The sequence below is a fragment of the Centroberyx gerrardi genome, chromosome 9 (genome assembly GCF_048128805.1).
Source record: "Centroberyx gerrardi isolate f3 chromosome 9, fCenGer3.hap1.cur.20231027, whole genome shotgun sequence".
NCBI lineage: Eukaryota > Metazoa > Chordata > Actinopteri > Beryciformes > Berycidae > Centroberyx > Centroberyx gerrardi.
Genome location: NC_136005.1, coordinates 7,939,322 through 8,001,653, shown reverse-complemented (window position 1 = coordinate 8,001,653; position 62,332 = coordinate 7,939,322). Strand labels below are relative to the sequence as shown.

The 62,332-nt window shown below is 40.5% G+C and overlaps 5 protein-coding genes across 6 annotated transcripts; 1 reads left to right on the top strand and 4 right to left on the bottom strand.

Moving 5' to 3' along the window:
- Nucleotides 1-6,105: 6,105 nt before the first annotated feature.
- LOC139929106 (deoxyribonuclease-2-alpha-like) lies at nt 6,106-8,193 on the bottom strand. Its single transcript, XM_071921880.2, has 6 exons — nt 8,116-8,193; nt 7,830-7,995; nt 7,660-7,741; nt 7,197-7,355; nt 6,866-7,057; nt 6,106-6,575 (listed from the first exon to the last, which is right to left on the bottom strand). Exons 2-6 carry the CDS (start codon nt 7,968-7,970, stop codon nt 6,244-6,246), a joined length of 906 nt encoding a protein of 301 aa, XP_071777981.1. The 5' UTR covers nt 7,971-7,995; nt 8,116-8,193; the 3' UTR covers nt 6,106-6,243.
- A 14,640-nt stretch (nt 8,194-22,833) lies between these two features.
- Nucleotides 22,834-29,581, bottom strand: dnase2b (deoxyribonuclease II beta). The gene is made up of 6 exons (XM_071921870.2): nt 29,466-29,581; nt 28,590-28,764; nt 27,762-27,840; nt 26,939-27,100; nt 25,752-25,949; nt 22,834-24,450 (listed from the first exon to the last, which is right to left on the bottom strand). Exons 1-6 carry the CDS (start codon nt 29,573-29,575, stop codon nt 24,116-24,118), a joined length of 1,059 nt encoding a protein of 352 aa, XP_071777971.2. The 5' UTR covers nt 29,576-29,581; the 3' UTR covers nt 22,834-24,115.
- A 1,913-nt stretch (nt 29,582-31,494) lies between these two features.
- On the top strand, nt 31,495-41,899 carry uox (urate oxidase). The gene is made up of 8 exons (XM_071921885.2): nt 31,495-31,515; nt 37,605-37,817; nt 39,002-39,118; nt 39,384-39,462; nt 40,578-40,764; nt 41,080-41,203; nt 41,640-41,723; nt 41,825-41,899. The coding sequence occupies exons 1-8, from the start codon at nt 31,495-31,497 to the stop codon at nt 41,897-41,899; spliced, it is 900 nt and encodes a 299-aa protein (XP_071777986.2).
- A 737-nt stretch (nt 41,900-42,636) lies between these two features.
- Nucleotides 42,637-45,806, bottom strand: samd13 (sterile alpha motif domain containing 13). Its single transcript, XM_071921881.2, has 5 exons — nt 45,623-45,806; nt 45,092-45,209; nt 44,384-44,426; nt 44,154-44,265; nt 42,637-43,626 (listed from the first exon to the last, which is right to left on the bottom strand). The coding sequence occupies exons 2-5, from the start codon at nt 45,117-45,119 to the stop codon at nt 43,483-43,485; spliced, it is 327 nt and encodes a 108-aa protein (XP_071777982.1). The 5' UTR covers nt 45,120-45,209; nt 45,623-45,806; the 3' UTR covers nt 42,637-43,482.
- Nucleotides 45,807-46,062: 256 nt separating this feature from the next.
- Nucleotides 46,063-62,112, bottom strand: prkacba (protein kinase, cAMP-dependent, catalytic, beta a). Of its 2 annotated transcripts, none has more exons than XM_071921836.2 (10): nt 61,803-62,112; nt 57,809-57,870; nt 57,262-57,390; nt 56,511-56,609; nt 56,110-56,192; nt 51,479-51,605; nt 50,962-51,057; nt 50,365-50,487; nt 49,944-50,108; nt 46,063-49,552 (listed from the first exon to the last, which is right to left on the bottom strand). In XM_071921836.2, exons 1-10 carry the CDS (start codon nt 61,846-61,848, stop codon nt 49,427-49,429), a joined length of 1,056 nt encoding a protein of 351 aa, XP_071777937.1. In that variant the 5' UTR covers nt 61,849-62,112; the 3' UTR covers nt 46,063-49,426. The 2 variants fall into 2 exon arrangements, with proteins under 2 accessions (XP_071777937.1, XP_071777936.1); XM_071921835.2 differs by lacking the exon at nt 61,803-62,112 and adding an exon at nt 59,656-59,870.
- Nucleotides 62,113-62,332: the final 220 nt, after the last annotated feature.

The window sequence follows — 62,332 nt, the reverse complement described above, 5'->3', positions numbered from 1 at the left end:
GGTCTTGGGATTTGACACCCAGACACGGGACAATTTAACCAGAATCAGAGGTTGTAAGTGAGATATTCTGCCCCCCTTATTATCATGTAGGGCAAAACCATGTCACTTCTATGCAGAGCTGAGGAGAGCTAACTCTATCTACAAAGGAAACTACACTTCCTGTAAGTTGTTGTAGACCCACACAAGAGAAATAGAGAGAAGAGTATAAAAATTACTCACCCAACAAAACCAGCAAAAATGTCTTCAAATGCAATTCAAGTTCCAAAAGAAAAATTATTTATTCTCCTTGTATTAACTTATCTACCTCTCCGTGGCAACTGTCTTCACACAAAAATTATGCGTTACACACATACAGGCCACAAGAGTCATGTGCTTCACACTCACACATTACCTTACATTGACTTTTAGTTTTTCAGCTACAAGTGTGTGTTTCCTCCCACAGCGTGCTGTTTCAGTTCATGTTTATTACAGTTTATGTTTATTACAGTTTAGTCTAATGTTGAGTTTCCCTTGTTCTCACCCTGTCAGCTGTATTAAAAGAGGAGTGAATTTGACAGCAGCAGTGCAGGGAGTGTTTCAGGTCACATAGAGAGTATGCACCAGCCCTTGTAGCTGTCCCAGCAGGAGAGAAGAGAAGCCATTCTGAAGGAGGCCTCTTGCCTGTAGACTGAAAGCGATGTCGGCCCTATATGTGCCTTCTCACCCTCTATGTGAAGTATGAAATCCTCTCGCTCCTGGTCCGCACGAGCAACCCTCTTTCTCATTTCACACTTAATGAAACCAACACCCAAGAGCATCTCAAACAGGTTTCATCTGCTTCCTTGTTCCTCATTCAAAAAAGTATTTGTACATGATTCATTGATTTTATGCCTAATCCAAGAATGCTGTGATGCCTTGGGTTACATAGATAATTTCCCCTTCACTGCAGAACAGGAACCTTTTAATAACTAGTTGTACAATGCATGACCCAAAAAGACTACACAAATGCATAAAGCGGGTCAAAATTCCCATATTGGAATGAATGGTTTTCTTCATTTTAAAGGGTCTGGTCCACTGCTGGCCTCTATCGTTCAGCGTTGTCATGGCAACAACACTCTGCCCTCAAAGAGCGAGACCATCATCAGCAGGTGGGCAGGCTGGACTGTTTCGCAATCAACAACAATGAATGTTCTATCATGTTTTACCCAGTTGACACATTTTTCTATTCGATGGACACTTGCTGTGATTACGATACTGACATTATCACTATTCCTGTTCTCTGTGGAGTTTTGTGTAAGAAGTCACTATTTTGTAATTCCCCGGCGCATAAATGGGTCTGTTAAAATTCGAAATGTTTGGAGGATTATATACATGCCAAAATTACCAGAACACCCTACCGATTATTAAAAAACTCTCATATTATATTTTCCGATGTGTGTTTTTGGCTGATAAGGAAGGCAAAAACAATTGCCAGATTTTTGAATGGACTTTGGTGTGGTAGGAGGGCCTTCAAACAACAACAAAAACATTAGCCTCGGCCTGCTCCTGTGTTTTTGAATGCAGAAATCTCTGCAGCGTGTGCCATGGCTGTTCACTTTGTTTCACTCACTAACCTCTGCTGATATTTACCAGATATTATGTTTCAATAAAGCAGGAATATTACACATTGACCCTTTAAAGGTATACTTTAATTCAACTTAATGAATTAAATTAATAATTTCATCATGCACACGTTTCAATGTTTGAATTAAGTTTATTTTCCACTTCCAACAAATAACAGTAAGAAAACATTCAATTAAATGTTATTAAAATAAACCAGAATCTTTTATGAACTGATTAGAACTATTTTAGAACTGTGTGTGTGTGTGTGTGTGTGTGTGTGTGTGTGTGTGTGTGTGTGCCTGTGTTTCTGACGCACAAACTATATCACTCTGATATCACATATAGTCACACAAAATACATCACTGTGATATTAAATATATTTACTCTAACATAACACAGTAAGGGGCAACAGTGACATTTGCTGACTAATTCGAAAATTAAAATCTTTAAAATTTCTTAGCTATTAGCTAGCTAGCATTTAGTTGTTAGGGGTTATAGTCATATCTTAATATCTCACAAAATATTTCGCAAATAACTTCAAATTAAATATTTCACACAAAATATATCACTGATATCAAACATATTCTCTTATGGGAAAACAAATCAGTATTTGTAGACAAAATCTTCTTGTATCATACTTGTGCTGGTATTACATGAACAGTATGTTTGCAGTGTGTTGATATGGTAGCTTACAGTTGAGTGTTTATGTGATAGTTGAAAACAATGTCTGCATGTATTAATTTCTATAATAATGAACATGTTTTTATTATATAGGGATATTACATGGTTGATGTCAGTTCATGAGAGTACAAGTTAAAAGAAACTATTTTTTTTGTTATGTTCTGTTATGTATCTTTTAAGAATTTCAGTAATCGTAAAATCAGTAATCTACTGAAAAGCCTTCGACAATCTATAATTGATTGCTTATGCCTGCCTCTGTGCAGTAGGGGGAGCTCGCGCTGTTTTCTTCACTCGTGATAAAGGCTTTAGTGAAGAAACACCCCGTCGAGTCACTGTGTCATTTTCTCCCCCTTTTCAGGTATGTGTTGCTGTTAATAGTGTTAAAATAGTTGTAGACTCTTTGTGTATATGTTGTCATCACAGGAGAGTAACTGTTTTTGTGGCGTTTCCGTCGAGTTTTGCCTTTTGTAGATGAAGGGAGAATGCTACGGTTTCTGTGTCTTGGTACACGGCAGGCACATGAGAGGCGCACATGTTGCTAGCTCACAATGTTTGTTTTTGTGTTGTTTCTAGCATTTATAAAAAGAAAATATATTTTGTAAGTGTAAAAGAGTAACATGTAAAAAAAGAGTAAAAGCTTTGGTTAGACAATTATTTCATCCAAACTGAAACAAAATGTAAACGTATGTTTATTTGGATTAGGAATGGAATGTGTTTCTAGGATATTGAAAGTATGGAAAAATGTATTGTTTATTACTTCATAAAACTCGTGATAAAGGCTTTAGTGAAGAAACACCGCCTCGAGTCACTGTGTCATTTTCTCCCCCTTTTCAGGGGTACAACATTTACAATGTCGCTATGGTAACATATTGGACAGCATGTGTGATGTGGGACAAATGTCACAAACAAGATTGAGGAATACATATAATATCAAATGTTAATGTCTTTATGATATTTTGCAAAAAACACCATAAGAAAAGAGTATGGGTAATTTTGACCCGCTTTACGAATACTTAGTGATATAAGAACATAATTTTTTTTATCATCATTTGGAGTTATCCTTCTAACTCTATGCTTTTATGTCATTGCTCAGGCCTACAGTGTATGTGATTAAAATGCTACATCAAAGGCATTTACTAAAATTGAGACCGCAATGAATGAGAAACTTGAAACAACACAGAGGTTCTTTTAAGTGTTAATAGACTTTTCCATATTCAAGAGACCGTTTTTGTAAGCTTTTACCTAGATAAGATTATTCTAAGAAGAATAGTAGCCTAGTTGTATTTGCTCTTTCCAGCAGTAAGCATGTAAATTCTATTGAAGTGAAATAAAGTGGTTAGTTCTTATCTACATCTGCGTGATACAGGCCTCTGTATGAACGCCATCTTTATGATTCCACACCTGCGTCAAATAGTGTTTGTAAATCATTCTTTGAGTGTGTTTAACCTGCTTGGAGATCCAAATGGGTGAGGTTTGCCACATAGGACAATACAGAGAATGCTACAACAGACAGTCCCAAGAAAGTGTATGAAAGTCAGTTTACAGCAATGTGCTTTTCTGAGCTTGACAGCTCACTTGTGAACTGCCATCTGAATTATTTGAAAATACTATTTGATCCAGAAAAGAAAAAACTTTCTTTAGTGATTCATGGTGTAGTACCTAGCACCTGCTCAACTGTTTTTTGGGCTGCATTAGGGCTGCACGATTATCATAAAAATTATAATTGCTGATTCATTCTCTTGATATTGTAATTGCAATTATAATTTTGATTAATAGAATTGCAATTAAATACCTATTTTGTGTTGCCAACTGCATATAAATACATATATCTTGGACAATGTCTCCCACCCACTCCATGACGTGCTGGTGAAGCACAGGAGTACATTCAGTGTGAGACTCATTCCACCGAGATGCACCACAGAGCGCCACAGGAAGTCATTCCTGCCTGTGGCCGTCAAACTTTTCAACTCCTCCCTCAGAGTGTCAGACACTCTGAGGCAATAGACTCAACAGACTGGACCTTGGACTTATTTCACCCCTGTCAGCAGCTTAATAACCCCATCATTTATAACTTATATTTTAAACTGTGCAATACTGATTCAGGTAATAATTTTGTGCAATAATTTAAAACAAAGGGGAAGGAAAAAAGCAGGAGTGAAAGGCCCAGGTCCGGGATTTCCTCCTACTCCTCCCCCACACCCGCCCACAAATTCATATTTTTCTTATTTCTATATTATTTGTTGTTGTTTTATTATTATTGTTGTTATATATTGTAGTATAATGCACATACTTTACATATTTTTTTGCACATATTTTTATAATGCACATACTTTACATATTTTATTTTATTGTAGTATAATGCACATATTCTACATATTTTTCTATTTATTTTCTTATTTCTATTTTTCTTATAATTTCTCTATGCCTATATGTATTTGTGTGAGCAACTGCAACGAAACCCAATTTCCCCTTGGGGATCAATAAAGTATTTCTGATTCTGATTCTGATTCTGATTCAGTGGAATCCAATGATCAACAGAGGCAGTCTCTGCACTGCACTCATGTTAACTCTCTGAGTGTTGAGCAGGTTGACACATCTCCGATTACAGTTTACAAATCCTGTTACTATCACACGTGAGTTTGGAGCAAATTGTGGAAATTTGAGTTTCACTTTCGTTTTCACAACAGGAGACTATGAGTAGGCTCCAACGCTACCGGTCTGTGTATCGGTCTGTGTAAAAGCTGCTCATGCAGGTTCGGCAGCACGGCTCGGGATTGGTCATATAATGTGAATGCCTCTGATTCGCCAGTGCGCTCAGCGAGGTCAGTCCCTGTACATAATGGAATATGTAAGGCTGCAGAGATAGTCTCTTCACTCAGAGAACCATGGTTACGATATAACCTTCCAATATACATCATAGCTTGAAACTTTATATCCACTACATAACATATAATATTCACATCATTTATAAAAGAAAGATTACTGGTGTCAGTACCCCCTACACAAAAAACGTACAACCCCCGAAACAAAATACGATAGAGACCTATCTCTTCATTCAGACCTGATTCAATACAATACAATGCAATACAATACAGTATCATAGGCTGAACCAAAGAAAGGTAAAGAGTAAGGTGTCTAAATAAAAGGACTATGGCAGGATGTGAATACAGATCCACGTTAAAAGACCCTATCTTCATTTAACTTACAGTAATTTTATACTCCTTACTGCTATGATGTATAGTATGAATTTATCTCACAAAGATTTATGTCAACCTAAAATGGTGGGTAAACCCTATTCCATAAACTGAGTTTAGGTGGTTTACCATCCAATACATCACTGCATATTATCATACCAGGTTTCTATTGAGTTGATCCAAGATACCTTTCACTTCAATGATAAACAAAATGAAAGTTATGGCTTATTCAACCCCCCAAACTTCCCCTCTCATGTCTATGTTAAATATAGGGTAGGCCTATTATTTATTAGGGTGCCAGAGGGTTGAGTAGGCCAACATTATTGTTTGGGACTGTATAAATTACAATTTTTCAGTTTATGTTATATGCATCATCTTCTGGTACTGCTGATGCTGTAACTCTTCCCTCTCTTCATTTTATTTTATTAGAGTGGTTAAAGTCATTCAGTCGCCTGCTCAAGCAAAAATAATATTTTTTAACAAACATGATTAAATTTGAAATACATCATTCACCTTATCTGGAGTAAAAGTGACATGTTAGCAAAGAATTTGATGCTGAAAACGATTTAATGTCAAAAAGAATAATTTTGGCTGCTACACATATATTGCAGTCTCAGTGATTAATGATAGTCTATATTATAAAGATAGCAACAAAAGCAAGAGGTTAAAATACATCAAAACATGATGTGTGAAATTTCTGATATAAAATCTCATGTGGCCAACAGACTTAACAGCTGTCTGCATATTTAAGGTTCACTTTTTTGAGCGCCAGAACCTTGGGATGGAGTCATGGGGGACATGGTTCACATATTCCAACCATTGCAGAGAAAGCCTTCCACACCGCCAAGTTATCAGTGCATATTGCACCGCCACCTCTACCCATCTGACTCTCTTCCCTGTTCATATCAGCAATGCAGGTCCAGGTGCGACTAGCCACACACCACTTGGAGTGATCTACAGTATCCGGGAAGGGCTGAAGATTAGGGGGCTTCACTTGTAACACATTGTACACATTATGAGCAACAGAACAGTCAGAAGGCAGAGGTTTTTGCATCCTGCCCCAGCTCTTGACATACAGGTCCTGCCCCAAATAGTCCACAAGAAGACCAGAGTAAAGATCTACAAATGCATGGGAGACAACACAGAAGATAATATTATTAACAATAAAAAAAATGAAAAACAGCATTTGACAGAAAACTGTAGATTTGGGTTAGTCTACTGTCTGCTGTAATAAAAAAAAAGGCAGTGATACATGGGGCATCATTTTGGGCAACTTTAATAGGCAACATTTCCTACAGTTGCCTTTAGAATTGTTGTCTTGATCACATAGCAACATCTCCTTGTCAGGAAACATTTAAATATATTTATGAACCTGTTTCCAATTTTAATTAAAATCCACAAACACTTACCATCCCCAAAACGTTTGTATTTTGCAATGCTATTGAAATAAGATCCTTTTATTGAAACCATATCCTTCACTCTGAACCAGGGTCCCTCCGTAGGGTAGCAGCTTCGTTGTGCGACACACTTCAGCTTACAGGGAAAGGTGTTGGGGATATGGACGTTGAAAGAATAAATATGGATGTACATGAGCTGTAAACCTGAGAATTCAAAAATAAGTTTTGATTGCATCATTATTGCTATCAGCAAATAGCACTGAAAAAGTGCGAGAGCTTTCACATGCTGTTGCAAATATAGTATAGACAAAACAAACAGGCAATATATTTGGTATTAGCTTACCTATTTGATCAAATTCGCTGTAGGGGCTGGTCACACAGATGAATGTTTGAGCATTAGCCGTTCCAGTATCAGGCCAGAAATTATTTATGTCAGTCCCTGGAAATTTTGGTGTACTGTGTGAGAGCCAAACTCCGGTGTTTCTGTCCAACATCACGACCCCTTTAGGAAGAAAACAATAGAAACTATTATGTAATGTTGCTAAAGCTTTACAGCCCAGATCTAAGATTTGTTTTGAGCATATCTATAATGCGCAAATACAAAACGTGTCATTTTTCAGGATTTGCAAATAGAAATTAAGCTTTTCTAAATTCTTAACCACCACAAAATACATGTTAAGTCATGATTACTTATAGTAATGTGTCTACCCTTTACAGCTACTCTGCCATTCAGTTTCAGAATTTAATACCATGACTGTGATATTTCTAATTCTGAAAGTGATAAAGTTGAATATTTTTGCACTCACCTTTGCTGTGGCCAAATGATGAAGGGGCAGGATTGCGGTTTGGAGGTTGATCACTATAGAGTATGTATCCAAAGTCTTGAGTCTAAAACAACACATCAGGAAATTGTGATGTAGTGTGCTGCTTAAACTTTGTGCCATTGAAAAGAGACGCACATATTGTAAGCTGTCACCTTGTACATGTAATGGTCAAAAAAAGGCTTCAGTGTGTTCGCCAGAGTGCCAGAGTTACTGTTGATGTCCTTAAGGCCGTGCGTCCATCCAGCAGTGCTGTCATCCATGTACAGATACTGCAAGCCACTGTTGCCATTCATCTTGGGCAACTTGTATAGAATATACCTATTGATTCAGAGAGAAGTCAATACTTGTAGTTTGTAAAGAAAGTGTATGTACTGATATTCAGCTTAGATTAAAGCCTAGACTAAGTATAAATATTCAGAAGTCAAACTTTCCACCAACCAGTCCACCTCGTTTCCTTGTTCATTTCTGCATGTCACATCAGTTGTGGAAGCACACCCACAAAAAAGGATCCCAACACTTAAGAGGAATTGCCACATTGTTTTCTGAAACAATAAAAAATAAAATATTACAAATTATAATGATAATAAATAAACAAACTAATAACAATTATAACAGTAATAATAATACTATTAATAAATATAGCTGCAAGCGCCAATCAGCAGGGTCTGAGCACATTAAGAAACAAAGAAACAAAGAAATGAAGAAGCAGTTTTTGAAGTTAATGCCAAAGTAGTTTGTAAAAATGTATAACTGGCTTTTTTCCATATATTGTTGCCATTTGGGATTTTTTGTTTGTCTGTCATAATAACAAGAATTCATTTTGAATAAAGAAATATTACATATATTATAGTGAATACTGAAATTGATGATATACTACCAATTTATTTCATTGGTCAGTGATGATGAAACAAACATCAAATTCCAAGGCTATACACCAAAAGATAAAAGACATGATAGCATTCATCATAAGACAGTGTCAAATTAAATTTCATTTTTAATTTCTTACATGTGATGAAAACAAAACAAAAAAAAATTCTGTCAAACAATCGAATTATATCTGATAAATTAAAAATTTCACCTTTTGTTCTTACCGTTAAATGATTTGTTAAATTTTCAACAACATTAAGGTTTGCTATGTCATATGACACTATTTGTATTATTGTTATACACCCAATATCACTTCAAATGACATATTTCTCATTTCCTCATACTTCAGTTGAGCACAATATCAATTGATTTTTACCAATGATAACAAATGTTTATTTTTTTTTATTTGATTTATTATCACTACAGACATTTCAATTAAAATAGCCAACATACATGCATACATACATACATACATACATACATCATACTGTAGATGCATACATGGAAAGATGGAGTCTTTGATACATATATAGACAAATCAAAATATATATAATAATATAATCCTAAAAGAAAAGAATAATGTTCATCATAAAATGAAGTTAAAGCAACCTAGGATTAAAGAAAGCTGCTTTATGGACACTGAAAAAGACTTTATAATCTAAACTTGACGTGATGTAAATTAGACTATTACTGCCGGATTAGATAGTATAAGGGTGACTGGACCATAGAGCTTCTAACTGGTGTGCACATTTAAACACAAGGATCCAAGAGCCATTTAACCATTTATTGAGTGAGGGGAATGGATGTTTACAATTTTCTCCAATTCTGGAATTTTCTGTACAATAAACAAACATGAATCATATATGGCCATGCATACCATAACTAGGAATAATAAACAAAGGTACATAAGTTAGCTTACATTATTAATGCATCCACTAAGGTTGAGAAGGAATCTTTCAAGCCTTCATCAGGATCCTATTTATAGAAAACATAAGTAAATACAGGATAGCAAATATACAACCACTTCTCCTTTAAATTTAGACAGTTTGCCTTACTTACAGGTTTCAGCTTTATCTCACAGGTAAGTATATCAAACAACTCCAAAACAATACATCATCTGTTAGGAAGTCAGATACACACATTAAATTAGGATGCGTAGCATGTAAACATAACTAAAACAATAAGTCATCTAAAACAAATTGGCAGAATCATTTCAAATTAACTTACTGGTGTCGCTGCATGGTCTCAGACAAAGGATTTGAACAGAACACACCCAGCTCTTATACAACCTCCCCTTCTCTAAACTCCTCCCCTGTGCACTGACAGGTGAATCTCTCCACCCACTCCTGGTCTCACAGAATTGACATTCAAGCTTGAGATTTTTGAACAGCCGCCCCTTCAAATATGAAATATTTGAACTGAAATTGAATCTTAAGCTAATTTGGATTAGGTGTCTTCAGCTGACGTGTTTTCCACAGGTGCAAGGGTTACTAATCGGGCCACAGGTCTTACATATTGCTTACCATTAATGGTAACTTCCACAGTCGGAAATCTTCCATCCTTGCTGGGCATCACTTGAGTTATTTTTCCCACAGGCCACAAACCCCTCAGCAGTTGAGGGTCCATGCTCATAACCACTGCTCCTTCCTCCATGTTACGGCTGTCTTTCTGCCACTTATGACGGATTTGGAGGTTGGGGAGATAGTCCCTAATAAATCGTGACCAGAACAGGTCAGCCAATATCTGGCTGTGTCTCCATCGTCTCCTACCAAGGATCTCAGTACCTGCATATACTGCCTGAGGGAGGGAGGCATCTCTTCTTCCCATGAGGAGGAGATTTGGGGTTATAGGATCAGGATCAGCTAAATCCGCAGATACATATCCAATGGGTTTGGAGTTTAGAATCCCTTCTATTTCAGCCAGAACAGTGGCAAGGACTTCTTCAGTTACAGTTTGAGTCCCTAACACGACCCTTAAGGCAGACTTGATTGATCTTACTTCTCTCTCCCACATACCACCAAAATGAGGGGCATTTGGTGGATTGAAGCGGAAATTTATTTGTTGTTTTTCTAAATGTTCTTCTAGTTTTGGATTGAGGGTGGAGAATGCCTCTTTAAGCTCCCTTTCTCCTCCCTTAAAGTTGGTATCACAATCGGATAATAACTCATAGGGTCGCCCTCTACAGGCAATGAAATGGCGAAGGGACATGAGAAAACTGTCAGTATCAAGACTGGTGAGTACCTCTATGTGGGTGCAGTGAGTGGTTAGGCATTTAAACAAAATTCCCCACCTTTTCTCTTATATAGAGTAGTCGCAGCCTGCAGTCGCAGCCTGCAGGGAGGTAAGTCGGCCATCTTAGGATAGGTAGGTTTTGCTGGCCATTTCCTACATTCGTTACATGACCACTGATGTTTCTTCACAGCTTGCCTACCACGGAGAATCCAGTAAGTACGGCGGATGGCTGCAAAGACCCTTTCTGGTCCAGGGTGAAGGAGTTGTTCATCATAATGTTTAATCAGGAGGCAGGTTGTGGGATGTTTGGGATCAAGAACTATAGGGTGAATTACATCTGGGTCTAAGGTTTCTATCTGCCTAAGTCTACCACCTACTCTGATGAGCTCTAGAACACTATCAAATTGAGGAGAGAGGGGTAGAAGACGACTCTGAGGAGAAATTTCTTTACCAGCTTTCAAGGCCTGGAATTCCTCAGGGAAACTCTCACATTGGGCCTGTGAGAGTATGAGGGCCTCTGCTTTGGCTTGAGTCAGGTTTGAGGGATCAATGCTGGTTAATTGAGGGGATTCCTTAAATTTCTCATATGTGGATTCCACCATATCCTTCCATGTGTTGTATTGACAGGGAACAGGCAAGACAGGGCACTTGTTCGATTGTGTGAAACCACAGAACATAGGTTTCCTCAATTCAGAGGAAATCTCCTGGGCAGGAGCTGGTGTAGTAGGCCATTGGGTAGCAGGCAGGTAGAGGAATGATGGGCCCTTGTGCCATCGGTCTTGAGTGATTAGATCCTGAATGGTTTTGCCCCTTGTAATATCGTCTGCTGGATTTTGTTGTGAGTTTACATACCTCCATTGGCTAGCAGTGGTAAGTTTAAGTATTTCTACAATTCTGTTGGCCACAAAGACTTTGTATCGACATGATTCTGACTGCAGCCAATTCAGTACTACAGTGGACTCTGTCCACAGAATTGTCTGATGGAGAGGGAGTATTAACTCTGTTTGAATTAACTGAGCCAGCTGGGCTCCTGTTAGGGCTGCAGATAGCTCCAGACGAGGTATGGAGAGAGATTTCAAGGGAGCTACTCGTGATCTAGCCATCACAAAGGAAACATGGGTCTGTCCATCTTTGCCCTCTACCTTCAGATATGCCACTGAACCGTATGCCTTCTCTGAAGCATCACAAAATATATGCAGTTCTCTCTTTGTGACTGCAAGTGAGCTACCATTGCCACTGCTTTCATACCATCTAGGGAAGGTGATATGAGTCAAATCTGGGAGTTCACTTTCCCACTTTTTCCATGCTTGACTCAGCTCTCTGTCTTTTATAGGTGTATCCCATTCTTTATGATTAATCCAGAACTGTTGGAGTAAGACTTTGGCTCTTGTAGTAAAGGGCACAATGTATCCCAATGGATCATATTGTGAGGCTAGGACTTTGTAAACGTTTCTCAAGGTGAGGTTATGGTACAGAACAGGTCTATACTTAAAGCCCCAAGGAATTTGATGAACAGTGCCAAATTAGCCCAAGAGCGCCTTCCCTTGGGTCTGTTTGGTCTTGGTTTAGCCAGAGCTCAGCGCTGTCCGATCGTGCCTCTGATGGTAAATTATCCACAACAGATTGAATATTACTGGCCCATTGCCTAATCTCAAATCGTCCTGTCATTAGTAAAATTCTCAGCTTTAGCAGGAGTTGTTTGGCTTCCTCAGGGCACGAGAGTGATCGAAGACAGTTATCGACATAGAATGACTGGATAACTGTTTCCACAACATCTCCATCCTGTTCATTGTGATCCTGAACATGCCTTTGGACTGCATATGTGGCACAGCACGGACTGCTAGCTGTTCCAAATGGAAGCACTTGCCATTCATACACCTCTGGTGGTTCCTTACGTTCCATGTTGCGCCATAAGAACCTGAGGAGAGGTCTGTCCTCAGGTAATACTCTCACTTGGTGAAACATAGATTTTATGTCACCACTTATAGCCACTCTATGCTGGTGGAATCGCAGGAGCACACCAATAAGAGAGGGACCTAGAGTAGGACCAGGGAGAAGCTGGTTGTTGAGTACTTGGCCTTGATAGGAAAAAGAGCAATTAAAGACGATACGATGTTTATCATTATGCTCTACAAGGTGATGAGGAATATACCAAGATTCTGAAGACTGAGAGACTTGGTCAGCACCGAGTTTGGCTATGTAACCTGCTTGGACCAGCTTATCTACTTCCTTATTGTAGATTTCGGCTAACTCAGGTTTCTTCTGCAACTGCTGTTCAGCCTGACGAAGGAGGGGCATCACAGATTCTTTGGGAGACTGGAGTTTCGGTGCATTTTTAATACGTAGCAAGGGGGTTGCATAACGTTTAATTCCATCCACATTTACTCTAATGGTCCTTCTCTCCAGGAGTTCCATAGCTTCTTTGTCCTGCTTTGATCTAGTGATCAACTTCTCGTTCCTATAGGGAAGGATATCCACCTGCCACAATTTATCGACATCACGCTTTAGCTCAGTGTAGCAGTTAGTTGTTGAGGTGAATAGACACTGTGGTGTGTCCTGTGATCCAAATAGGGATGTAGGCCCTTGGAGTGCCCAGCCAAGTCTAGTGTTTACTGCTGCAGGTGCCCTCTTTGGACCAAACGGGAGACGAACGGGTTCAACAGGAGTAATGAGGTGGGGATTATCAGTCCCAATGAGGATATGGGGTTGTACATTGGAAAAGGCATCGAAAGGCACATTGTGTAGATGGCGATAGCGTTGCTTGAGCCTGTTGATAGAGTAAGTCTGCTCCACCAGTGAGAGTCTATCAGATTTAAATGCCCCTTCTATTGTATATGTTCTCTCCGGATTTGATGCTGCAGCAATTTTTAAGGTGACTGACCTACCCAGCATGGTCTCTGTTTCTTGCCTTACTGTGTGCAGGTCAAGTTTTTCAGCCGCCCCGTCTAGACCAAGGTACTCAACGGCTGAAGGCAGTAAGATGGCGCGCTCTGAGCCATCGTCTAGGATTGCGTAGGTCTCAAGGGTACGATTCTTATTACTCAGTTTAACTTTAACTACTTTAAGTAGGACTGTGGGGACCTACTTTGAGGATTTGTGTATAGCACTTTAGATGCAGTAGCTTGTTTATTCACATCATGCAAAATTCCCAAATGCTTTCCGTTGCATTTAGGGCAGGGTTTCCTAAGGTCACAATTTGCTGCCATATGTGACTTTCCACATCTCCAGCATCTTCCTTGCTCTTTAATCCATTTTGCCACTTTCTCTGTACTTAATTCTCTCAGTCTTTCACAATTAGTCATGGAATGATCAGGAGACTGATAGTAGGAACATGGAAATTTGAATTTAGATCTGGCCTTGTCTCGAGCAAATGTGCCTCGGGCTGCTTTGGAATTGGCACCATGGAGTATGGTGGCTGCTGGGGAAAACTTTGATCTTTGACTGTATTCTCTTATTGGGAATTGAGGGGTGCCCATTTGGAGGTTTGCGACCTGAGCTGCCACTGCTTGGCACTCTGCTTCTCCTTGGAGCCATAGCGAGAAGTCTACTAAATTACAATGGGCATTTGGGTGAACCGCATGAGCATGTCTTGCATATTTGGCTACAAATTCAGCTGGTAATTTGCTTAACAAACGTTGAATGTGTGATGCGCAGGCAAGTTCTGCTGCCCCTTCTTGCCCTTGAGACTGCAACATACCCACCATAGATCTCACTCTTACTGCAAACTTGTGGAAACTATCTGCATTACCCGGGGGAACTTTGGGAAGGTTCAGGATAGCCTGTATTTCTCCCAGTGCAAGGTGATGTGGCTGACCATACTGCTGCTCTAAAGCTGCTAGAGCCATGGTATAGGGCAGTGGGTCATGAGCATAAGAAAGGGCAATATGACGGGCTGAGCTCAGGCGAAGGTGGTCTAATAAAATATGATATTTGTACATTTCAGGTTCTTCCGGTGGTAAGAGGTTATTGAGAGAGTTTCTCTATGAAACAGTTCTTTACAACTTTGCTCCTCATCAAACTCATCCGCTTCAGAATTACTCTGTTCATATTGTTCAAGTCTATCTTTAGGTTCGTAAACTATGCTTTTCAACTGTGCCATTTCTTGCCTTAATAGAACAGTTTCTGGAGGTGAAGGGCAGGTTGCTCCATCCCGTGTTGCTCCATCCCATATGAGGGCCTGGTTGTATAGTTCTGTATGGTAGTCTTGGAGATAACCAGGTGGCCGCCTCTCTCGACGCGGTCTTCCACTTGATTCCTCTTCTGTACTCTCTGGTTTGGCTCTTGGATCCATATCCAGTCTAGAAGTTTGTTCCGGCTCGAAGGACCATGAAAAAGACTTTATAATCTAAACTTGACATGATGGAAATTAGACTATTATTGCCGGATTAGATAGTATAAGGGTGACTGGACCATAGAGCTTCTAACTGGTGTGCACATTTAAACACAAGGATCCAAGAGCCATTTAACCATTTATTGAGTGAGGGGAATGGATGAATGGATAATTTTTCTGTACAATAAACAAACATGAATCAATATATGGCCATGCATACCATAACTAGGAATAATAAACAAAGGTACGTAAGTTAGCTTACATTATTAATGCATCCACTAAGGTTAAGGAGGAATCTTTCAAGCCTTCATCAGGATCCTATTTATAGAAAACATAAGTAAATACAGGATAGCAAATATACAACCACTTCTCCTTTACATTTAGACAGTTTGCCTTACTTACAGGTTTCAGCTTTATCTCACAGGTAAGTATATCAAACAACTCCAAAACAATACATCATGATTGGTGTCGCTGCATGGTCTTAGACAAAGGATTTGAACAGAACACACCCACTCTTATACAACCTCCCCTTCTCTAAACTCCTCCCCTGTGCACTGACAGGTGAATCTCTCCACCCACTCCTGGTCTCACAGAATTGACATTCAAGCTTGAGATTTTTGAACAGACACTTAATATAATAATAATAATCCAAACCAAAATTGAGCATTGTTAATTTTTTTTTTAATACTTTATTTTTATTGCTTTTCCATTACAAAAAGAACACACACAAAAAAAGAAAGAAAAAAAAAGGTCTGGGTTGCACCTTCTCCACAAGGCTTACTTATTCCTGTGACATATTCAGTGGTTCATTCTCTTGTCTTGTCGTTGACATGTAAATATTGTCCATTTCTCCCATTTCTCTTGACATCGGTCCTCTTGAACTCTTATCCTATGAGTTAACTGTTCCATATCATATATTTCATTCACAATTTTCAGCCATCCATCTTGTGTTGACGGTTCTGCCGTGTACCATCTCTTCGTAATGGCCTTTTTACAAGCTGCCAACAAGACTTTCAACAAATATCTGTCTTCTCTTAACACAATATCTCCTGTCATATTACCAAAGTACAGTACCATACATGACCTAGGTATATCATAGCCCAGAATTTTGATAATATCCATATGAACATTTTCCCAAAACTGTACAATTTTAGGACAAAGCCAAAATACATGGGAGTGGTCTACATTTATTGCCCCACATCGTCTCCAACATGGTTGTGCTATAGACATGTATTTGCTCTTAATTTTGGGTGTAATAAAGAATCTAATTACATTCTTCCAACAGTGTTCTCTCCAAGTACGTGAGGATGTTGTAGACTGTTGGGTTCTCCAAATATGCAACCATTCATCTTCTGCAACATTCACACCTAATTCTTTTTCCCATTTCAACTTTACATATAATGTTGTGTTTCCTCTTCTCTCCATTAGGTGCTGATATAATGTAGATATTATTCTATATTTCTTTGAATTGTAAACTCCAATTATGGTTCTAATTATTCCATTTTTATCTAAATTTACATTGTGCTTTATTTCTCTGTCATAAAAGTCCCTTAATTGCAAATATCTGAAGTGGTCCTGGTTGTTTAATGTATATTGTTGTTTCAGCTCCTGAAAACTCATAACATTCCCATCTTTTATTACTGTGCATAATGCTGTTATACCACTTGGAATCCATTGTTTGAACCTCTGGTCAAGAGTGCCTGGGATAAAATGTCTGTCATAGGCTATCCATCGAAGTAATCTGAGTTCTTTCTCTAATCTATATTTTTGTACTAAATTAAACCACAATTCTAATGTAAATCGAGTAACAGCATCTACCTGTTCAAGTAAATCCTTTGCTACATCTCCGTCTCCAATGAGGCTTTGAATTTCCCTTCCTTGTACATATCTCTCTAGATTTTTCCATTTTGCTTCATAGTCCTTAGCACACCAATAAATCACTGGTCTAATTTGTGCTGCATGGAAATATTCCCTAAGATTTGGCAACGCCATACCCCCTTTATGTTTCCCAATCTGTAATGTTTCAAATTTGACTCTTGGCCTTTGACCATTCCATATAAACCTTGAGCATTGTTAATTTTTAAACGTGTTATAAATATTTTACTTACATATTCCGGCAACCTGTTTATCTCCTGTGTTCAGTTTTCACTGTGAGATCTCCAATCATTTCATTTCATTTTCATTTTCATTTTCATTTTCATTTATGTGACTCAGGACCATGATCACATGATATGGAGCACAAACAGAACATACAATAATAACAAAACGATAGCACACGGCATGGCTAAAGTACAACAAATGTTACTTAAAGGAAGGACATTCTTCAAATAGGCACCAACCACACTGCAACAGCATTGTTTAACACTTGATGATGATTTGGTTTTATATACTGTATCTCACACTTGACGAAACCAACAGATTTCAAACACTGACAGACAAAACACTGAACGATAACATTAACTTTTGCAATGCATCATGTGTTTGATATTGGAAACCTGAAATGTTTACTCATCCAACCAACATCGGTTTTCGTCAGCGTCCACCTAGATAAGATTCTGGTGAAGCATGTTGAAATAAAGTGGTTAGTTGTCATCTGCCTGATACAGGCCTCTCTATGACAGCCATCCTTAAGCTTCCACACCTGTCTTTTAACCTGCTTGGAGAACCAAATGTCTGAGGTTTTCCACATAGGTCAAAACAGTGTGTCGCAGGGGTTAGACGGTCCCAAGAAAGTGTGTGAAAGTCAGTTTCTTTTTGTGTGAAAGGTGGGTACTGGTGCCGGTAATTTTTTGTCACTTTTCACTTTTTTCCCCATTGAATCACCTTGATGATAAATGTTTGGTATACTGTATGTATTTATGTGAAATATCCCTCATGAAAAGCTGATGTGTATAAACCAATCATGTGACCACTCATGTGTCTCAGTTCAGATGATTCGTAGCACCTGTGCTCATCCACAGTCGGCACTCTGAGGAAAGCCATCATGTGCCGCAACGCGTTGGTGCAGATGGCATGCATTAGCCATTAAAGTTAAGGCTTTTTAACTTTTTTGTACAAGAAGAGTGCCTTGGAACCATTTTTTCCATTTCTTTGTGTTTGTAAACATTTAGAATTATTTGAAAATAGCATTTTGACTCGGGTCTGTGCACATTCGTGGCGAAGACCAACACAATGTTGGTCAAATAAAATGTAACAGATCATTCCAGTGTGTGGGGATTTTCTTTTCTTCTGGTACCTAGCACCTGATCAAGTTTTTTGGATGTGCATACACTATCTTTTTGCCACATTATTAAAAACAAAAAGGTCACATATTGCTGACACCTACATCTCTGCTGTTCGGTGTAACCATAGAGCAATGGATTGCACTGAATAATGCTATGCAGTGACAGATTCCTCTAGCTAATCTCTGAAATGTTCCAGTTTATATGCCAGACTAGGGTGTGATGTTTGTAGTAAAGCTGCGACAACATTGACAATGTGGGTTGAAACCTGGAGAACAAGGAAGGTTATGATGATTAATCTATCAGCTGGGTCATTCGTTTGTTGGTGGATATCGCTGCCTGTTTCCCCTCTGATAGAGGCAAATGTAGACAGACATCATGACAGAGAAAAGCACAATGAAACCCATCAATGTCTCAAGCAGCAGAGCTGTCAGCGCTTGTCTGTGTCCAGCTTTCATCTTGCCTGATGCAGGCGACAGATAACCATGTCACAAGGCCGATCACAGCAAGCCAAGTTTAACATCAAGAGCTGGGTAAAGCGGTCTTGTTCCAGTCTGTGCAGGAGAACCAGTGGTGGAAAATCCTCAGTCAAATCCATTACCTAAGTAAAAGCAGCAATACCATAACGAAAAAAATACTCCATTATAAGTAAAAGTTGTTTCAGATAATTAAATTATTGATGGCATTAACCTGTAAGAAGTATTTCAGTGTTGCAGGTGGTCCAGGTGGCTCTAGTTCTAACTACTCCATATACTTTTTGATAGGTTAAACCCAGAAGGAGAGCTAAGGTCGGTCAGCTTCACTGGGCTGGAGGGCGAGGCTGTGGAGGTGAGACTTGAGTTGTTAGAAATAAAGATCTCTGCCATTTTGAGCAGTGAAAGATCCAAGAGGTTGTTGATCCAGGAAGTTCAGTGTTGTGTGTGTGTATAATTGAATGGCTGATGCGTGGTTTGGTTGATCAATGTCTTGCCCTCAGTGTCCTGTGTTACTTGATGTAGCGTTATATTCCACAAATTCTGTCGATTTAAAACAGCCTCGATGGCAGCGTCTACATCATCCATGGCTGTCACCATTTTTGTTATTATGATCTGTCTGGCACTGGCACAGGTTGTTTCTCCAAGCAAGAACAAGCCGTTGATGCGGGCAACACCAGACTCTCTGAATCTCAACAAAATCTGCAAAGTGGGTGGGACACGATTCAGGAGTCTGGAAACAGTTCATGAAGGAAAACAATAGTAATATACATATCGCTGTTGAGCAAAATTGGAGCTTGAGGTTTTCACCTGACAGTGACAATATACAGTAAATTTTTTGTCAAATGATATAGAAGGAGGAAAGATCCCTAAGGAAGAAATTAATTTTTCACTCACCCACCTCCACAAGAAAGTCAAAACAGAACAGTGCCTGCAGAGCTGCTGGGGATTTGATGTCTTGCTCAATGGCACTTCAGCAGGTTACACACTAGAGGTTGCGGTAAACTGGACCCAAGCCCTTCCAGTTATCGGACTCTAACCACTAGGCCAAACTGTTTATCCAAAATATTCAGTACTTCAGTAGAACTGGCCATCCTCAGGTGTACAAACTAGCACGATTGAGTGAGGCCAAAAGATTGATTCACTAACAGCACATAGTTCTCTATTGTATCCCTATTGTATTGCTCTCCAGTCTTACATATTCCATATGTACGGGGACTCACTCCACAGGGCAGTTGACGTGGAAACCTCAAGACACACCACCTGGGGTGGCCATGCATTAATATAGGAGGGATCATGTGTACGTGGCCTTGCTGGTTAACCCTTGATTGAAGTGGGTTTCGCAAACAGGATGCTCCAGCAAGCACCTCCTGAGCCTCTGGCATCTGCAGGCCAGGGTGTTAGTGACCCGCAGATTGCACTTGGCTCTCCGTTTGTGGGAGCAGCCAGCCAACATCTCAAGGGGCAGTGTGCTGGGGCCAGCGGTGCGTCGCCTGGTGGAATCGTCAGAATCGTCCCTGGTAGGCTGGGGAGCAGCACATCTGCATTTCAAATCCCTCAGAGCGATGCACATACCAGGCCAGGCAAACCTTGTGGCAGATCAGCTCTCCAGAGGGGGTCCCCTCCTTGGGCAGTGTATACTACACCCTGAAGTGGTCAAAGAGATCTGGGACTGCTTCGGGACAGCAGTGGTCTTTCTCTTCGCCTCCAGGGAGACGACTCACTGTCCGATTTTCTTCTCCATGGACAGGGACGACCCCCTTAGGCACAGATGCGATGGCACATCAGTGGCTGCAGGGCCTGCTATATGCCTCACCTCCCTTCAGCCTTCTGTACCCCCTCTTGAGGAAGTGAGCCTTATTGAGCCTGGTGGCCCCAAATTGGCCCCAGATGGTTTGGTTTTCAGAGATTGTGCCCCTTCTCCGAGGTATTCTGTTACAGTACACTCTCCATCCCTTTCCTCAGGGGCTCAGGCTCTGGTCCTGGGTGCCAAGGATGCTTACCACCCTGAGTCTGCTTAGCCAACGCACATTGTGTCAAGGTATTGGTCACTTTAGTTAGGGGTAAGTAGGGTACGATAAATACCTGAGGTAATTGTTATTATAGCGTTATAGACCTGTTACTATGTGTCTCTTGTATTGTAGGTCTCTATCGGCTGCTGTTTTGCCTCCATAGACAATAGTTATGCCTCTACTGTGTATTTGTGTTTTGCTGTTTTACCTTGTTGCCAGTTAATTGTATCTGGGACTTTTAGCGTGAGCCAACTGGTTTGTTTGTTAATTGCCTTTATGTTTTGCTCCAGTGATTCATATTTGTTGATCTCCCATAGTGGAGCTGAGTGCTGGCTGGTTGGGGAGGCTAGACACCCTGGTGCGGTTCCCTTCACAAGCTTGTAATGGTAAAAGAGCACTGGGACACTGTTTTTCACCTGTTGCTGTGACTGTTTTGACTGTTTGACTGCTGTTTTGCAGTGAATACACGCGTGGTAGGTAAGTGGTTGCACCCCTGAACATGCCCCTAGTTAGTCTGCCTCTCCATTGCTGGCCTCAGCCCACTCTCCCCTTAGTTTCCTTAGTCTCTTAGTTGTGTAAGTACTGGAAGTGTTTTTAGTAAAATAATTGAATTTGTTAAATATTAATTAAATTATTGTAATAAACATTTTGTTACTTCCGTTCACATAGGTTTGATTCATTTTCAGCCCTTTAACCCATCCTCTCCACAGACCCTTCCAGTTAATTCAATAAATTGTATTTCTTTTGGAATCATGTCTCTGTCTTCCTTCAGTTAACGGACTTGTGTAGCCTGTGTATGACCAAGGTAGTAGTCCAGGTTCCTCCAATATACTTCCTGGGGTGAAATTCCCTAGGTGGCGTTGTCAGGTTAGTTATATTCTGTTTGCTTATACCTCCACCCCACCACACATTGCATCATGTATTTGATGTTGAAGAGATGTTTACTCATCCAACCAACATCAGTTTTTATCATTATCAACCTAGATAAGATTGTTTTGAAGCATGTTGAAATGGTTAGTTGTTATCTACATCTGCCTAATACAGGCCTCTATGATAGCCATCTTTATAATTCCACACCTCAGTCAAATAGTATTTGTAAATCATTCTTCAGGTGTGTTTTAATCTGCTTGGAGAACCAAATTGCTGAGGTTTTCCACATAGGACAATACAGAGAATGCTACTGTACAAGGGTTAGACCCCAAGAAAGTGTATGAAAGTCAGTTTCACAGCAGTGTGCCTTCCTGAGTTTGATAACTATCCTAGCACAATCTGAATTACCCCACCATCTAGTACTCCAAGGACTATGCAGTTGTGTGGACAATTGTGATGGCCAGCACAGAAAAGTGTCCATCTTGCCCCATGGAGGCGACAGATAGCCATGTCACAAGGCCTGATAGCCCTCAGAGTGTTAGCATCCGAGCTGCTGAGGAGTTGCTGGGGCTTCGGTGTCTTGCTCAATGGCACTTCTGTAGGTTACACACTTGAAGTTGCGGTAAATTGAACCCAAGCTCTTCCAGTTATCGGACCGTCTCTCTAACCACTAGGTCACGCTGGTTATCCAAAATACTCAGGACTTCAGTAGAACAGTTATAAAACCTCTACAAAGGCTAAAAACACCCCTTACATAGCTGTGATTCAGTGGAAAGTAGGCGGATGAGTTTTTAAGTAAATTGAGTCAGTAATGACAACTGAAACAAGTTTGTTTATTGCATCTTTATTGATTAAAGATATACTGGCATCATATTTCCTAATTACCTTCATACTATAAAAATCACTCAACACAATTGTAGACACACAACTGCCACCCCTCCCAACACACACATAGTTAAGCAAGGCTTCAAACAAAAAACAACATTCATATCTGCTCTCATCAATGACCGTTCCCGATCTACGTGATAATAATAAATGGGCTGTGTGATGTGGAATAATAAAACTTGAGATAAATATATCAGTTGGATACATTTTCTAGCATCACATAAATTCCTATTTAGATTAGCTTGTTTATCTGCCCTATAATTGAATGTATGAAGTTTGCATTGGATCTTTTAGAGCAGTAAGCTGTCTACAAGATCATTTTAAATTGACGGAGGAGGAGAAATGCTGCCTCAGCTTCAATGTATTGTAGAGAAGTGTTCATTGGAAGTTGGGGTGTTCAGACTTGAAGAGCAATTAAGACAAATCCAAGGCACTCTTATCTTAGAAAAAAAGTTAAAAAGCCTTTATTTTAGTAGCTAATGCATGGCATTACAGATTAAAAGTTGCACTGACGTGTTGCGGCACATACTGGCCTTCCTCAGGGGTACAAACTGTTGGTTCGCTTAACAGCACATAGATATAGATCATAGCTTGAAACTTTATATCCAATACATAACATAATATTCACATGATTTATAAAAGAGAAAATATGCAAGTACCCCCTACATAAACGTGTAACCCCAGAAACAAAACATAATAGTCACCATCACACAGGAGTATAATCTAACTCTTCATTCAGACCTGATTCAATACAATAAAATACAGTATCATAGGTCTGAACTGTTGTTATTCACCAAATTCTCACCTAGAATCCATAGAAAGGTAAAGAGTAAAGGTGTCTAAAAAGGACTATGGCAGGGCGTGTATACGGAACTGAAATGCAGGAATATCAACCTTTTCACTGTCCTCTGGGATTAATCAAAGAATACCCATAATATATCAAATTCCCATAAATATTGCCAAACTCAGCAACATGGAAATCGTGCGGCCATTTTGAACTCACGTCATACTCAGGGTGGGAAACTCTTCTATCTGGAAGAGCAAGTAGTTTTCAGCAGCCACGTCTTACTGTTGTGTACCAAGATACACATCATTCAAGCATCAGGTATCAGACAAACATTCATTATTCTACAGATTCCCCACTGAAAAACCTAGAAGAAGAATTAGAAATGAATGGAAATAGAATCTGCAGGGAAATAGGTTCACATTTTAAGGTTATATATTTGGCCCACTATAGCTGGCTACTGGAATCTAGCTAACTAGCTAGTAAGATTGTAGTAGCTAGCAGCCGTTGTAGTTGTTGCTCCCGAGATTGCAAGCTAATTTGATAACTCAGTGTTGAAGTAACGCTTTTATATGTATATTATGCCAATCTTCTGGGTAGAGTTTCCCACCCCAAGTGTGACTGTGGGGAAAAGGGTCAATAGCTGACAGGAACAATGTACACAGCATTATTCAAAATCATCCTAAAGTTCCATATTTATTCTCATAAATTTGGCACCTTCAATGTGAGAGTGACCCATTCTTAATCATTCTGTTCTCCCTCACCTAGCAGCTGATGTACCAGTCCACCACCTGTCGGAAGGCCTTGTAAATTACGGGGTTGTGGGTGCACACCAGACCCCCGCCCCGCCATGCCTGGGCCCTCTCCCTATTCAGGTCCCCCAGGCAGATCAACTGGTCCTCATAAGCCAAGGACACACACCACTTCGAATGGTCGTAGTGGGACTGGAACAGGACCGATCCGGGAAGCCGCACCCTCTTCACGTTCATGGCGTGTTTGGGGAGGGAGCAGTTGGAGGGCAGCTCATGGTCCTGTCTCTGCCAGGTCTCCACCAGCAGGTCGGTGTCCAGCACCTGGGCCACCCAGCCTGCATAGATATCTGAATGCAGACCAGTGAGGGGTTTAGTTTAGATGCATTATCATTCAAAAATTATATAAAGTAGAACATAAAGACAGTATAGTCAGGAGGTGAGGTGGAAGCCTGTGCAGGATGCATTATGTGAACCTCATTGGGTTATTAGAATGCATTAGATTAAATTAATGGTTTTAAGTGATAATTTGTGAATTTTTCATATAAATAAATGTCTGTTTTACTACTCTCTTAACAGTGATTGATAGAACACAATAGTGATCAATCTATAACCAGTTCATGAAAACTTTTGCATTTGCTGTTGGCTGATCTATGTGACCTTTGAGTACAACAGGTGGTGACATCACCTGGCAGCAAAGATCAGCCAATAGCAGCCAATGGCAATTTTAGCAGCATGCTTTTTACCATTAGATGCCAGGCTTTACACAGATTTGGCTTTGGGGGTGTAGTTACTCTTTAAATGGAGACCAAACACAGAGACTACTTTTCAGGTTGGACTGAAATTCCAATCTGCTATTGGCTGATCCATGACAAACCTTGACAGAACAGGTAATCTAAATCACAGGTAACTGAGATCAGCAATTGCAATATCATGCTTTTAACCAGTAGATGTCAGTCCAACCTGAAATGTAGTCCTGTGTTTGGTCTCCCTTTAAATAGTAATCAACTCAGCATGATGTGCAATGTTCATTCAACATAGAGAGAGAGAGAGAGAGAGAGAGAGAGAGAGAGAGAGAGAGAGAGAGAAGCATTTGAGCCTATCATAACAGTCAAGAAATGCAATTGCAAAGTCCAATACAAAACACTGTAAATGGGTTCTGTGATATTTTAAAGCACAAAACATACACTCCAAACCAAGAAGTGTGGAGCACATAATATTGACATAACATTTTAGTTTACGAGGAAACTGTTTGAAGGCCTGGGTCGGCAGGTGGGGTGTGTTCAATGTGTTCAAGCACTGTTCTGTGCTGATAGTGTGTCTGCACCTGATAATGTGTGTCAGAGTTAGACAATTTAAATGTGCAAACAAGACAGTAGATAGAAGTTCCACAGTTTTGTAAAACATTTGTAATCTGACTCTTTAGTTACGCTGTTAAATGTTCTGTGGAGTAAATATTTACTCTTGATAGGTTTTAGGGCATACTGTATGTCAATAATGATTGTGTAACCCTAATATGTCCCAAGCAGGTTAAAAGAGGTTCTTTTGTTACATTGCCTTCATGTAATATGTTTCTTACGGCACTGAACGAGCATCTAAATGGCTAAAATGTAAAATCTAAATGGGCAACAGTACATGAGGAATGCCTTACCATCCACAAAGCGTTCCGATTTGACAAAACTGACAAACTTCTCCCCTCCGGCTGAGAAAAGCTGTTCCATTCTCCTATCGGAGGCCAGCGGTGGTTTGGAGCCCTCGCATAACTGGGCCAGCACTGCCAGGTCGGCCATGAACGGAGCGGGCACAGAGCAGTTATACAGACGTGGGTAAAGGTACGCCATCTGCTGTGCTGGAGGGAAAGGAGTGTCCATCAGAAACCAGAGAGAAATAAAGGATATATTTCATGACTAAAGGTGCTGATACACAAGGCTGTTTTTTGAGGGGGCAACATACTGTAGATGGGCGACATGCCCAGCAGCCGGAAACAAAATGAGACCCGATTTCAAAAATGTACTTAAATTTTACCTGGTAGGGTTAGACCGATATATCGGGCTGATATTGGCCTATCCTCCCTGTCTGTAAAATTTTCTTTCCATATTTTCTTTATTCATTTCATTGTTCAATAATGTCTTTTGTTAGTTAATTCTTCATTTAAAATCCTAATGAATCCCAGAGTTCTACGGCCATTTAATAGGTGTGGTGGGTCACTCTGCCTTAAGGAGCTGCTAAGTTCACCTTCCTAAAACAATTTCATTAGTATGGATTTCAATAGAGTTTTAGCATCCCATGATGGTCTAAATGCTGTTTCAGCATTTTTCCAACCTGACAAGATATAATTCTAGGGGAAACACTGAATATCTGTCAAATTGAAAGAAATTGAATAGTGGCACAAAATATTGGCAATATTGGCCTGTGGCAGCCTACATCCAAAAATACTGGTATTTGCCTTCAAAAACGCCCTAAATAATCAATGCAAAAATGCTGATGCACCTCTGTGAATTATGTTTCCTAATAGCATTGCCCAAAATGTTGCCATGTGTATCACTACTTTTTACATTCTTCATGCCTTGGATTTTCCACAGCATATCATACAAAAGTGAAATCTCAGGACAACATTGGGCAAATGCATGATGCTTCGCAGGATTGCATACCTTTGGAATCAGTGTATTGCCCATTTTACATAAAACTATGCATAGAAATCACTGAGGCCTTATATTAGCCCTTCAGTGTGTAAATGTGTTTTTCAGCGAATACAGAATTTTGTAAGTGGAAGTTAGACAGGGATGTGTACAGAGCTGCAGTAGGTCAAGGCCCGTTGCTTCATGACCATTCACTCACCTATGAGGGGCAACTGTCCATACTTGTAGGTCACACAGAGAGCTGTCTGGCCGTTGACTCTACCAGAGGAGGGGTAAAGGTAGCCCCTCTCAGGGAACGAAGGGAAATGGGGAATACTGTGGGACAGCCAGAAACCTTGAGAGCGGTCAAAGAGCAGCGCCCCTGCAGGATGGACACAAACAACTGTACAACACATATACACCGATGTACGTACAAACACTCGCACATACACGCAAACCTGCATGCACACATGCAAACATGCAAACATGCAGTGCCTGTGTGCTTTCCATCAAAGTCACGTCAGGTTAGTCAGTGGTCCAGAGTCAACAGCAGTTATCAGAGGGATGCTCTTTGCCCCGTTTCCTCCCCCTGACACCAAAACCATTGATCTGCTTTTTTCTGCAAAATCATAGCATCAGATAGCTTGAATATAAACCGAGAATGCAAATACAATGTACACATAATATATACACATAATATACACAGGACACTGAGTGAATTACATTACAAAAAGAAGGATGACTCTACTGTGATAACCTCAATCGCTCTTTCTCTGATGAGAGACTTTCCTACTGAGCTGGATAAGGAGGCCTGGAAAGCCTGGAAAATTATGGAAAATAAATTTAATTATTTCCAAGTCTTGAAAAGATTGGGAATTTCACAAAACAATTTGGTAATGTATGAGGAAATTGTTGTTTAGAATAATCTTTAGCTATATAGTGCTAAAGGCCTAGCTGACTTACTGTACAGCCACTATCAGCATTTCCAAAACCAGTCTAGTCTAATTAGAGTCTAGTCTTGTTAACATGAGCATCTGCAGTACCTTTAGTGTGCCCATATCCTCTGATGTAATCCAGGACCGGTGGACCATCATTGTAGAGGGCGTAGACTAAGCTGTTAGACTGAAAGAAATACTAGTTATATACATGGAAGGGATGATTTTCTTCAGAATTTCAGTTATTTTGGATATACAAATCCCATTCATTTCTTTGAAGAGTTTACTGTTTTCATTTCTTTTCCTGGCTTTTGTACGTTCCTGATCACTTTCCTGACCCTGCACAGAGATTTACTGTATATCCACACACTGAAAAAATGTGTAAAACTTGCACCACAAATGAAACATCACGAGGAAGGACTTTGTTACTCATTTCATCCGGCTGGAGGAAGCCTATTCATCTCCAGCTTCAGCTTTGCTGCTATAACAGTTCCTCATAGAAACAACTTTGCATCTATTCAGAAACCTGAACCAGGAACAATCCGTTAGGCGTGACTAAAACCACAAGATTGGTTACTATTATAGTATACACCTGAAGTATATTTTTAACTGTAGTGTTTAAGAAATTTAGGGCAACACTCATCTGCACTGGAATATTTATTCTTTTATCTTTTATCTTTTCTTTTATATCTTTTATATTGTCTTTTTAATGCACTTTCACTTTTCTTTATATTTTTATCTTTTATCTTCTTGCACTGTCTTTTTAAATGTGATTTTAACTTTCACTTTTTATACCTACGTCTTTATTTTGCTTTTATTTATGTAAAGCGCTTTGAATTGCCGATGTGTGTGAAATATATAAATAAACTTGCCTTGCCTTGTGTATGCCATTGTGAGTGTATAAATCCCACATGGAAAGAGGGGACACGATCTCACCTTGTAGGCCTGTCCCATGTAAAGCTGGTTCAGTGTGCTCCCTATGGCTCCTTGGCTGCTGTTAACCAGGAATTTACTCATCTGCCAGCTCCCCACTGAGGAGTCCAGGTACATGTACTCCACTCCACTACCGATCTCCCCAATCTTATACTTGGGCAGCTTGTAGATGACAAACCTGCAGTGGATTAGAGAGAAAGAAATGTTGTACTGTATTCAAGAAACACACTGCAAAAAATGACAAGCTGTCCAGTGATTTCATCTTATTTCCAGATCTATCAAGCTTATTTAGTGATATTTTTTGTCAAATTATCTCACTGCACTGGCAGATAATCTTGCTGGTTTCAGTAAGTTTCACATGATAGGCCTACATGTCAAGATGCTGAAACAAGAAACTCCAAGACAATTTCACTTTTACCAAGTAAATGTCCTGAAACAAGTTACATTATCCTGAAAAAAAAAAGTTACATTTGTTGAAACCGGTAAAATTATCTGCCAGTCCAGTAAGATAATTTCACTAAAAAATAAAAAAAAAAGCTTGATAAGTCTGGATACAAAAATAACTTAACAAGTTTGTCCGTTTTTGCAGTGCAGCATGTTTTGCATTTCAGGGGATTTTGTATGCAATCATTGAAACAATAAAATAAGTAATGTATCTCACAGACTTTCTATTTCATGTTTCAGCATATATTATCAAAGAGTAGAGTCAATAATATACTGAGGTAAACATTTTCTGTCCGCTTGCCTGCCAAAAGACACAGAAGGACACTCAAGCACCACAGTGAACAAAAAAGTGTGACTTAATTTCATCCTGTTACAAAGCTTTGTGATTGTTAGTATTTTATATTTCAATTTATCAAATAAACTCAATCAACTCACCAATCGACAGGCTCACCAGCTTCATTTTTACAGGAAATGTCTGCGCTACACACCGTGCAACATAAAAACACAACAACAATATGGAGCCATAAACTGAACCGTGCGGTCATCTTGAATCACTGCCCCGGGTGGAATGAACAAAAAAGGGAATTTGAAATCTTTTGTCAGGTTTTGGTTCATGGTTGAGCAACATTGAAAGTGAATATAGCACAGCTGGCTGGAGATGCAAAAGAGGAAGTCATAAGATGTGACAGGGGAACACCGACTAGGAGTTTCATTTAGAGGAGAGTTTATACTGACATTACCAAATCAAATGGTAGGATGTTTTCACAAAAAAGTATAAATACCTTGAAACTATTTGTTCTACCTTTTTTGTTTATCCAAGAATAGGTTTTGCTCTTTTTCAATACCGTCCTCCTTCACATTCATACTGTTGCACACTTTCACACCTGGGAGCTTCTCAGTACATCCCCAGTCTCCTGGCTGCTGGGCAGCTGAGCACTGAACTGGAAAGCTTCTGGTCACAAGTGCAGTAACAAGATGAAACATATTCCTAACACCTTATAGTTTTAAGAAAAGTGTGAAAAGTTTGTTCCTCATTGAAAGAAACACTTTTTTGATTTCTTTTTACTTTGCTTTATATTTTTTAACACTGCTAGTGCCACTGATTGAGGTCAACAGGCCAACTGAGAGGCTTATTTTAGAGGCTGAGATTAAACTTTAATAGTAAGTAAAACTTTATTTATGTAGAGCCTTTCTAAACTGCGGTTATAAAGTGCTTCACAATGGGATACTAGAAAAATAAGAACATATACAACAGTAGAACTAAACATGGATAGTAAAACAATAAAATATTGTAAAATAGTAACATGGAGAACACAGTACAAAAAATACAACATCAAACACAATCAAAGGCGAGAGAATAAAATTATCCATTTCCACATAAATGTGTCCTGGTTCTAGTGCTCAAAAGCAATTAAACATTAAAAACACCAGATTAAAAGAAACATAAAACAATCCAGGCATATATTGAACAAATTTTGTCCTGGTTCTAGTGCTTAAAAGCAATTAATCATTAAAACACCAGATTAAAAGAAACATAAAACAATCCAGGCATATATTGAACAAATTTTGTCCTGGTTCTAGTGCTTAAAAGCAATTAATCATTAAAACACCAGATTAAAAGAAACATAAAACAATCCAGGCATATATTGAACAAATTTTGTCCTGGTTCTAGTGCTTAAAAGCAATTAATCATTAAAAACACCAGATTAAAAGAAACATAAAACAATCCAGGTATATATTGAACAAATTTTACAAGGCCCCCCTGCCAGCATACACCACATCCAGAAAATATAAATTAAATAATCATGTTAAAAGTAATGTTTTGGACTATATGTACTCACAAAAACTAGAAAAAGACCCAAATAACAAGATCAGAACACAACATTGAGTTTTTTAATGACATTCTATTACAATACTTATGGTTTTAATGACAAGCCAGGAAGCTACCTTCCTCTGACGTAAACCTAGTATTAACATACCATTTCAATAATGGATCTGGTTGCTTCCAAATAGGTCTATAGCCTAAAGCCACATGTAAAAAAAAAAGTGTCACCCCTTGTCTCATTTTATTGCTGCTTCATTTCATTTAAGTGAGAGAATAAATGATGGTCTCTTAGATTCTTTGATGGTCTAAAAAAAAAATACGATTGTAGATATTTATCTTAAAATAATGGGTCGACAATATCAACACAGACTCTATGCAGATCAATGATTCTTAGTATGCCTGTTTACATTACAACCTCAACTAGGTTGTCCTGCAGCTGTTAAGTTTAGACCTACCGGTTCACGATTCAAAGACATAGCCTAGAACTGTGTGCGCAAGACGAAATCCATAGGTTAGCACCACCCTCTCCACAAAATCCTCCTCCATCCACAACGACACCTCTTGTGGAGACGGGACAGGGGCTCTGGAGGACAGACAGTGGGCAAAACTCTGGGAGAGAGACTGGGAAAGGAAGATATCATGGCAACTGCTTCAGCTCAGGTAAAAACAACTTTGTTATGTTCTAAAAAGCAGGAAATTTCCTAAAAACAACAGATGATCTATTTTTGACAAAGTATGGGCTTAGATGATTCAGCACTGGAGTTTGTCTCATTGGTGAGGTCAACGACCATGGAGCCGAGCCACGGTCTGTCTATCTGAGGGCAAGCCATGTTGCATGATAACAAATATCCATTTCATTACTAAATCCTAATGCAGTAAACTATCAATAAAAGTTTTGTCACATATTTTTCCTATTTCAATACAAATTTAGCATTTGTTGACCCTTTTGGAGAAAGTGAGCAATAAAAAAACTGCATCCATCCATATTCATATTTTCATATTTCTTATTCTTCCTTCCATAATATCATATTACTCTACTGACACTCGGGGCTGGACTGGGACAAAAAATTGGCCCTGGCATTTTTGGCCCAGACGGCCCACCACAATCGGTCGGACACCACCCACCAGTACACCATCCTTGCGGTCCCCTTAAATATGCGTACCTACTGTACTATTCCCCCAAACCACTACAAACCTGAGTAGTAAGTGCCGTGGACAAGTGGACCAGTGTACTCACTCCCTCTTGACTAACTCCCTGGTGATCAGAGGTGGCCGTTGAGTACACAACCTCCAAGTAATTGTCAAAGAAAAAGCTCTGCTAGAAGTCAAAGTATCATTTCAAATTATTTAATAAAATGTAAGTATACAAGTATGTATAAAGTATACAAGTAAGTCAAAATGTTGCCTGTGAACTCCACACCAATGGACAGCAAAGATCTCCTCAAACAAGGCAACCTTTAAAAGAGTGAGAGGGGGAGACGGAGAGAGAAAAGTGAGAATGATAATTGATTGAGTTAAATGATCACAGTACCGGTATCTTTAATCTAGAACAATGTAGAGAGATAGTTGCATGTATTGTATACTTACTTAGTGGAAAAGGCTGCATGGCCCTCTGAACGCCCTCAACAACAATGAACAATGAACCACACAAGTGAGGGCATCCTGAGAGGGGGGGGATAATGAGTCACATGATCACATTATCTTCAGTCGAAAAAGCTGCTACATTATTATGAATAATTTTATAATAATATCAATCATTTCATCTCACCTCACTATAACAGCAGTTTCCTCAGTAGCTCACTCTTCTCTGCAACTCTGTCAATTACAGTGTCTGTGTCCAAAGCCACGAGGACGTCCTTTTCAGTGGCAGACAGGCTGCTCCTCAGTCTGCTTTTTATGTATTTTAGGGTTGAAAATGATCGTTCGCAGGCCACCTGGGTTATTGAAAGTGTCAGCAAGAACTTGTACGCAAGTCCAAGCAGGTGATGTGCATCTGTGAGCATGTTGAATCTCTGGAGAATTTGATAGCAGCACAGTGGGCACTCTTTGCAACTCTTTGTTGACGATTTCCATGTCCTCTTCCTTTCCATCGGGTCCATCCTCCACTGTCCTGGTCGCATATTCATCCAGTGGTGATTCTTTCAGCTTGTCCCACTGGCCTGCTAAGCTTTTCAGCTCCGACTGCAGGTTGTCAACCGTTGCCCTGCTATCAAATTTAACCAGGCACTTGCTGAGGTCTTCAAGCGCAGATTTAGGGAGAGCACTGGTTCGGATCAGGGGGAAGTTTTTGGGATCCAGAAATGACAAATCCGCATAAAGAGTGCCATGTGTCAGAAATCTTCGGTGGATGGCCTCAATAGCTGCATCAAGAATTTGGTTATGGACCTTTACCTCGTAAGCTCTCTCTGCATCAATCATGGTCTCGTCCTGAGCCATCTCTCCCGGCATGGCTTTCTTCTTCTTTATTCTTTTCTGTGGCAGTGCAGCCTCCACTTCCATGTCTGTCCTCTCATCCTGCTCCTCGATTTTTTCATTTGCCCATTTCACAAAGTCGTCAGCAGCATCCTTGACAGCCTGGAAATCTCTCGCCATCTGTTTGAGGGCATCTTGTGTTGACATGACCATCCTATGGGCAGAGAGGATGTCCATCCCTCCCGTCTGCGGGTACTTTGACAGTGGAGATGTATCCTCAAATATCCTGAGGAATAATTGAGCTGTCAGTATTGTCTCATACCCGAGTAGGCCCTCTTTGTATCCTCTGGCTTTGGTGCGTACATTTCCTTTCACTGTCTTCTGTTCCTGAGAATTGAGTTCCAGAATTGTTGGAATTCCCTGACAAAGATGTGCAAAAAGCTGTACAATTTAAACAATACCATACTGGTAATGAGCAAATAGTTGTTTATTCAATTAATGCATGGAGCTGTTCCATCTTATTTCATTTGATACTAACTATTCAGTTCATACAGATTTCAAGTATCCAAATATTGATGATGAATATTGCATAAGGTTTACACAGTTAATAGATCACCTTTTTGTTTTATATTAATGTTCAGAGAGGAGTAATAGTTAGATCTTTGTATGTGATAGGGCAATTAAATCAGTGATGTGCTGTCATGCTCACTCTGTCCCTCCTCGGCTTCCGTCACACGCCTGCTCCTCTGCCCGCTCCTCTCCCTGTTCCTCTCCCTGCTCCTCTGTCTGCTCCTCTCCCTGCTCCTCTGCCTGCTCCTCTCCCTGCTCCTCTGCCTGCTCCTCTCCCTGCTCCTCTCCCTGCTCCTCTCCCTGCTCCTCTGTCTGCTCCTCTGCCTGCTCCTCTGTCTGCTCCTCTGCCTGCTCCTCTCCCTGCTCCTCTCCCTGCTCCTCTGTCTGCTCCTCTGCCTGCTCCTCTCCCTGCTCCTCTGCCTGCTCCTCTCCCTGCTCCTCTCCCTGCTCCTCTGTCTGCTCCTCTGTCTGCTCCTCTGCCTGCTCCTCTCCCTGCTCCTCTCCCTGCTGCTCTCCCTGCTCCTCTGTCTGCTCCTCTGCCTGCTCCTCTCCCTGCTCCTCTGCCTGCTCCTCTGTCTGCTCCTCTCCCTGCTCCTCTCCCTGCTGCTCTGTCTGCTCCTCTCCCTGCTCCTCTCCCTGCTCCTCTCCCTGCTCCTCTCCCTGCTCCTCTGCCTGCTCCTCTGCCTGCTCCTCTCCCTGCTCCTCTCCCTGCTGCTCTCCCTGCTCCTCTGTCTGCTCCTCTCCCTGCTCCTCTCCCTGCTCCTCTGTCTGCTCCTCTGCCTGCTCCTCTCCCTGCTCCTCTGCCTGCTCCTCTGCCTGCTCCTCTGTCTGCTCCTCTGCCTGCTCCTCTCCCTGCTGCTCTCCCTGCTGCTCTCCCTGCTCCTCTGCCTGCTCCTCTGCCTGCTCCTCTGCCCGCTCCTCTCCCTGCTCCTCTCCCTGCTCCTCTCCCTGCTGCTCTCCCTGCTCCTCTGCCTGCTCCTCTGCCTGCTCCTCTCCCTGCTCCTCTGCCTGCTCCGCTGCCTGCTCCTCTCCCTGCTCCTCTGCCTGCTCCTCTCCCTGCTCCTCTCCCTGCTCCTCTGCCTGCTCCTCTCCCTGCTCCTCTCCCTGCTCCTCTGTCTGCTCCTCTCCCTGCTGCTCTCCCTGCTCCTCTGCCTGCTCCTCTGCCTGCTCCTCTGCCTGCTCCTCTCCCTGCTCCTCTGCCTGCTCCTCTGTCTGCTCCTCTGCCTGCTCCTCTCCCTGCTCCTCTCCCTGCTCCTCTCCCTGCTCCTCTGTCTGCTCCTCTGCCTGCTCCTCTCCCTGCTCCTCTCCCTGCTCCTCTGTCTGCTCCTCTGCCTGCTCCTCTCCCTGCTCCTCTGCCTGCTCCTCTCCCTGCTCCTCTCCCTGCTCCTCTGTCTGCTCCTCTGTCTGCTCCTCTGCCTGCTCCTCTCCCTGCTCCTCTCCCTGCTGCTCTCCCTGCTCCTCTGTCTGCTCCTCTGCCTGCTCCTCTCCCTGCTCCTCTGTCTGCTCCTCTGCCTGCTCCTCTGTCTGCTCCTCTCCCTGCTCCTCTCCCTGCTGCTCTGTCTGCTCCTCTCCCTGCTCCTCTCCCTGCTCCTCTCCCTGCTGCTCTCCCTGCTGCTCTCCCTGCTCCTCTGCCCGCTCCTCTGCCCGCTCCTCTGCCCGCTCCTCTCCCTGCTCCTCTCCCTGCTCCTCTCCCTGCTGCTCTCCCTGCTCCTCTGCCTGCTCCTCTGCCTGCTCCTCTCCCTGCTCCTCTGCCTGCTCCGCTGCCTGCTCCTCTCCCTGCTCCTCTGCCTGCTCCTCTCCCTGCTCCTCTCCCTGCTCCTCTGCCTGCTCCTCTCCCTGCTCCTCTCCCTGCTCCTCTGTCTGCTCCTCTCCCTGCTGCTCTCCCTGCTCCTCTGCCTGCTCCTCTGCCTGCTCCTCTGCCTGCTCCTCTCCCTGCTCCTCTGCCTGCTCCTCTGCCTGCTCCTCTCCCTGCTCCTCTGCCTGCTCCTCTCCCTGCTCCTCTGCCTGCTCCTCTGCCTGCTCCTCTGCCTGCTCCTCTGTCTGCTCCTCTGCCTGCTCCTCTGTCTGCTCCTCTCCCTGCTCCTCTGTCTGCTCCTCTGCCTGCTCCTCTCCCTGCTCCTCTGCCTGCTCCTCTCCCTGCTCCTCTGCCTGCTCCTCTCCCTGCTCCTCTCCCTGCTCCTCTGCCCGCTCCTCTCCCTGCTCCTCTCCCTGCTCCTCTGCCTGGCAGTGGCCATGGCCAGGCACCTCTCCTCCTTCAAGTTCCACCTGTTGCTGCACAATGTCGGGTAGGAAGATATTGAAGCTACTGCAGCCCCTGCAGCAAACATGTCTGTTATTTTTGCACATTTGCCGGCATCCGCCTCTAGATTTTAAATTTTTTTGGCCCGCAACTTCTCCGCACCCCCCTTGCGCTTTTGTTTATCCATTTTGGCACCCTCATCCATCCACAGATTTTTGGCTCTGAGCCACGGCATCTGACACGAGAAACAGAGAGGACAGAGGGGGAGGGGAGGGGCCTATAAGTGATTGGGCCAGCCCAGTGTCAGTATAGAAAATGAACCAATGGGCCGCTGTCCCTGCTTTATGGGCCGGTCGTTGGCCAAAAATTATTATTATTATTTTTTATTAAAAAATATAAATTAAATTATATCGGCCCCAAGGTGCGTCCAAGGTGCATCCAAGGTGCGTCCAAGGTGCGTCCAAGGTGCGTCAGCCCACCGGGAAAATGCCCGGTATGCCAAATTACCAGTCCACACTGCAGTCAATAAAAGATGGCAAGAATGAATATGGAATATTGTGGAAAACAATCGTGCTCAGGCAACCAGAGAGAGAGAAGCCACCTTAAATTAAACTGCATGGAGGGATTATGAGATGCAGTGCACTCTTAAATGTCCAAACTTTACCAGTTCATCATATTAAAAATATGACGTTTCACTACAAATTTACCTTCATCAAATAAAGATACAAAATGAAAAGGACTCATGAACACAGGCGACACTGTTTCCTTGTGTTTTATTTTGTTGCATACTGTATTGCACCAAATGATGATACTGTTTAAACCAAATGATACTGTTTAAACCAGATGATGATACTGTGTAAACCAAATGATGTTTAAACCAGATGATACTGTTTAAACCAGATGATGATACAGTTTAAACCAGATGATGATACTGTTTAAACCAAATGATGGTACAGTTTAAATCAGATGATGATACAGTTTAAACCAGATGACGATACTGTTTAAACCAAATGATGTTTAAACCAGATGATACTGTTTAAACCAGATGATATAGTTAAAAACCAGATGATACAGTTTAAACCAGATGACGGTACTGTTTAAACCAGATGATGATACTGTTTAAACCAAATGATGTTTAAACCAGATGCATCATTTTGTTTTGTGACTGACTGTTGATTAGTTAGGTCTAGGTAGGCTCGTTGTCTGCAAAGTCCTTTGAGACATGCTTGTGATGAAGGGCTATAGAAATAAACTTGACTTGAGTACAAATTGACCAATCATATCACATTGAATATCACATTGACAGTATATACAGTAGCATAATATACATCCAATTAAATCATTATACAGTTTAGAATTCCATCAAAACATTTATATACAGCACAAAAACACCTGTTTACATAATGGGTGAATCACTAGGATAGATGAATATAAAATCAAGAAGCAGTCATTACTTGCTATGTTGATATGCAATCACTGGACACTGCTGGCTCGTGACTCCTCGCTGATCTAATGTGTGTGTGTGCAGAATGTGGAGTTTGTGCGGACGGGCTACGGCAAGAACATAGTGAAGGTGCTGTACATCAGGAGAGAGGGGATCCACCACTACATCATCGAGCTGAAGGCTGACGTGGAGCTCACGCTCAAATCCCGTAAGGACTACCTGACCGGAGACAACTCTGACATCATCCCCACCGACACCATCAAGAACACTGTCCATGCCCTGGCCAAGCTCAAGGGGGTAGGTATCCATCCAATATGTGGATTTACTGTAGCTAGAAACAATAGGCAGGGGCGTAACTAGGAATCATGGGGCCCAGGAGTGTGCACAGGAGGTGACTCTGGAACCCCCTCTACCCTCCTCTCGTCCCCCAGTCCCACCACCAATATTCCATCTATGACAAACATCTATGTCTACCCATCCACAGCTCAAACACACCTCCACACATTCATTAACTGATCAATTATTGGACGCATCCCTAATTGAAAATTATGGGTTTTGGGTATAGGGACGGGACGATACGCTTATCTCACGATACGATTCGATAAGCGATACGGGGTTCACGATTCAATACAACCACGATACGATGTAATAAATAAAAGTTCACTGACAACAAAGTGTGACTGCAGAATTATATTTATTCTTTCTAGCAATGGCATTGGTCTGCTAGAATGCAAACAACAATTTTAAAATGTCATTACAATGTGCAAATAATATAATTTGGATGTAGAGCTTGTGAAACTCTGATGGAGCTAATATCGCAAATAATTTTTTTTCTGTATTGTATTTCTGTATTGTCACATTTTTGTATTGAGATATACTGAATTTCAATATATCGTCACATCCCTAGTTTCGGAAACTTTCCTACACACTTTCACCTGTAGTCTCCTGTTCAAAATCTGTCAAGGGAGGACAATTTTGTTTTAGTCTGCCTAAGGAAATCCTGTTATCCCTGCTTGTTCCAGTTTGTTTTCAGATAACATAACAGTTGCTGTGTCATATTTTTGAGAAAGTTTTATCCGTTTGGAATTTTGTAGATTTCATCCAAACTCAGCATTTCAGAAAATCTGTATAAATACACACTTGAGGACCACAAAAGGCATTTTAATACAGACATTTTAGCGGCCCTTCCTCTGCTTCCTCTGCTATTCCCCCCCACTATGGCACCCCATACTCAGGTACCAATTTAAAAGCTTGATGTATACGTATATGTTAAGGTATGTTTTTTTGATTAGTAATTCACATTTAAACCAGGAAACGTGTAAAACATATTGTTTAAGGAGGATACAGAATTGGGATGAGATATCAAAGCTTTTGAATGCAGCTAATAACCATACAGCATCTCCCACTGTGCTTTGTGGTGTCAGTGAAGCTAAAAAGCATGAACACCGGCCCGTCATTGTGTTTTTTGGGTGTCTCTCCAGGTAAAGACCATCGAGCAGTTTTCCCTGGATATCTGTCATCATTTCCTGACCTCTTTCAACCACGTGCTGAGGGCCAAGGTTTACATGGAGGAGGCTCCGTGGAGGAAGCTGGAGAAGGTAAAATATATAATTCAGTGATCATTCCTGGGCAAAACAGAAGCTTTGAATATGTTTTGAATAGCTGAAAAAAACAAGAACGGCATGTAATTCATCTCATCTTGCAAAAAGTAATGTGTCCTCTATTCAGACAGTGTGACACTGTAAATCAAGTGCACCTCAAAAACATATTCATGGTCCAACAGGTTTTTACGCGATTTGCCATTGATGAGTGTGATTATAGTCTAATGGGATGAACTATATTTCTCTCCTGTTTTTCTCTCAGAATGGGGCAGAGCATGCTCATGCATTTATCTTCAGCCCAGAAGCTTGGCGCTTCTGCGATGTTGAACAGAACCTTAATGGTGAGCAGAAAATACACGCATAAATACACACACACACACACACACACACACACACACACACACAGACACATTACATGTATTTGAAAATGTATTTGCATATTTTGTCATTTGTATTTTGGTGGAGTTAAAAAGATGCTTTTAGAAGCTGCATTTTTCCTATTTCAAAATACTCAAATTACAGTAGGCTACTTTCTAGAATGGATCAGATTTCTATAAAATAAAATAGGCTCTGATATGCTAATCCATAGTACCATGGCCTGAATTTGTTCCTTATTGACAGGCTATAAATTACTTAAGCTAATTAGTGCTCATACATAAGATATGTGCATTTGTTACATAAGCAATAACATGCTTAACATATTTAAGCAATAAACAACAAATGCATTGTGTCTAAAAATGCCTCTCGGCTGTTCCTGTAAGACACGGCCTTTAGTGGTTTATTGGTTTTATAAAATAGGGGTAGAACACTATTTCAACAGAGAGAGAATGCAAATTTTCACTAACTTTTATTTTTTATTAGTGACAATTAAAACTACTACTACTACTACTACTACTACTACTAATAATAATAATAATAATAACATGCTATTCATCTACCATATAGCTCCTTAACAATGTGGTTGGTAAGCGACACATTTGAGTTTTGATTTTCAGTTAGCACAATATATTTAAATTGACTTTTATGACCACAGGTGTGCTCTTATCAGGAATTTTACAACGGCTTCAAACAAAACTCAGCCTATCAGAACTGAGGATGGAAATCCATAGAACTGTTGAAGTAATCACTGAGAGAAAGCCTTTGTAGTAATGTTTGAATTGTAAAGGTAATCTTAAATTGGCTAAACTTCCCATATAAATTGCTGTTTTGAAAGTTAAGAAAATGTAAAAGTTATGGTATTCTGAATTAGTTATATCAAAAATACATTTCTTGACACCAGTCTCAAGTACTGAATGTGAGGTCCTGCTGTATCTCATGAGTGTCAGCACTGTATGTACTGTGCTACTGTGCAAGCTGTCTATATGTGTCTTTAAAATGCCAGCAAGATAAATTCCTGAACATTTATTGTACTTGGTGAAAACAAGTGATTCTGATGATTGCACTCTCACCCGCTCAGGTGCCCCAGTGGTCCACAGCGGGATGAAGGACATGAAGGTGCTGAAGACCACCCAGTCTGGGTTTGTGGGCTTCCTCCGAGACCGCTTCACTACTCTGCAGGAGGCCAAGGACAGGTGTTTCTGCACCTCTGTCTACGCTAGGTGGCGCTACAACAAGGTTCAGAACATCGACTTTGACGCCGCATGGTAATTTATCAGTTAATGACCTGTGAAAGGGAACATTGCATTACTGAGTTAATTCAAGACTGAGTTGTAAGTCTGTGAGCCATCATTTCAAACAGTTTGATCAAGACTTAAAGTAGGAAACAACTAACTTGTATGCATAAACTGATCAAATCTGATATCAGTATTGGGTTCTGGAACACAAAATAAAGGGAAAAAGCTAAGAAAACACTGCTCTCCTGTTACAAATGAATGGGAGATATGTCCAAACATCCTGAAAACAGTAGAGAAATAACATCCTTTCTAAATCTAACAATCAGCACACAACTCTCTTCGTAGGAAATGTGTCAAAGAGACGATAATCGAGAAGTTCGCTGGCCCCTACGATCGTGGAGAGTACTCACCTTCTGTGCAGAAGACGCTTTACGACACACAGGTTCTGGTCCTGGACAGAGTTCCTGAGGTAGGCATGGCATATCGAATCATGAGTACAGTAAGCACGCAACCTCCTCACATCCATTTGCAGTGAGTTAAGATAAGCTTTATCCATCACCAAGGTCAAATTTGTCTTGGACACGGCACCACTGCTTCTTCCACACATTGACGTTAAAACCTCAAATTTACTTGTTAAAAAACTGAAAATGGTGCTATAAGTAGATGAATACATGTAGACAATCGTGCCATGCATACATGTCCCTTCCTTCACAATTATATGCACATATACTCATCCTACCACTCATTTACCATCCACACAAACAGTCAATGTATGGTAATTAAGCATAATTTGTGCACTGTATCTGTACCATCCAATCAAAATCTTTAAATTTGAACATTAAACCACATGTACCACAGGTTTGCAGTGCATTCAGAAAACAAAGTGTGAGTCTGCTGTGTTTCAGGTGGAGGAGATAGAGATCATCATGCCCAACCAGCATTACTTCACCATAGACATGACCAAAATGGGCCTAACAAACAAGGATGAAGTAAGCCTGCCCAAAAACATCTCTCATCTCAAAAACTACTCTCCCAAGTAGTTCAGTCATGGCGTAATTTGTAATTGCCGTGTATCTTTGTCTCCTCACAGGTTCTCCTGCCACTGGACAGCCCCTCAGGAAACATCACAGGCACAGTGCGCAGGAAGCAACTAGCCAAGCTGTGAGGACATCGACACACACCCAGAAACTGTTTACAGTCACAGGTTAAACTGCTGCTGTAATCCATCGACCTGACCCAAGCTATTCAATAGAATAGTCAGTGACTATGTTTACATGGACAGCAATAATCCAATATTAACCCAATTATGACAATAGTCTGAATAAGAAATTGGCATGTAGAGCGTTTTCTGATTACCTCAACCTGAATAAGGTCATAGTTGGAGTAAGCAGATTCGCATTAAGACATGTGGAGTATTTGGAGTGTTTTTGGATGGGTGCAAACATCGCAGTGGGGGATATTTTCAAAAGGGTTGCTGACTGAATGAAGGAAGAGGGTTATGTGCGTTTGTCTGAACAAGTTCGCAACCGCTGGAAGATGTTAAAAAGCAGCTACCGTGCCGCAAAGAAGCAGAACAACACTAGCGGTTGTAATCCTTGCAACCCACGTAAACAGCTAAATCAGAATATTGTCTTATTTAGAATAAGGCCAACGGTTGGATTATTGTTTTCCATGTAAACGTAGTCAATGTGACAGTACTGAAACCTAAGAAAATATATATCGAATTGTGAAAATAAAGATGACCTCTTTAATATTTTATTGTATTAAGTACATGTTTTTATGACAGGTCAAGATTTCCCAACCACGATCAAAGCCTCTGACCATGTAATTTGAATGTGCAATAAAACATGACTGATTAAAAGAAAACCACTACAAACAAATTCGTCAACCAGTGTTGTTCTTTGGTGAGAAAAGAGCACCATTTATTGCAAATCTTTGATTCAGATATTCAAACTCCAGTGTTATGTTGGACATATACATTGGTCATACACACACTTCAATACACTTGTCTTTGAGACAATGCTGAAAGCACCACAGGTAAGAACATATGAATGAGAATCTGTCTATACACATAAATATCTCCATATCAAGAACCTATAGCCTAGATACAGTAGGTTTGCAGGAAAACAGGGCATTCGGTCTGCTTCGTGTGTGTGGGAAAACAAAATGCTTCATCGTTGCATGCTATGAACAACTCATGGACTCAGCTGTGCAGTTTAGAGCATAAAAACTGATCTTAGGGCAAAATGGGACGCATCACATAATTTTCTGCATGTATCAAAGTGTTCACATACGATGGAACATACACATTTTTCAACTATATAATATGATCTTATATACAAATACTTTTTTTAAACCAACATTGGTCAATTCACTTCGCACGCACAATACACACACACACACGCACGCACACCAAAAAAAAAAAAAATAATTATACCAGTACAATATCCTCCCCAAATTTCCTTCTTTTAAATAAAAAACAAACATAAAATACATATTTCAAGCAGCAGAAATAAGAATGGCTGAAAGGGTAAACAGCTGAGTGGACCCCATGTGCAACCCATTTTAGGGTCCACGCTTATAAAAACATACAGCATTCAAATCGTTCCTGTCGTCCCGTTTAAGGTGCCACTGTGGCCGGAGGAGTCTTTGTGAAGCGGCAGCTAACCTGGGGACTCCTGACATGTTGATTGTCGCTGAGGGGGGGGTGGTGGGGGGGGCGGGAGGGCGTCGGGCCGGCCCGTGCCGCTACGAGGCGTTGCTCTTCAGGTGTTGAGTCTGCAGCGGCTTCACGTGATACTCGTAGATCTTCAGCGCCGGGCCCAGCTTTATCGACAGTCCCGTCAGGACGTCGTTACGCGTCATCAGGAGCAGGGACTTGCCGTCGATTTCCTGTCAGGCGGAGTGACAAATGTTTGATTGACAGCCTGTTGTTTTTCTTTTGGTTTGTCGTCATAGAGCTCAACAGTGACCGCCCACTTTTGAACGGCTCCGGTTCCAGGAAGTGAATTTCCCATTCATTCCTCCATTGACGTTTCAGAAAATCCTTATATAAAGAGTTTTAAGCCTGGAACCAAGCCAACCAACTACGAGATGAATCGTGACCTTAAAACATTTGATTCGGAGCAAAAAAAATTGGAAAACAGAAAAAAAGGCAAAGGTGCCTGTTTGCCTTTTTTTCTGTTTTCCAATTTTTTATTTTTTTTGGTCCAAATCAAATGTGTTATGGTCACGATTCATCTCGTAGTTGGTTGGCTTGGTTCCAGGCTTAAAACTCTTTATATAAGGATTTTCTGAAACGTCAATGGAGGAATGAATGGGAAATTCACTTCCTGGAACCGGAGCCGTTCAAAAGTGGGCGGTCACTGTTGAGCTCTATTGTGTGGCACAGAAATCTGGAGCAAAAACAGCAGTCTAACCTGATCCTGAAAAGCAGTGGCTTGCTCCTCGAACCCTGTTGCTTTGAAGTAGTTGACGACGTCCGCTACCCCCCAGTTGGCGGGGTCCGGCAGCTGGCCGTTCTCCACAGGGCTGCGGGGACGCGTTGAAAGGGATTATTTTAGGGACATTTACTGTGCATGCACATTGCACTGTAATAACAATTTAACACGTTCTTTCATATCATTCGATAAAGAATCGGATGCGATACCTTTTGGTGTCAACGGAACCATTCGCCTTGTCATCCATGCCAGCTGGGAAAAGAGAAAAGGGATAAAAGTCATTATAACAACAGTCATCAAATCATAATATACAACACAACATGTTATATAACTGTGGTACTTTTATATCACTGTCTCTTTGTCTTATTGTATGTAAAGCACTTTGTAACCATTGTTTTTAGAAAAGTGATACACAAATAAAGTTATTATTATTGTTAAGTATGCAAAAATTGCTCAGGAAACTTTACTTCTCAAACATAAGCTACTTGAGGATAACAGCTGTGATTATTTTCAAGTAGAAGCCATGTTTTGGGGCGATGCACTATAGTGTTTATGCTATGGGTCGGGTCTTTGAGGCAAAGCCCGGGGTATAAAGGGGAACTTGTTAGGTGTCCCCTCCCACAATGAGCTCTTCCTTATATAGTAATGTTTTGCTCTTTCCCCCACCATCTACTTGTGCGTTGCATTTGAAAGAATAGATTCATACAGAATTTGCTACAATTAGGCATCATTGGCCTGTTGCTGTAGCGTTAATACAAGCAGGAAATTATTAACAATTATAACTAATTTCCTGAGAGAAACCCTGCAGGACCCGCAGGCTGAAGTATTAGTAACTGCTGCTTGTGTGATCGGTGAAGTTGTGTGAGTTTTAGCTCAAGCAGTAACTTAGCAACCATTTGGTAAAATAAGTCGCTTACAGTCTGTAATGTTGCAGTAAATTTTCATTAGATGTCTTCTCGCGGAGAACTCAGTGGGTTGACAGCTCCAACAGGACCATCGTTTCTCTCCAAGCCTGACATTCACTGGATGTTTCTTCTGGAGTAACGGCAATACGGTACAACGATGTAACGTTAACGTTAGAAAACAAGCAAACATACAGAAACATAACGAACCAAAACGTAAGAAATGAACACAAGAAAGCTGATGTTCCTTCAAAGAATTTGACAGCTGCATCAATTGCTATCTCTGAAAATGACGATCAGAAAACTCTGATACTATTAGCTAACCTAATAACAGCATATATCGATACATTATGAAATTAAAGTCACGCAGACGCAGCTAACGTTCAATATAGAAAACCACTACAGTTCGATATAGAAATAACGTTAAGCTAAATGGCGATAGCTAATATTTGTTAGCTAGCTGCTCCCATAGAGATATAACACGGCTGCTCCTTAGTGTTACGCTAACAACGATAAGTTAGCTGGGTTAGCTAATACAAATCTTACCTTATTTTAGATGATTCCTGCTTGACAATACGAGTTCACCCAATGTATAAACGCACTTTGGACAGATACAAGTTTTCTAATAACTGAGATATTTTACGACAAAGGAAATGCATATATTCACGCAATAAAATTAGGATTTGATCAAGTGCTGCCAACTAGCCTCTCTTCATCGGTTTTAGCTTCCTTCGCCCACATGACACTAATGATTCATGGGAAGTGAAGTTTTCGACCGTTTACAGGTGCCACTGCTTGCAGTTCATCTGCACAAATATGTAATAAAGGCAACATCTGAGGAGAATATCTTGCATCTAAAGATCTGAAATCAAAAAGGGCAATGGCATGTATAGTTATCACTGCGACATTTGTATCTACAGCAATATTTCTTCAGATTAAATACAAACGATTCTCATTTTTTATACAAAGAATTTAATTTATTACAGTGACATATCCTTTGTTACATAAAATCTGCTACAGCAAAGTATGTTATATTTCCCTTGCAAATACAAGTAAATATGGGTGGGAAAACGTGTCAGCCTTCTAAATGATATTGTGCAAAATATCCAACAAACTAAATACAGACATATTTCATATTATTTATCCCATACTGGCATGTGTGACTATAAAGAACTCAGAAATTAAACTGATTTTCTTTAGTAAGGAGTGTGAGGTGGCTCAGGAAAAAAGTGCCATCATTTACATCAAATAACTTTGACAAACATTACACACATGGGGGATAATGACATAAAAGAATTGCTGTGGATTTACTGCACATTTTCTGGGAAGATTTACACACAGGCAGTTTGGATTGAAACATGCTGAATTCCCAGGGCAGGGTGTGGTTTTCAGACTATGTCCAAATAAAAAATATCTTGGATTCTTCCAAAGGCTCCACCATTACATTCTGTTCACCCTCATTACCAAACTCTGGGAAAACAAATTTGGATTCCTATTAAAGCATGAGCTTCATTTCCTATAGGTGAAAAAAAAAGGCTATCTTAAATAGGCATGAGAGGCATCAATGTCTATTAACTGTGGTAAATACGAATGTTTATTTCTATAAGGGTAAATGAAAAAAAAAAAGTTGTACAAATAAATAATCCAATATTTTCACTGTTTATAACACTTTTGTGAATAAAACATTTGGAATCTTCATACATACTGAGAACTATGCAATTTTAAACATTTAAAAGGTAAATTTATTAGACATCTCTAAAATATAAATAAAAAAATAGCATAAGAAAAGGTTGTGCCTTTTGAAATGAAATAAGGGCCAAATGAAATGTCACGTCATGTGCTCAATCTTTGAAGAAAAAAAACAAAAACAAAGAACATGTGACATTACAAGTTCAAATTCAGGCATTGCCAATATCCATATACAGTACCATAAAAAAAGCATTCAGTCCCCAAACTTTCTTCACATTTGGTTGTCTCAGATTCTGAAGTTATTTTTAACTAGATTAAATTGCATTTTTTTCGACTCATCTACAAAGCCTTGAGCACCATGTCAAATAAGGAGAAAAAAAGAAAGAAAGTAAATCGAAAACATTTCCAACAATGCACTGTTGTTCAAGAACGTGTAACATGACAAACTTGGGTTAAAAAAGATTCGATTCCCCCCACAACCCTGAGTGTCCGACCTGCAGAAAGACTAATTTCCCCCTCAGGAATCAAAGTATCACAAAAGCAGGAGCAATTAGGGCTTCAACAAGAATGGACACCTTGGCGTTTGTGGGGATTGAACCTGTGACATATTGGTTACACGATGACCTCTTTAACCGCCATGTCAACCTGCCACGCTGGTGAAGAATTTGCAGAGGCAGGAACTGCATTTCTGCAGCAAGAACTGGCAATGTGTCAGAATTGATGGGGAAATGAATAGCGCCCAGTGCAGAAAAATCCTGGATATAAACCTCTATTTCACTGAAACAAAACAAACAAAAGAAAACTGGGGAACAAATTCGTATTTCAACAAGACAAATAACTCAACAGAGGAGCGGTTTACAATGAAGAAAATGGATGTTCTTCAAGAGCCCAGTCAGTTTCCTGACCTTATTCCCTTTGAAAACCTGTGGCAGCACCACAAAGTTTCTGTCCATTATCGTTCCCCAACTGACCTGACTTAGCCTGAGCAATTTTGCAAGGAAGAATGAGCAAATATTGCTCCATCACAGTGTGCAAAGTGGGTAGAGAATACGGGCTATAACTGCTGTAGGTAGGTGGTCCAATAAACTAGTGACCTGGAGGAATGAATACTTAAAGGTGATAGGTGATGACATTTCAGTTTTTTTTTTCTTTTTTATTTAGTTTCTTTCTAAGGGGGAGTCTGCAGAGGAATATGTCACTCACACATAAAAACTGCCAATCTAACGCAGCAAAGTACCAGGCTGTGAGACTATTTCATGTAAAAAAACAAGAAACAAAAAACAAAACAAGGGATGGGATGGGAGCCGAATACTTTTTCGGGGCACTATTAGCTTGGTTTAACACTCGTACAAATGTAACAAAGACAAACATGCAGGAGTAAAAACGGAAATAAAACAAATATGGCAGTTACACAATGTCATCCGAGTGCTTTGCTAAAGAACTTTTTGCATAAAAAAAACAACAAAAAAAAAAAAAAAAAGGTGAGAAATGACCCCAAATGGACAAAACATGTCCATGTGACCCAACGCTTGCTTCACAGCCACAACTACGTACCCTCTGGAAAAATCTAACAAACTGACCTTTCAATACACTTCATATTTTTTGGACGTGCCAAAGACAGATGACCTATTGTATGGAGCAACATGATTAAAGCCCATCAGTCTCCTTTCTGGTGAAACAGAGTTGTACCTGAAAAATATATCATCTCTTTCTTTTCATTTGAATTCCATACCTACTCTGAGGTAAAAGGAAATGTCCCGTGACCAGATATGGAAAACAATGCTACAATTGATAAACTAATACAGCACTGACATGTTTCTGCTTCATAATTAGGCTTGCCGCGCTGTGCTAACCCCTCTGTTCAAGAAATGAATGCCCGAGTGCTAAAACACTGAAAATTCAAGAGGTCATCCAGTGTTTCTGAACCCTTTCCTTCACTGACTGCCATTTCTTTGTTTAAGTTTTGGTCATGCTTTAAAAAACACAAAAGTGTTTTAAAATCTTATGTCTGATATATGTATATTTCTATATGCACAAAGACAAGGTTCTACTTCTTAAGGACAGCAAAATGTTGAATAATTGTTAATGTTAAAATGTTAAATGTTTAATGAATAATAAACTTGATTTGAATCCTAAAACACACTCAGGCATGTAACAGACAGTAACTGGCAAAACTCACTGGCAGGAACTGGAACCAAAAATCCCTTCTATTTCCCCGAAACTTAAATCACAAAATGTGCAATACCGGCTAATACAATCAATCAACTCTTTGTGCCACTGTAAAAACGGGCATATAATTACTTTTCATCTTGCTTTGCAAATAATCACTTGAATTGAAATAAGGAGAGGAGGGAGGAAATTCTATAAAGTGGCAAACATAGAAAACAAACAAAAGAAGAAAAAAAAACAGAAGAGGAAAAAAAGATAAGAGAACGTGGTCTAGTATTTGTGTGTTGCAGCACGAGGGGTGTCTGCATAATGTGCCTGTGTATAAGTTAGTGCTAACTGCACGCGAGAAGGATCATGGCAAGAAGGACCTCATTCAGCCTTGTGGAATGAAGGAACTAGGCAATTGTTTTGAACACGTGACGGTCTCAGCTCCACCTTCACCCTCAAAAGAGTGCAAAAATATTCCAAAGCATGTGAGCCCGTGCCCACTCACTAGAAATCAGCAAACTCTTTTGCACACTTTTCTGTTTGCGAGACGCGAATGTCCTCCTCTTCATAATCGTCAAAGTTGCTCGTGTCTCCTGGTCCTCTGCACTTTGGCATGAAGGGGGCTTCAACCTGAGAATATCAAGGAAAATTGAGGAAATTAAAAATTATGTAACGATATTTGAAGAGTTCTTTTCCCAAATGCTATATATCCATTTTGGGATACCTAAAAGTTATCATTCAAGATGTCCTAAATATAGAGATTCCAGTCTATAGAAGTGTCCTCATTTTGTCTTATGTTATCTACCATTCTTTAAAAAGTACCATAATTTATTTTAATTCTGTGTTATCAATCACTTTGTAAGAGTGTCACTTTTTTTCAAATGGCAGATAACTCATTTTGGAACAAAACTTCATATTACTAGATTCAGAAAAATGACACAATAAAGGCTCATCAGGTAGATGAACAGAAACCAACAAAATACGGCTCTACGCTCTTTAACAATAAATAATCGAGACCTACCTTCCTCTCGTAGATGGCAATCCAGTCTGTTGTGGAGAACCACTTGTGATTTTTGATGTCATTCACGCCATTCTTCAGGTTGCCAAATCTCTTGGTCAGGTCTACCTGGAGCAGGTTCCTCAGCAGATCCTTCAGGTCGGAGCTAAAGTGAGAGGGGAATCGTACCTACAAGATTGAAAAAGAAAGGAATTCTGGATTATCAAGCATGAATGACACAAATGCATGTAATCCATCGGTCTGAAAATTTGTTTTAGTATGCTTGATTACAGGTTAGCAGTAAAGCACCCTTGCAGAAACAATGTCAGGCTGGTCCTTGTGTTTATCAAAAGCGTCATTTAAATTCAACTCTGTAGAAATGGCTGACTATTCAAATATTGAAAAAGTAATTAAAAGTCTTAGGAGTTTGCCCATCTCTGTGCACCTTGCCAGACACAATCTTTTCGTAGATCTGGATAGGCTGATCAGCAAAAAATGGAGGGTAACCAGCAGCCATCTCATAGATAAGGACTCCAAGCGCCCACCAGTCCACAGCTTTGTTGTAGCCCTGGAAAGAGTCAGGAACAGAAAGAAATCCATTAATGTCCGAAGGCTCCAGCTGGTTGCCTGTCTTACCAACTTACCTTACCTTAAAAATCCCATAAAACGGTATCTTTACTTCCTTGATTTCCTGTTGAAACAGGATGCTGGGGCTCGACATAATGCAGTGAGGGATCATTCAAAAGTCTAAATCAATGGAATATGAGTCAGGGAGAGAAGGGCAGTTGTATTTGATGGGACAGCTGGATTGTTCAAAAATCTGATGGTTTTATTGGTTAGAAATGTATATTTATGGCTACTAGTGCAGCAACTAGAGCAGGTCACCATGTTTTCCAGTAAGTAAAAGTAATGGGAGCTAATTTCATGGGGACTTTAACCATGCAAAACCTTGCATGCAACACCTTGGATGCAAACGGGACATGAGACCTTGAGACACAGTAACAAGTTTGTACACAGGCTCTGTTGGACATGAAGCGCCCACCTTGCTGAGGATGATCTCTGGAGCCAGGTACTCAGGAGTTCCACACAATGTCCAGGTCCTGCCTTTTACTCTTTTGGCAAAGCCAAAGTCTGTGACCTGAAGGAAGAGCAACAGCAACACAATCTGAGCACTATGAGTAAGGATGCAGTTAACATGTACTGAACTTCTGAGCTATGACTGTTTGCAGAGACTATTTGAGTGTCAGTTGATTTTATTTATCTTTTATTCAGCCAGGGAGAACTGAGTGAACGTGGATGCTCCTATTCAGCACTGCAGGGCTTCACATTCAAATACTGTAGTTTCACACACTGACTCCCAGTGGCTGCTCAGTCTTCTGCTGGCAATTGTTGAGTGAGAGGAGAGTATTTTTCATTCACTTTCTTCACCCAGGCAATGGCCATGACTAATAGCTTACAAAGAGAACTTTTTTATCCTGGGAAAACGGATGACTTTTTACTGATCTTATTGTAAGTCGCTTTGGACAAAAGCGTCTGCTAAATGACGTAATGTAATGTACCTGGATATACCCATGTTGATCTATGAGCAGGTTCTCAGGCTTCAGGTCTCTGTAGATGAGGTCTAGTGAGTGGAGGTACTCAAAGGTGAGCACTATCTGAGCTGCATAAAATCGTGCATGGTGTTCACTGAAGGAGGGAAAAGTACAGTCAGACATAGGCCCAATACATGAAGACGAGTCTCTACAGTAGGAACAAGGCATAGCAAAGGATTAGAGTCATGGCACTGGATCACATGTGGGTGTGTGTGCAGGTTTCAAGTTGCAAGTTTTGATTTCAAGTTAAATTTGAGAATTTGTAAAGCATACTTAAAAAGGCGCTATGTGTAACATCTTTAAATAAATCATTACCACATTAATTAACACAAACAGAGCTAAATCTCTCAGAGTTTCTTGCAATGGCAGATGGTGGAACGAATGAAAGTAAATCCAAAGAGAAAACAAACGCATGTGGAGCAACTCCAGGGAGGGGGAGGGCATGTAGCAACATCCTCTTTGTGACAGGAAACAACAGGGTTTATGGGAAATGTGTTATTTATTTTAAGAAACCCTGGCACTCACAATACAACTGGTGTGAGATAGATGCTACCAAATGTTTTGACCGTGGTCTCATTTTTTTTTACGGTAATTATACCAAGGTACAATTCATTTCATAATGATATATTGATGTTTAAAAATGATACACAAAGCACATTTATGCCAGTCAGATGACATTTAACACAAATACTGCATAAAAATAAACAAATGCAAAGTGGAGAAAAAACAGTAGACCTATCAGAATAAAAGCCGTTTCACACCGGTGCGACATGAAGATGCGGGACGGATTTGCTGAATATTCGTGCGGGAATTTTCCGCATGTGAAGCTTACACACCGGGTCCGGTGCGACATTTTCGCATTCTAGCATTCCAATTTCGCACCAACAGAAAAAAAAAAATCCTGTTTATTATCTGAGAGAAAATGGACATAGAAAGTAGCAGTCACAACAACGTTATCGTCATTCTTTTAAACAGTAAAAAGAGGAGAAAGTGTTGGGCCCATCCTATTTTGGAAAATTGGACGGAACACTTTAGAGTTTATTGGCTCATCCAGGAGCATGCCAATAACTATCATACTGAAATATGTGGCTGTAACACAAAGGTCATTCAATAATCAAACTTTCTCCACGATTCAGCAACAACAGTGCTCACACATAAAGCCTATAAGTGATTATTTATTTTACTTATGGAATTGGTATGTATTTTTTATAGTTATGGCTCTTGTAGCCTAAATAAAAGTTTAAAATGGTATAATATCATTGGGGTGTTTAGGACTACTCATTAGTCCATGATGAATATTTATAACTGAAACCAAACGAATATAGAAAAGAAAGAAGGAGAGCATGGAGAGATGGATCACTCAGCTTTCGTCTGGACTACAGGCTTCTGCAGCCAAGCAAAGACCAACAGACCGCATCAGTAACCTAATGTTGCCTATAGGGAAAAACACCACAGCCTACCTCAAAACTTCATCTTTGGAAAAAAAACACTACAACAAAATCAGCATCTGTGTATGAATTTCTAAAATACAATATATATGGGGAAACGGAGGCGTAGCCATTACTTCAATATATTAAATATTACAGGCACTTTGCCAAACGTGCCTGAGCAACAAAACGGCACAAAGAACAAAGCAATTAAATGATAAAACAATAACGAACTATAAGGTATTTAAAAAAAACATGACAGGCTCTTTCAATCATCGTGAATTTACTGCATGGAATCCTTGGAATGTGCCATTACGCAGCGCTCAGCTCACGTTTCCTACAGCCTACCTTACAGTGTTATATAGTGTTAAATCATGGGAAATAACCAGTATGGATAACATTTGCTAACTGTGAAATATTTGTAGATATATATAATGAGCTCTGTCCATTAAATCCTTTTGGGGACGTGCTTTACGCACGGATGTCCCATTGAAATACAGAAGCACAATATTGCGCAATTGATCTTTCAGTTTATCCACAGACAGAATATCTCACGCTTCATGTCCAGGAGCTCTGTGTCTCATCACACTGTTGTTCTAAAGGTATGCAATCATATGTGTGAAATTACTTTTCATGGAGTTTTGATGGTGCTCAGTTGGTCAGTGGAAGAAAGGAGGAGAAGGAGAGGAAGAGACTTCACATCTGTCTACCAACGCCCTGTAGCCCGTCATACTGGAGTAATTTGCGGGTATGTTGCAGGGAGAAAATTGAAAAAAAAAATGTATTTAGGTACAACACTCGTTTTTTAGAATTCTGAAAAGGCCTTTAAAGCAAGACCATAGTATTTCCAGTGTTTCAGAAATTTAAATTTAAAATCTCAACGCCAGCCCATGGCCTTTCGTGTTAATAGAAAAAAAATACACCAAAATACTGATATTACAATGGTTAAAAAGCCTATGCAGTGGATTTTACGACTGAGCAACGACTTGCAGTGTGTTTGAGGTGAAACCAGTTGCTGTTCTGGCTACAGCTGTGGAGAAAATAGACCATAGTTTACATATGTTGTCTGTGAAGCGCTACCATACTCTCAGTTTGGCAGGCGATAATTTAATATGTGCTTATATATCTATATTAGCCTTCCTAGTCCACTGTATGAGTGAACGTGGATCAGAGTGTGCCTCTGCCTCACCTGTGCGTAAGGTGCACGGCCTAACCATCATCCCCGTACCCAAGCCTTTTAGCGATCGAAAGCCACACATATTTATTTCAGCCTGGGACAACGTTTGAAAATGTGACATCGTAGAAAGCGAAATATTTCATTGGTCAAGTGTATATTTTTGCAGACGGCATGCCACAGAAGACAAAGTGGTTCCGAATCTCCGTGCGAATAATCCGCACCGAAATTCGCACTCGGTGTGAAAGAGCTTTGTGAAAGAGTTAAATTCTTCGTAGTAAAGTAGCTCACCAAGAAAGCACAACAATTTCAAGATCATTGAAACCAGTGGTGTAGTCTCACTGATAAGCAGGGAAATGCCATATGCCTTCTGGGATATACAATATGCCCCTTTAGAAATGAGCTGTGATATGCAACATATCTTTTTAATGCTTTTGCTTGATAACTCTGCTGTCATTTATCACAGCATAATTTATCTCTAAATAACCTAACTCTATCTTGCCCTCCATCTTCCTCTCTGTCTATATATCTATCTTGCTCTCTCTCTCTATCTATCTCTATCAGAAACAAAGTGTCCTGTATTGGCGTATTTAGCTCAGGCAAGCGGTTGGCCTACTAAAACGCCATTCTCAGGCGGAAAAATCGAAGGACCCGAATACATAAGGTATTGGTCAATGGATGAACAGATCATGTACCGGCTCACTGACAGTGCCCATGGAAGATGCATCTGGGCTTATGAGAGCTTGTTAGGGGTAAAAAGTGAGAAGTGATGCAGGGAATGGAGATGCTGTTCTGTTACTTTCAGGTTAAAGTTCTCTGATGTTTGACATGGAAGGCGATTTTCACCTTTAGAAAAGACGCACTGTCCACTCCGCATAGAGAAAATATGTCAAGCAGATTGTCCAGTGTTAATTTTTCAGTGACAACTAGGCTGTTTTGAGTTGACGGGTGTAGATGGGAGTGTTGTTTGTTCACTTGTAGAGCTGATATGGCTCTGGGGTGGCTGTTCAAAATGCTCTAAAAGTGTTAAATTAACTCTGATGGTTGAGGACTTATGTAAACACTGGCATAGTGATGATGACTTTTACACTCTCTGATTTAAATTAACGACAATTTGCAGTGATGTGGCACAGTGGCGCACATGCAACAGCTGGCCCCAGCTTTTTGGGAGGCGCTGTGATGCAAAACTTAACTTATCGCCAGTGTTAGAGAAAACACTCATGTATAATTTGGTCAAATGCAATTCACAATGAAACAAAACTACACTGTAACTACTGTAAAAAAACAAAACAAAAGCAGTGTGTCAAACTAACACTACTTTGAAAGTAGTTCAGCTGCACTCAAATTATGTTCTGAAAAATCATATCAGTCTGGGAATTCAAAAAACTGTAGACACGCCTGTCAGCATCAACTTCTGAAAATAAGGCAGACTGTTCAGTACAGTAATGCCCCACCCAACACACTCATCAGTGTGTGTGTGGATCCTAGATAAGCTGACAGTATGCCTACTATTTTGGACTAGACCACACCACTGACAGAAACTGTATATAAAACTTAAATGTCTGTTAAAAACGGTTTTAACTATTTAGCAGTTTTTACAGTGTTCCAACATAATTTCAATTTCAAAAGTCCATGATTTTTCTACACCTTAATTTCTTGACAGGATTTGAAGATTTTGGTTGGTGTTCAAATATGTTAAAAGATAATGGGTTTACATGCAAATTGATATAGAACAACAATATTTTTCTATACTTTTCCAGGAATTTTGTGTAATTTGTAAACTACTCAAAGCTGTAAATAATCAAACAAATTTTCCATGCTTTTCCAGATCTGCATAGGAACGCTGCATTTAATCCATGAGGTTGGATAATTTAATATAAGACATTTTAAGACTTTTTAAGAACACCCTGGTGAGAGAGATCCAGTGCCTGAGTGGTTGAGGACAGCATCAAAAGTAAATAAAAAACAAAAGAAACTTTTGCGCATGTAGACTATACCTGAACCTCCCAATGCGTCTGAGGTGCGAGAACATCTCTCCACCGGGAACGTATTCCATCACCATGTAGAGGTTTGAGTTGTCCTGTTAAACAAAGCAAGATACTTTAATGCAGGGGGATACCCACTGATCATGTGCAAACTGCTTTTAACACCAGCCAGCAGCTAAATGCTGGTAGATTTTGGCTGTGTCTGTTAAATGTGTCTACTCTGTCGAGGTCCTCCTTCACTGTAAACATTTAGTTAGCTGCTAATTTTGAGCTGTACCAACCACTGTGTCAGGAGGACAAAAGAAAAAAAAACTGGCTTCCTGCCCTAGGTTCCCTTGGTAAAACAAACAAGGCCACTGGTAATGCCATCCTCTTTAATCAGCTGGGTGCAAGAGGTGAGTGTGTGCATGTACCTTGAAAGAGTACTCCAATCTGACAAGGAAGGGGAAGGAGACGGCCTGTAGTATTCTCTTTTCATTTAGTGTGTGTTCTATCTGCTTCAGCTTCACCACCTGGCAAAACAAGGCACAATTAAGACAGATAATCAGGGTGTATTGTGCATGATATATCCTTGATGTGTGTGTGTGTGCTATAAATTCAGAAACACAACTGGGTAAAGCAAAGCCATCGGGACCCAAAGGGCGTTTTAAAACTGTTGTGTGACATCTGAAAGCGTTGCGTGCTTGAGACCTCTGTGATGGACTGATAAAGGTCAGCATACAAAATGTTAAGGTACCAAAAAAAAGGGGGCCAACTGAAGAGCCATATACTATAAAAAACAAAAAACAAGGAGGGTCTTTCAGCAGTCCAAACTGAAAATCAGATAGGTCTAGTTCTTAAAAAACGAACAGGGCAAAATATGAAGGGACAGCATGCTTCAACATGAGCGATGTATTGAACACAGGCTAACCTCCTCCTACGACTTTCACATCAGTATTTACAGAGTGAAACCCTCATGCGAAGCGCGTTTGAGGTTTTCAATGACACCATGTCTGAGAGTACATGAGAGGAAACTTTCCATTTCCTTTTGTGAGACGCAAAACATTTAGCTACAGCATTTGTGCACCATGCAAGAGTTTGCCTTTGACACACTATAGCGTAGCCTACTACTGCACCACTTCTTATGACATGGGTTAAGCCGTTTGTTTCAAAACCATCACCCACTTTCTGTTTGTCCAAGATCTTCATGGCGTAGAACTGGTTCGTTCCTTTATGTTTGACAAGCATAACTCGCCCGAATGAGCCGGTGCCCAGAGTCTTGAACCTATCAAAGTCGTCCAGGCCAGTTGTGCTCTGAGGAAACACATTATCAGTGAGAGTGAGACAGCAAAATGTTAAGAGCAGACGTCTCAATTCTGTTAGTTTGGCCTATGTGCAGACCATGGTCGCCATTAGAAACAGTGTAACATTTTGTCCAAGTAACATATAACTCACAATGAAAAAAACATATAGCCTAGTTGATGGTGATGTTCTTTTTAGAGGAGATGCTTGTTATGGACACAGTGCAATTGCGCAATCAACTTCTAGCCCCCAAATCTACAAGATAAGAGCCATTTTGCACACGAAAGGAAGTGGCTAGGCTCTATCACACAAAATGTCTAATCATTTTGTTACACAGAACATCGAAGCCCTGAGTGTTAAGGAAATGAAACTTGTGAATTCACTCTTGCAAACTGTTCAGACAACAACTTGATTTAAATGATCTCTTTACCTGTGGTGGACACTCCCATTTTTTTAGAAAATCTTCTTTGGCTTTGGCTAAGAACTCTTTCACTACAAAAAGGAATAAAAACGGTAGACAACAATTAGCATTTTGGTACACAAACAAGGCCAGTTAACATGTTCAGGGAAGGGATTGGTACACTAACCAAACAAATGCATTTATAGGTCGGGCTACTGTCAAGTACTGGGGAGGCAGTACTGTACTTGACAAAAAAGGGAAAAAAAACTCCATTACAAAATCCAAAACCAAACACCTAAGCGGGAAAGTTTAATTAATAAAAGAGATGCAAAGAGCTCTCGTGGACTTTACAGAATCGGCCAATTCAAAGAGAAGCTGTTCTGCATCCCTTTCAGAAGTAGTAGGAGAGGGAAACGGCAATAAAAATAGGCAGAGAGGAAGACCAAAAGGCAGAACATAACTGAGGCTACAGTGCAGGCATTAGAAAGACAGTGCATTGTGAAAATCACAGCAGACATGAGCTGTCCATAGTCACAGAGGCATGGCAGGTGTCCAGACCAAATGGCCCTGTTGCTGTTGTTGGTTTACATGAATACCTAGCAATGGAGCACTGCTGTATGTGTGGAAGCTAGGCTATATGTTCAAAAACAGCCCAATTATTTTGTGATAACGTTTTGAATATTTGGTAGACCTAAGCTGTAGGATAATTTGAAGTAAGCATAACGTTCTCTCTCTGTGACTTTGGATGGCTTATGGAAAAATGAGCATACCAAAAGTCTCTACAGTTCACCAAGGGTTTGCAGGAACATTCACCCACATGGATGGAAATGATGGAGAAGAGAAAGAGAGGGAAGAAACATTTATGAAGTGCTAAAAACAAGAACATTAGAGATTCAAGTGGATTAAATGTAACACACAACAAAATGACATTGAAGAAGACAACATAAGGCACCCCTACCACCTGACTGAAATAAAAGCCTGACTAAATTATTCTGGATTTTAACAATAAGATCATTTTAGTTAGGAAGACTAACGACTGTATATTTCTTCCTATGTCCATGGAAAAAATGTAGCTGCAAACAATAATCAAGGGAACTATTGCTATCATCATTAAGAAAACTTCATTGAGACTAATATTTTACTTCTTTACAGTTAGGCTACACAACAACAAGTGGACATTTCTGTTTAGAAGGGTTCGATTCTGTAAGTAGTCTTAAAAGTGTATGCCTACCAGTATTAAAAGGTGGCTTTATATATTTATACGATATATAAAATATTGTTAAAACTAAAACGTCTGAGACAAAGAAGCAAAAAACAACAGTGATTGAAAAGACATTTTAACACAGAAAAACAGATTTCATACTTGGAAAATAGTACACAGAGAATGACAGGACATAGATATTAAGATGAGGTGAGCAACTGAAGCACCAAAAAGCGGTTGTTTTACAATAGCGCAGTAAATACTGACAGAGATCACTATTATGTCTAAGCTACGTAAATACGGATGTCTCTCTGGTTGATCCAGAATAAGTGCGGGAACATCATTTTGCCAACTTTAGTCAAAAATGTATCCAATGCAACAGACTCAATTACATTTTTCTAAAAACGAAATGGGCTGTGAAAGCAGGCTGCTGCTTGCAGTTTTAAGACCTGATGAAGCAATGGAGGCCAACTGAAGAGGCAGAAGAAGAGACCGTAGGCTAACCACTTGAAATCAAGTTGTTATTTTGAAAGCTTTTTTGTGAAACTATTAAACACAATTTGCCCACAAACAAAAGACGACAAACCCTAAACGAATTGTAGTAAAAAACACATCCAGCTCCAAGCAGCAGAGAGTAGCTAAAACCTGCTAAGTGTGAAAGCAACACTACACTTACTCAACTTATCCCAAATGATGGTGAACTCAGAGACATGAGGCCCCTCGCTCTCTTGTCCTTTCTGCTCTTGGTTGCCTTTGCGATATCTGCTGAACAGCCGATTAGCCAAATCGTCCAGTTTTGGAAAGGAGTGATCCTTTCCTTGAGCCATTTCGAGATGAATTCCCTGCCGTTTAATTGACAAAGCTCACAGGCAAATAACAGTTTTCTGACTGAAGGCTATGCAGGGATATAAGCTTCCTGTATGCAGCGGAGTACACTGCAATGCTTGGCTAACCACACACAGTTAAGCTTCCTGTTCAAGTATTGTGCTTCAGTTTGAGCGGCCAACTGCATGTCTACTTTGACTATGCTGTGTCAGTTGAATGCATTTATGGGTTTACCATGCACAAATAATAATAATAAATTAGATTTATATAGCACACTTTAAAATACAACGAAATCTCGAGGTGCTTCACAGAAAGAGTAAAACAATCATAGTACAACGTTAAAACTGGTCAATTTACACAAAAAAATAATGCGATTATAGGCATAAACCTTTGTTTGGCACAAGTATGCAAAACAAGCAAAGCACACTAAAGGGACAGTGTCTTACTCTAATGTCAAAACACTGAACAGCTAGGGTGCATAAAATAAACAGGGTACTGATAAGGAAATGGCAGGCCCTGTAACACCCACTAACTAGCCTGCAGACAAGTTATCTTCAGGCGATCATGCTCTCTGGTGGTAAAGCTTAACAATGCAGTTCTTCAGAGAGCTTTCCCCTATGCTTAAAGTCACCTCTATGAACTGACCCTTTACTTTACTTTGAACACTGGCAATCTAGGAATTTAGGTTTATTTTATTGTTGCCTTCAGTGTAGGTCACTCTCTGGATAAGAGTGTCTGGTAAATGCCTAACATGTAAATGACAGAAATTTGAATGGGAACAGTGAGCTGGAATCTGTCCTCTGTCATCCAATGCCACCTTAACATTTAAAGTGTTTTGGAGTAGCTTGCTGTTTGCATTGCAGTTGGTGTTATTGTGCACAACCCTCAGCCCCTCCCTGTAAAAGCTACAGGTGGCTGGTGTCACAGGTCTGGGTGTCTATATGGACAACTGCCAATCAGAAAGCAGGTCAAGATCAGTCCTCTCCAGATAGACTACTAGACATGGTACAGTTTAGTGGATTAACTTGGTCATTACTGGCAAATGCAGGCAAAACACAACAGAGTGACCTCTGGCTACTGCTTTCAAGTGACAGAGAGCAATTTGAATTGCAAGCTTGCTTTTCAACAGGTGCATGATTTAACTAGGAGGGGAGCTACCATTCCTTGATGTAGGCTACTATTTAGCATCAACACAATAGGCTAATGTCAATGTAAGAAAACAGTGATCTAGGCATGACATTTTGATTCACAGTAAACTTGTTGACAGCTCACTTGAAATATTGGTGTTTGTCAGGTAGAATGGAAATGGTTTCTTTTCAGCAAGCTAGCCATCTTGCAGCCCTTGTTTTGAATACGAAGCAACATTGAAAACAATGAATAGTAGTACTACAATAAGCCTGGTTTAGCCACATCAAAAGCAGCCTTCCAGCCAACTTGGCTGTCTGTCGTTATCAAGTACCTGTTGTTAGCAATGACCAGGCCTTCCACTGCAGCTATAGTAGAAACCAATGTTTGCTGATGTTATCTGGCTTGAGCCAGCTACCTCTTTGCATAGCAAGCAATCATGAACGACATCTGTGCCTTGCTACCGTAACCTCTAGATAGCTTTAACATATTTAACGGTAAGGTAACTAGAAAACCTTTCATTTCATTGAAACAAGGACCTCTCTTTGAATCCACTGCTGAGAAACACCAGACGACGCAGACCACCCTGTCACTTGTCTATACTGGTGTCACATACAATCATTCTTTAGCAATGTCAACTGTGGTACTCTTTCCAAGTTAGCTAAGTATCCGAAATCCATTGCTAGTGAGCTAACCCACCGTGCGAGCTGCCCTACCAAACATGGTTCTCTGCAGCCTATGTTCCAGTAGTGTCTGCTAACATTGGCTAACAACAGCTAAAGGCTGCTCTCCACTGACGTTATGGTTAGTAAGCTAGTGTTGTAAAATCGCTCGATAGCTAACTCGCTAGCTAGATGATTTTCAGGTGCTCACCGCTTTCTTGCTCATTGCCTTTCTTGGCAGTTGCTGCGTTTCCCATCGTAGGAAGACAGGGCGATACACAGCTGGCTAGGAGCGATGATGGTGGCGATTAGCTAACAGGGTCCTCCGTTAGCTAACGTTAGCTAGCTAACAAATTTCAGCTTGTGTTAGCTGGTTGGCTAACAACAACATCAATGTCTTCTCTTTGTGAACAGAACCTCGACGTGCTCTGCTAATCCCCCTTGTCGATATTTCTCCTCAATGCCCGTTGTCGTTCAAATATGCCTCCGCTGGAATGAAAACATTATCCAGACTTTTCACCTCAGCCTGCCTGTCGTTTTATGCTGCGTTCACGTCATATGGGAATACCCGTCGGAACGACTTGACGGCTGAAATGCTGCCTTCACAAGCTCCTCGTAAACTCTTTGTTATGAGGTTGGTAGTCGTAAATACTCTACTTAAATACTACTTGTCACACATCCAAGTCCTTTTGGACGGAAATAAAAACGAAACATACCCTATAGAAAAGTAGATGTTTGATG

What these genes read in the sequence shown, in the direction of transcription:
- LOC139929106 (XM_071921880.2), bottom strand. Translation starts at nt 7,970, where the DNA reads ATGAATGGCAACAGTGGCTTGCAGTATCTGTACATGGATGACAGCACT. An exon ending in CAGCGAATTTGATCAAATAG is followed by an intron (nt 7,058 to 7,196) that starts GTAAGCTAATAC and finishes TTGAATTCTCAG; the next exon opens with GTTTACAGCTCATGTACATC. An exon ending in ATACAAACGTTTTGGGGATG is followed by an intron (nt 6,576 to 6,865) that starts GTAAGTGTTTGT and finishes ATGCATTTGTAG; the next exon opens with ATCTTTACTCTGGTCTTCTT.
- dnase2b (XM_071921870.2), bottom strand. Translation starts at nt 29,575, where the DNA reads ATGACCGCACGGTTCAGTTTATGGCTCCATATTGTTGTTGTGTTTTTA. An exon ending in GCTGGTGAGCCTGTCGATTG is followed by an intron (nt 28,765 to 29,465) that starts GTGAGTTGATTG and finishes AATCCACTGCAG; the next exon opens with GTTTGTCATCTACAAGCTGC. An exon ending in AGGATATGGGCACACTAAAG is followed by an intron (nt 27,101 to 27,761) that starts GTACTGCAGATG and finishes TCCATCCTGCAG; the next exon opens with GGGCGCTGCTCTTTGACCGC.
- uox (XM_071921885.2), top strand. Translation starts at nt 31,495, where the DNA reads ATGGCAACTGCTTCAGCTCAG. An exon ending in CCCTGGCCAAGCTCAAGGGG is followed by an intron (nt 37,818 to 39,001) that starts GTAGGTATCCAT and finishes GTGTCTCTCCAG; the next exon opens with GTAAAGACCATCGAGCAGTT. An exon ending in TCCTGGACAGAGTTCCTGAG is followed by an intron (nt 41,204 to 41,639) that starts GTAGGCATGGCA and finishes GCTGTGTTTCAG; the next exon opens with GTGGAGGAGATAGAGATCAT.
- samd13 (XM_071921881.2), bottom strand. Translation starts at nt 45,119, where the DNA reads ATGAAAATTTACTGCAACATTACAGACT. An exon ending in TTACTGCAACATTACAGACT is followed by an intron (nt 44,427 to 45,091) that starts GTAAGCGACTTA and finishes CTCTTTTCCCAG; the next exon opens with CTGGCATGGATGACAAGGCG. An exon ending in CCACTGCTTTTCAGGATCAG is followed by an intron (nt 43,627 to 44,153) that starts GTTAGACTGCTG and finishes TCCGCCTGACAG; the next exon opens with GAAATCGACGGCAAGTCCCT.
- prkacba (XM_071921835.2), bottom strand. Translation starts at nt 59,806, where the DNA reads ATGGCTCAAGGAAAGGATCACTCCTTTCCAAAACTGGACGATTTGGCT. An exon ending in CATCATTTGGGATAAGTTGA is followed by an intron (nt 57,871 to 59,655) that starts GTAAGTGTAGTG and finishes TCCTTTTTGTAG; the next exon opens with TGAAAGAGTTCTTAGCCAAA. An exon ending in AATGGGAGTGTCCACCACAG is followed by an intron (nt 57,391 to 57,808) that starts GTAAAGAGATCA and finishes GTGTTTCCTCAG; the next exon opens with AGCACAACTGGCCTGGACGA.